This window comes from Pyrgilauda ruficollis, unplaced genomic scaffold (assembly GCF_017590135.1).
Source record: "Pyrgilauda ruficollis isolate IOZ18807 unplaced genomic scaffold, ASM1759013v1 scaffold29, whole genome shotgun sequence".
NCBI classification, from domain to species: domain Eukaryota; kingdom Metazoa; phylum Chordata; class Aves; order Passeriformes; family Passeridae; genus Pyrgilauda; species Pyrgilauda ruficollis.
This window is the reverse complement of record NW_024524266.1, coordinates 10928550-11000638: the sequence shown is the minus strand read 5'-3', so window position 1 is coordinate 11000638 and position 72089 is coordinate 10928550.

The window sequence follows — 72089 nt, the reverse complement described above, 5'->3', positions numbered from 1 at the left end:
ACTTTCTTGTCTATTTAACATCATTATAAACTGTGGACTTGTAGCACATACCTGTAAGTTTTTTCCAAGACTGCTTCTTGTGTTTCTTTATACTTCTGATTTATCTATCTGCTTATAAATTCTCATATTGATAAAAGTTAAACAGACTCAAATTTACTCTATGTGGTCAGATTCTCTTTGATGTTATTTCATTTCACAGCCCGACTGAAAATACTGTTTCTAATAAAAATATGGATAGAATATTGCTTAAAAGAAATCGCTGTGAGTACAATTTTTTTCTGTATAATTTTTATGAACCAACTCCCAGTGTAGAGCTGGGTTTAGGGTTAAGTTAGGGTTAAGTTATCTAAACGTAAGGAAACAATAGGACGCTTCCACTGAATTTGCTGGCAACTAGGAGAATGTCATAAAAGAGGTTCAAGTCTTATTTAAAATCTTTTTCAAGGCAATTTAGATCTAATTCTTCTTCAAATGATCCATCTAGGATTTCTCAGTTTCTTTTCTGTCTGCCATTTCTAAAGATTCTTTAGCAAGAAAACTTTCAAAAATAACATTTTCTTTTTATGACAAGAGTCTTCCTTTAAAAAGAAACATCTGTCAGTAGTTTTGCAGTGCAATTGGGACTTGGAAACAATGGTCCTATGGCTGCTCCTTCCTGCTGCTCACTGAGTGACTTTACACAAGTCTCAGCAGGTCTCTGTTACCTTAGCTACCCCTTTTTGCCCTTCCCTGCTAAACTGTGCTGTCATTGTGGCAAGGACTGTGACATACAATCCATTTCTATGGTCCCTCACACAATGAGAACTTGATCACAGCTGGGGTCTAGAGACACAGTGTGGCAACACAAATAACAAAAGAGACCTTGAGTACAGGGGAGGAGCAGCAGGGCAAACTGCCCTCATATTCTTGGACAATTTATTATCATTTCCTACAAGAAATACAATAGAAATTGACTTAAAGAAGTGTCAGAATATCTTATTCTCAATTCCAACCAGTACTCTCTAAGCACAGGTCTCTGCCTGATGTACTAAGAAATTTCTGGCTTCACCTGCAATGAGTTCACAGAGAGGAAATCAAGGAAGAGCAAGCTCTGAATTTGCATGAAAAAAAGCATTTCCTCCAGATCACTATTCCACCTATGACAAGGAGGCATATCTGAAAACCAGTCCTGGCATATCTGAAAACCAGTCCTTAGGGATGTTTTTTGAACATCTTAATGGTTGGGCTCAATTACCTCTGAGGTCTTTTCAAACCATAGCAATTCGAAGATTATAGGTTAATATTTCACCCACCTTGCCAAAGTCATTTGACAATGTCATTGCAATCTGGAACTATTGACACAGGGGGCCCCTTGCATGGGATTTCAGCTGTCCAAGTGATCTCAAGAAGAGTAGGCCAATGTACAAAAATATGCATGCACTGAGTTGGCAGCAAGGCAGAAGGAAACTGAAGTCATGCTGACATTACCAGTAGCAGCAAGAGAGAAACTTCCCATGATTACTGCTTCTTTAGGAAATATAAGATAATATTATGTACCTGTAGATCATGTGAAACCTTACAAGATACAGGTCTTAGTGTATATCTGATATCTGTTTATGGAGCAGACACTTCTAGCTCACAGCATGCCTGGAATATCATGAATGCAAAGCTTTTTCCTTCTAATTTTATTTAAATTATTGTTCAAACTCACTGGAAGATGTTCAGTTTACACAGATTTCAATATCAATTTCAGCTGAAGTGAGAGGACTGATGTGACCAGTAGAACCCACAGCCATAACACCACTGATAATATGCCTCTCTGTATTGAGTTGTCTTTTAGCTAATTTAGCTAATTTATGTACTGAATTTCACATATATGAAGCAAGTGAAGCCTCTGTTACAATTACTGTGCTCCAGTACACTTAGGAAAAAAAAAGTTTAAGAGCTTTGTAATGAAACAGATTTGGAAATAATTGTTTTCCCTTGTCACTCTTTCCATAATTAGAAATGCTTCAAGACCCATTTTTTTCTGCAAGTGAGTCACCTAAGCCATTTCTAAGTGCTGTAAAGTATCAGAAGAACAGCACCACCACAACAGACGTGCAACAAAAAACATTTAACCAGCTTTTCTGATGTGAACCCAAGATTCATGTGCAGTGAAGTACATGTGCTTCAACATTTCTATTTCTGCACAAAACTGTAGCAGTTTTGCACCCGCGAGTATTTTAGCTTCATGAATCACAGGAGGCTTACTTTTTGCAATTATAGATTCACATGTGAATGCATTTTCCACCAAAACCAGAATCTATTTTGTTATCATTTGACTGCATAAACCACAATAATATTTTTCTGAGTTAAAAGTAAAGGCTTTTCTCAGAAATCAGCAGTTGTTTTTCAAACTTTCCTGCGTTATACACAGGTATATGGTATAAAGCAAGTGTTTAAGAGCATGGAACAGTGCATCAGTGTTTCACATATCAGTGTTTCTCTTCAATTACAAAGAGATAAGTATTCACTTAAGAAACTCATACTATAGCTTTCCTAGCTGAAAGAATCATCTAAACCTAAGGAAATATAAATGAGTTTGCCTAGAGATAAGGCTTCTAATTTTATTGGTCATATATATGGAAAAAGAGCTCAGCAGCCCTGATAGTCACAAAATTTCAGGCCTTGCTTGTGATGCAGTGAACACAAGCAACTTCATTTCACACTTTTAGGTAATTGCGGTGCACTGAAAACATTTTTAAAACACTTCCATATGTATAACTGTTGGTAAACATATTTTTATTGAGAGGTCCCCCTTAAATTGAAAAGTAACACCAACTTGTTTTCATTTAATTGACAGTAAGATATCAGTGACTTCAGATACACAATGGAAGCTCTCCAAAAATAAGACCTTTTAAAATAAGCTTTAGCAATCTGGAAAGAACAAGCTGAATCTGTCAGTGTGCAAGCCTGTAGTGCTCCAACTGTATGCTGTCCTATCTTAATATTCAGCTAGAATTCAGATGGCAAAGAAGGGATGTACATCCTGTCTGTGACAGAAAAAGCCTCCCAGAGACCTGGCCTTTCTTCTTTTCCCCATGGTGGAAGGGAAAAGACTCCTCTGTGTGTCCTGGGCCGTGCACCCAGCAGAGGTATTGCTGCCTGCATTCCTTCATGAGAAGGTGTGGGGGTTGGAAGACCACTTCCCCCTGAGGCATGCACACCATGCCCTCCCCACAAGGATGTTTCTCTGCAGATGGATACATATGCTCTCTCCAGTGTAATTCTCTCTCTCTCTAAACATGGTGCTTAAATAAGCAAAGCTAACATTGAGAGCTCCCTTTAAAGAAAACAAATATACACTTTTGTGATGGTCCACATCATTTTAATGGCTTTTCAGATGGGAGAATGTAATTCAGTTTATCAACACCAAAGAATGGATCTTCCACCTATTACCCATTTCTTTCCCTCACTGCCCAAATAAAATGCACACCCATTACCACCAAGGGAAGAGGCACATGAGAGACAGAGACCAAACAGTACCTGCTCCTCCCAGAGATGGTTCTGACTCTTTGTCAGCCAAGGAATCCTTTTCTCTCACAAGGCTTGGAGATGTTTCCTGCCCACAATCCTGTTGTACCTTGGAGCAAAGCCACCAAGGACATCAGTTTCTCCTTCTCGGGCCACCTCCTCCCCACAACCCTCCTGTCCAGATTTCCAGGAGGAACAAGGACCCAACTCACCCAGTCAGGCTGTGATCTGGAGAGGATAAGCCCCAGCACTGCTCATGTCATGCCAGCACCGACCCCATTGACCCAGCAACGCCTGCTGCTCTCCTCTGAGCCATGGTGGGCTCCCTTTTTCAACACAACTTGGGTTTAAGGTTATCTGCTCTAAGCTGGCCAGTGAACCCAAACTGTATAAGCTACAAACCAGTTAGAACATCTGGTTTGACTCCCAGGGACTAGCTACAAGGAGTGACAATTACACAGTTTTATGCACAACATGTAGAACCACAAGAATTATACCTTACAAACTAAAAAGAGGTGCTGGAAGAGACATAAAAGGGAACAGGCATTTCCATAGGTAGCAATCACAGAATATTCTAATTTTGCATTTTTGACAATTTAAAATGTTTGGCAGTTCCTTGCTAAAATCAAAATAAACTCATTCAAATGTAATAGGAACAATGACAGGAAGTTAATATATTGGAATCTCTGGTTTGGAAATGCAATCTTTGAGTGTATCACCTAAAATATCTCTCATGAATTTGAGTAACTATGCAACAAACAGCTAAAAAACAAAGCCTAACTTAGTCACCAAGCCACATCTTTTCAGCAGCCAGGAAAAGGCTTCTCTAAATTAGTCTTTTATGTACATTTAAATGAAAGTTAGACACCCACTTACCAGTATGTGTGACAGCAGCAAAGGTAACATCATATCAGCAATATTGTGAACCTTCATAAACCTTATGAGTTCTATCACATTAGTGCCAGGTGGAATAGGACTAATCCATGCTCTGGCTCAATAATCCTGGGAGACCTGCAGGCAACAGGATGAAGAACTACCAGGTACATGGATTTTAGCTGACTCAAAGACATTCACCCAGGCAGCCCCTAAAATAATTTTGTTTTCTTCTTTCTCTGAAAATGGGAAGGCTTATATGACATGTTTTCCCAATAAAGTTTAATCTTAATCTGGTGATGAATTGACTTTACTCAGGTACAATACCCTAATGTGATTCCTTTCTAAAAGGTTAACATCAGAAGGAGGGGTTAGAAAGCAGAGTCAGCAACATGATTCCAGGTGAGGACACATACATGCAGCTTTAAAAAAACAGGACAATTTGAAAAACAGCTTTATCACCCTAGAGCAATATTGCACACACACAAGCATTGCTTTTAACTCCATCTGTCACTACTTAATGTCTCACACACCACTAGTGCTGTCCAATACCTTGTATCTGGAATAAACTGGTATTTTCCCACTTGAAGAAAGGGAACTCCATTTTTGCACTGTGTTGTTATAGAAACAAACTTTTCTAACAGTGCCCCTTCCACACTCCAGATCCCACTGCTGTTCCAAACAATAGAATAAAAATTATAATAAAACTCCCAGAAGTTTACTGTTCAACAGCCACCTCGTTATCAGGTATTTTGTTTTAATCATTTCCATTAGACTGTGAGGAAAAAGCACTAAGCACTGGAGTTGTAAAATATCCCTGAATTGTTTCTCTACCAGTAACAAAACATTTGCTATTGATCCAATTTTTTTATGGATTGGTAATTTACAGGCTGGTTTAATAGAAAGAACAGAATGTCACAGTGGTGACAGGACCTTGTTTATCCATGATTGCACTGCTGCAATCTTGACTGGTGTATTATGGTATTATTTAGGTTGTCTTAAGTGACAATTACTCTGCCTAGAAATACAGAACAGGCACACCAGTACATTAACAATCCCTTCTCTCAGAGGTGATAAAGGTAATCTACAATCTGATGAGAACTCTGTCCTAAAGCATGTGATGTTCAAATCTGGGAAGCTGCTTTAACAACTTCAAATGCAGCAAGGAAAGGAAAGAGCCTGGCAGCAAAGCAAGATGGGGAAATGACTGGTGGCATGTGGACAGTAAAGATGGGAGAACAGGAACTGTAGTCTGAACAGATCCTTAGCAACAATATCAAGGAAGCAGTCTCAGGGTCACACAAAACAAAAATTAAAAAATGAGATTGAAGACAGCAGAAACCATATAATTGAAAGATCTTCTAGACAAAGCACTGTTCTCCTTCAAAAAAAAGTTAATTTTTTTCTATTGCCTTGAACTTCTATATGTTGAAATAGTGATTATTCTAATTCAAATCTCATTTCACCCACTCCCTTATTCTCCTGATGCATCTCCTGAATCTATCAGATACAGAGAAAATGTGCTCAGTGAGGAAGCAGAACCAGGTCACTTCCACTACCAAGATGTCACACAACGATTCCTAATCATCAGTATTCTCCTGAACTGACATTTTATCTGATGAACTCATTCTTGCCATTATCTATGCAAGTGCTCATTGGCCTGGGAATAATAATGCAGATACAAAAAGAGTACATGTATTCCCACTAATTCATGACTTCACATTGCAGTATTAATTCTGCTTTTAGTAAAGGGGAAGCTCCTGAATCCTGAGCCTGAAAGGGAGGAATCTCATGTAACGTAAATAGTTATTTGCACGAAATTCACATTGACTTACCAATACCGTACAAATGTGCTTTCTTTCACTATCCTATGTTGTTCTTTTCCATTGGAATCAAGGAAACACATAAGTAGAACATTTATTATACTCAAGGATCAGTAGTCAGTTGGTGTCTTTATCTAAGCTTAAAGAAAAAAAATGTTTCATAGCATCTGGACAAAAAAATTGAAATGCTTCTAAAAAGCCAAGATTGCTACTGTTCTACTACTGAATGTATTCATGCTCCTTAAAATAGGTATGATGTTCAGTTTTCGTTGGTGTCCACATGTCCCAGTCACTAGATACTGCTGTGAGAAGTCTGCGTTTGTAGACATAGGGAGTATTAAATGCCTTTCCTAAAAAATGTGTAATTTTGCTACAATTTTGATTCGGATCTCAAGACTGTCAAGATCCAGGCATGCACAAGATCATGAATAGAGTAGCTTGAAAATAATTATCAAGACTGGTACATTGTGATAAGTAATGAGTTGTGTGTTTTAAGAAAAAAGAATAGCTGTGAGAAGAACTGTATATCAAAAGAGAGAAAGAATCAAAATAGAAAACATGAGTCTTCTCACTGATTTCAATACTCTTTGTATGAATGGTCATATTTACCTCCATTTAAGCCTACCTTCCTCCAACAATATTTTTATTTGATTTGGTGGAATTACTACTACAATCATATTCTAAAAATTGGCTGCTGTTTGTCTCCCAAAAATCCTGACCTTTTTTTATCTTATTAGCTCTCTTCTTAAGTTTGAAGGCGAACTCAAAAAGACACCTTTCAGCATATCATTTCAGTAAGAAGGACCACATGCTGTGCCAGAATCCAAGTTTTATTGGTTTTGTACTTTATACCTATCATGAGTTTTATCAGATAGCTTTCTAGTAATCAATTGCCTTGGCTTAATTTAATTTTAACTGTCCTTCTTTATTGCAGTGTATTTATTTAAGATGGTCCTAGAAAGAGTTGCCTTTACAGCGCAAATGAAAAATTTACTCTCTCTTGGGTTCTGGACATTATCATATACTTAGGTCACTGTACTTATTAGAGTTTAATTTTTTCAGGGATTTAAATGCAATACATTCACAGTTCATTGGATGAAAGCAGTTTATCACTCATCAAGCAAAATACAGAACTAATTTCTAATATTTTCTATAGAAAGAAAAGAGAATGGAAAAAATGTTCATCTGTGTCGTAGATGCAATATAATTGAAGGCTTGACAACATCAGGGCATGCTAGCACAAAACATTTGGCATAGCCAATAAAACTGAGTGTAGGAATACCACTACATTAAAATGTCAAATTTCATATGTTTATTGAGTTTTTTATTAAAAAAATTTAAAAAACATATGGAACTAGACCGAAACTTTATAGTCACAGCTTACAGAACATCCTCTTTACTGAGCAATATCTGCCAGAGCAGAATTATCCTGAGCTATGTACAAAGCACACAGCCACAGTACATCCATCTGCTATTCCTATACATCTGGGGGCTGATTAATGTCAGCAAACACAAAAAGGCTGTGATGTAGCACCCACATTGTTCACATTTCTCTAGTTGCTGCCAGGGCCTTCATCCCAGCAGTTTTCTGTGACCACAGCATGGCTTCCCAACCAATCAAACAAGAGGAGCAGACACAGCTCTTCTGGATTTTGGTGTTAACATACAAAGGCAACAGGACTTCATTATCACAGATGGTGTGTTTGCTGTTTGTACAGATGCTGAACCTGCTCCTTTGAACTGAATAGCAGTTCTGTTATCATCTCAAGAAGAAGCAAGTACACAATAAAGAGTAAACAGGTCAGTGTGATCATCATATCATCAGCAGTGTGATATTCTGCTTGTTTATGCTGCATTGTATCTTTAGAGTTGGCTTCTTGACTCTGTTATCAACAATTAGTTTTTAGAACTTCTCAAAACACTAAAAAACAAATTAATCAGACAACATGCTTTGTCTAATGATAGGAAGCCAGATGGAAAAGAGCTATGAAAGCAAGCATGTCATAATCTCACTATAAAGAACAAATCCTCTGTTGAATGTTTGTTCTCCTTAGTCAAATGGTCTCTCATGAGTCAAACAGGCTCAGAAACAGCAACTGAATGTCATCAAACTTTTCTGTCACAATTCTCGTAGACAGATCGTTTTTCAAAGTGTCTTAAAATAAATCTCTTACTTCTCAAGGAAGTTCTGGGCAGTAACTTGGGCTGATGACAAACAAGGTTTCACTAACTGTATTTAAAGACAGAAGAGAGATGTTTGCATACTGACTTAGTTATGCCTAAGCGGGATGAAGGAACAAAGCAATAAAAACACAGCTACACTATTTCTTTCTTACAAATGAGTTCCAAACACAGTTTCTTTATATGAAGAAGCTTGTTGATCTTTTATATAGAAACTACCAGGTGAGTCAAATTTTAATTTTTTATGAAAGCCTCATCGACAATTTTGTTTCATTCCGGAAGAAGCTATTCTTGAACTGAATACATCCAACTTGAGAAGAAACACCACAAACCTATTTTTTCCTTGACACTTCGTTACATTCACACCCAGAATGGCAATAATCAGGACTCTGCCTTCTCATTCCACCTGGAAAGAATTACTTTATCTGCTGCTCTGTGAAGTTATTAGTGGCAAAAGAAACACAAATTACTAAACAGCCTTTAAGAGACCTTAACTACACAAGAACCACCTGCAGTAGAAGGAAAAAAGTAACGGACCATATGAAGAAATTCAGTTTAACTGCAGACTTGTTTGAAATCTCACCAGTGTCAAGTATTCATAGTCATAAACATAGATTTATACTAAAATATTTGACTATGAACTTGCTAAATCTCTAAAAGATAGGGAAGCTGACACTACATATGGCAAATGAAAGTCTAAATGCAGAATAACCTTGTAATAGGTAAAGAAAAACAAACACTATTTTTTTCACATGAGCAAACAACAATGAGAACAAGACAGGGAAGTTTTATGATGAGGTAAATCAACAAAGGGTGTCCCCAGGTAGAACACAAGTTGTGAGTCCTACTTTTTCCCTGTCCACAGGAATTTGGAAAAGTTGAAGGAATAGTCAGATGAGATTCAGTGAGCACACTATTGCCCTTTCAGACCAATAGCATATATAGTTTATAATATATCATTTGTATATAATTTATACCATATTTTATTTTAGTCTCATTTATCATGATCAAGAAACCTACAAAGTTTAGTCAACTTTGGCTTCTAGCATATCACAAATAAAGTCTAGCTGAGATCTTGTGTTGTTGCAGGAGCTATGACAATACAGCTCAGCTTACAGTCCATCCACAGACACTGCCAAATCTTAATGGAAAGGAAAAAATTTGCACTAACTTCTACTTCACAGTTACACAATATTTTACAACCTGACTGCTTAAAATATTGTAGTAGTTTCATTCCCAGATTAATCTACGACAGGCAAGCAAGGCCTTTGATTATTCAGCAAATGGCCCAGCTTTGATGAAAATGTATAACTAGAAAGAGGAAACATTTTCTGCAGAATTCAGAGGATGATACTTAGTTGATAAATAGATAGTGACCTCTTCTACCTGTCACCACAGCTATCAGTTTGAACACTAAAGAAACAAAAAATGACCAAGAGCATCAGAGAAGCCACATGGGGTAAAAGAAGTCACACTCATCTCTTTGCCAGCACGCTTTTTTTACTGATGGCCTGTTCTGCAGTAACTACTCTGCACTTCCACCTTTGCTCTGGGATCTGAGGTGGTGCAAAGCAGAAAGCTCACTGACACTTCTTTTGTACCTCTGAATACAATAACTTACATTCTGTATTCTTGGAAACAAGATTCAGGTAGGTTGCATGATTTAAAAATATACAAAATTCAAGCCACAATCTGGCTTTAAAATACCATTAAATAGTCTCTGAATCATAGCTCTTTTATATAAAACATTTAAAATTGAATGAGACTTATCACTGGAGACTGTATTGTAGAACAAACTTGTCTCTTGATCAGGTTGGGAGGAAGGAAGGAAAAAAAAAAAAGAATATCCCAGTTAGCAAGAATATACAATGTTTTGCAGTGGCAAATAAATTTGGCATTTCATGAACAAAGTAAGAAATACACAAGGGAATAGCAGAGAGGCAAAGATTCCAACAGCAGAGAGAAGGTAGTGGCTGTCACACAAATTGCATGAAGGGCACATAATACTCCAGTGAATTACAGTGCAATGTGTTTTGTTTCTGTTCTGCACATTTCACGTGCCCTTCCTGAAAACAAAAAAAGCATTGCTCAGTCAACCACTGGAAGCCAATGAAAACAGGCAAGAGTTGAATCCTGTCATCTGTGTGGAGATGCATTACAACATGACAAGCATCCACACGCAATGAATTTGTAATGCAAAACTAAATCATAATTCAAGTCCTGCCCCAGCATATTTCAGCTTAAAACTTGAAACTGTCAGAAAGACAGTGGTTTAAAATTTTTCAGTGCAGAAAAAAAAAAACAATTTTGAAAAAGGCCATAGGGATAGACAAGGCTGAGATGATGTGCTGCTTAGCTGTAAGAAGAACCTTTCACCTTAGTTTCAGAGATTTAATAGGCATCAAGGACAAAGAGCAAATGCAAGAAAAGGGATCTGTGAATGAAAAGAGAAAGAATGAATAAAGGTTAGTTGGGATATTTCTCTCAGGTTAAGGCCTTATTTAAAAACAAAGTAGCGTGGTGTTGAACAAAACATTCTGAGCTGAAAGACAGGCAAAAAGTCTGTGATTTGCTGTGCAAGCATCATGCACAGCCTTGCAGTCTCTTTTGATCTACAAAGAGCTCATCTCAAGTGAAATAACTTGCAAAAGAAAATTACAAAACATAAAAACCAGTTCCATAATTGCCCTTCTTACCCATATGAGAACACTATTGTAAGGAAAGGCATAAAGCACAAAATAAAAAGTTCTTCAGCATTTTGGAAAACGATTAACATTTGTTCTGAACAAAAATTAGCACAAGAAAATACATGTATAATGGAAACATACAAAAGAAGACTAGAAACATCCTTCCAATGTCCAACTAAACAGCATGGTTACTGTGGTATCTCAAATTGAAAGTGAAAACTCATAAAAAGTGTATTCTCTGGAGTGATTAGTGGTTTTTAAAGTATCCTATATTTAGTTCAGATGATATTTCATAATATTATGTATTATTACATATAATTAGATATATCCATAACAATTCTGTAAAGAACACTTGAAGTGAGATACCAGAAAATGTCCATTGCTTACAGATAAACACATAGGCCGACAATGAAGCTCTGATCCCTAAACTTCATTTTTCTCTGAAGAAAACATTCTGAGAATATTGTGTGTTTCTCTTGTGAGTCCTGATTCAAGATCTTTCTGACTGTGCCAGTTTGCTGCAAATAGGCAATTCATATTGCTTAAAGAACTAGTGTCAAAGATGTCAGCAAAGCTGGTTTTATTGAAATGTGATGTTATAAAACTGCAACTTACCAACATTTGATGGCAAGCTTCACTCTGTTATGGTACTGAACAAAGGATACAACGACTCGAAAGTACTGAGGCAGAGCCAAACTTACCAAAATAAAGATCAAAGTTACCAAGACAAAATCTTAGTGCTCTTTAGTGTGAGGCTATGCATGACAGCAGTCACCTACCAAAGAAGTGTCTTGGTCACAAGGAGCAACCTTGAGAGGTTTCCCAGCTCAAGGGGGGCTCACTGCCATGCAGCCAGGTTGCTCAGCAGGGAGAGCTCAAAGGTGGCTCCCTTAGGCTGACATAGTTATGGGGATGAAGTGCTTGACTCATAGTCAAATTAAATGCCATGGGAAAGGTATGCATGAGATGCCTTGTACCCACAACTTTCTTTGCCCCTTGAGAAATGACTCTTGGAAAACCCACACTCTGGTCATGTGCAAATCACATGGTTGGTGTTCCAGCCTCATGTGCACTGATGTTCACTGGGCTGTTCTGCCTCTTTGTGGCTTTTGAGAGAACAGATTGGAACAAAAGGAATTGTTGGCCCATTTAGGGCCCAGGCCTTTACCTCCTTGGAGAATGAACCAAACCACCACTAGTTTGGTTTAGGAGTCAAGTGCATCCATCACAATTTCCAGGCTTATTCTTCCAATACATTCCAGACCAGGTACAAACCCTTCCCAGCTGAAGTCAGTAACAGTTCTATTAATAAATTCAGTCATGCAAGGACTCAAATAAAATTATATGGGGAGGAACATTTACTAATTTTTTGTTTTATTTCTTGCCTATTCAACCTACCATCTGAAGTAAGTTATTCTTAACATTCAATACAAAGGAAGATTCTTTAAGACTTATTTCAGCACCATTCTGCTGACAGTGGAAGAAGTAATAAAGAGAGCAGTTAACTCTCACAGAAACTGGAGTGCCACAGAGTGTAAAGTACTGAAAACCTGGGAGTATTGGCATGTGGGCAGAAAACAGTGTCGAATGCCCATAAAACTAATCTGTTGTGTACAAAAGCAGTTGATTTTTCACAAATACTTTTTCTAGTAGATTATGAAAATGCCCTTTTCCTCAGAACTAAGTAAAACAAGTAAAGTACAGCTACATTTGAGCATGGGGATTTATACTATATCTGTTGAAAACAATTATTATACCTACATTCAGAAAGAATAATGCTCCTGTCAGCTGCTGTAAGAGGATGCTCTGATGGCTCCAGAGTTATTGGCAAACATGCAATTATTGAACCAGTGTATATTTTAATATATATATAGTAATAACTTCTTACTACAAACCTTTTTACCCACAGCAAAATTTGTGTCCATACTAGGTAAGACCACCTTACCTTCCCTTTGACCCAACTCACTGTTTCATTATTTGTAGAGAGCAATGACAGGGGGTCACACCTGCTCTACAGATAGAAGAATACTCTCCCTTCTTTTCTGATTTTCCTTTCAGCATCCACCTTTCTCCCTAATGCCTTTCTCCTTTGTCTTGTTTTCACAGATCTTAAGGAAGATCCTAAAGAGTAAATGGTGATACTCTGCTGTATTAAACAGTGTCCCTTTCCCTGATCCCAGAGAGCTTGCGATACTGCAGAGCTACAAAGGACTCACCTCAAGGAGGACCATCTGTCACAAAGCAGTGAGTCTGCTGCCTCCTGCCTAGAGCAGAAGGTTGAAACCAAGCAGGAAACAACCTGGAAAAGCCACAAACCTGAGGGGATGAGGAACCGTGAAGGTGCTCCTACATCATATGCCTGGCCAAGAGAACTCCAGCCCCTTCAGTGGCCCTGGTAAAACTCTACTCACAGGGGGACAGGAATAGCAGCATACACAGTTGTTCAGCAAATGGTACCAAGAAACCAAAATAGCAATGCAAGGCAGCTGGGGAGGTTGTCTCCTTCAAAAAAAAAAAAAAAGAAAAAAAAAAAAGACTCTTTTTGAAGGGTATTTTTGGGTGGTAAAGAATGTTTTCGCCAACAGATTTCTGGCAGCCTTCAAAGCAAGACTGTGTAAGTAGGGCATGGGCTGAAGCATTCATGTGTCCCAGTAATTCTCAACAGCTATAAGAGACCCCTGGGCAATGGGCAGCTGGATCTAACATGCAACAGATTGAGCCTTCAGAGGAACCTCTCTAAACCACCATTATCTGTTCATCCATCAGCCTATTATTATCCCCATAGAGGCACATCCTTTTTTTTTTCCTATGAAATTATTCCTGTTTATGCCATCCTTTGCTCATGTTCTTTTTTTTTTTTTTTTGACAATTCAAAACTTTATTATATCAGTACTACTTCAAAAATATTGACAAAACTTCCCTGAAAGATGTCATTTAAACATAAGCATTAAGTATACCACCATTAAAAATTGGAACACTGAAGAGTCAAGAAGCTAGGGAACCACTATTAAAAAACTGCCTGGGTTCCCAAAAGTGATTAGGCCTCATTGTCTTTTCTATACCTACTTTTTCCCTTCTCCAGTTACTGATTGCAAAGTTACACTATAGAGGACAACAGAGTTCCTGTTATAGTCTTTTTTGTAAGCATAAAAATAACACAGCTAAAGGAACCCAAAACCACTGGAGTGACCTTAATGTGGAACAGCTTCACCCTTCCACTGCCAATGTTGTGCTTGACTGAAAGGGAAGAGCAGAAAGAAATACATTGAAACACCCCTCTTTGTTTTTAGCACGTATGTTCCCTATCTATGTGCAATAACCTCTTGTTGTCTTCCATCTCATACTTTCATTGTAAGTTCTCCATGGCAAGAATAATTTTCATTTTCTGCCTAGGAAAATGGAGTACTCTCTATGATGGTTCTAGTTCAGGAGCTATAGTGCTGGATTTTTAGGATTTAGGTCATTATAATCATAATCATGCTCAGAACTGTTCTTATTTACTGGCAGATGCTTTTTCCTCCATGTTATTTGATATAAAGCCTTCCCTGCAGCATCATGCAATTACTGGCTTTGCATAACAGAGCACCTCTTCTGGGTAGGATGCATGAGGAAGATGAAGGATAAAGGAGATTATTCATTTTCTAGTAGGCAGATGTTAACCCACGGAGATTCTATTCCCACCTATATGACTGCACATGGCTGCCCAGAAATGCTAAAGAGTTTCAAGTCTCAGCCTAGTCTTGGGCTCAGACTTGGCATTTCCAAAGGGAAATCAGGACATGGACAGATGGGAAGAGAGGTAAGTCAGAGCCAAGAGTCCAGAGAGAGGGGAGCTGCCAGTCAGAAAACAAAACCTTGGTTTAACTACATAAAAAGAATTCTGTAATGTTTCCATCTGTCTTCCTCACTATTTCATAATTTTTCCACATTAATCATTTCACCCAATATGGGGCAACAGTGTACTTCAGAGCTGGTCTGGTTTTCAGTGCTCCACTGAAGAACCAAAGTAAAGAGCCAGGGATGTTGGTGACTTGGTCATTGCTTAGCAACAGTGGAAAGATCAGAGCTTAATTCAGTTGCTTTTCCCTGAAAAACAAACAAACAACCAGAAAAAAAATGAACACCCACACTACAGAAAGTCCACTTCTGGTGTTTACCTCTTTACTCTGTTGTTCTGTTCCTTCTAATTTCATGTATTGTGTTTTGCTCCCAGGCTTGTTCTGAAGTGAGCTTACTAGGCATCTCCAATTTGCAATCTAGTGCTGTTTCATTCCAGCTAGGGGCCACTGTCTGGAGAGTATGCATAATATTTTGTAGCACAGCCTATCAGAGTATTTAAGGCAATTTGAACTGGAGGGAAAAAAATCATACATCTTAAGACCATCTAGCCATTGTATGCTGGCCAGAAGAAAATCCAGACATGCTCAGCACTATGGAAAGGGACCTAGTTGGACCTAGAACAAAACCTGCCAAAAGAACGTGGGTGCAATCCTTTCTACCCCCTCCTTTTTACCAGTACAGATACAGCTACTGACACATTTGTTAAGCTCCTGCTGTCAGTTGTCATCTGGAGGAACGTCCCACTCCACTGACAGAGGGAGCTTAAGGAGACCAGTCTCCTAAGCTAATCATCTGAAAGAATTGCCTCAAGAAGAACATTGTGAATACTTCCTCTGTGTGACTAAACTCATGGCATTTATTCCAGTTAAAATGAACATGAGAAATCCAGACAGGATTTTGCACTGGGATGTAACCAGGACATTATCCACAAGAACAGTTGAAAAAAGCATGAGGAAGATTTACAGTATCTTTTCTTTATGTTGGACACCATTAACTGTAAACTTCATGGAGCATTTTCCACTGTAGAAACTAAAAGTGTTTACAAAATGAACTTTTGGGCAATTGGTGTCTGAAGACAGTATTATTTTTGTATCCAGTGCACGGCAAGCCAAAGATCACAAAGCATGTTTCAGGCTACACTGAGAGTGAGCCATCCTGATTTCCAAAGCATACTGTTTTGGTATGAAGACCATTTTATCTCTGATGAGGAAAACCAACATGAAATTTGAAACATAATACATGATTTTCTCTCCAACAAGACATTCACAGGTAAATAAGAGCTTTTAACACACAGTCTTTAGAAGGAAAAAGCAAACTTCCTGATAAATTCAAATATTTTAAACATCATGCTTTGGCTTAACCAAGGCTACGTTAGGAGAATATGTCTAGTAAATTTCAATAGTCATTTTGGCAGTTCTGAAAATATTTGTGAAGAAGAGATTATTTTTTGTATTTTTTTTCCAAAAAGCCTCTGTGCCATATGGAATGGCACTAATTCATTTAGTAGTAGTGTTTAGACAAAGATGTGTTTAGTTTAAGATGGAGTTGGGAAAAAGAAACAACACTTAGTACACTGAATGAAACAGCATATATTGTTTCTATTTTACCACAGGAAAATCCGTCAGCACAGTAACTTCACAAGTGTCACCGTTAGACCAAATCATTATGGTCACTTAAGAGTTTCTGGGAGCAGAGGAAGAAGGTCTAAACGGAGGCAGGGCACTGAAAGAAAATTAAGGTACAACAGAGTCATAACAACATGACATGTTGGAAAGATCCAAATCTTATAGACAGTTATCAGAACGAGAAGAAGGTAGAGTTTTACAGAGCTTGATGGAAAGACAGGAATAAAACTATGAGACAAAAAAGCAAAAGGAAAAGGGGCGTTTCAGAAGAGTGCAAGTACTCTGAAACAGATGGTCCTTTCAAAGAGAAACAAGCCTAGGAAAAAAAAGAGGGTGAGCAGATGTTATTGATGTTTCATCTGGATGATCGCTATTACTAAATTCTTCACCAAAACTAGGATTGATGGGGAAAATTACATCATCATCAAGGGAAGGAACGCGTCATTACCAGAGCACACTCACATGTCTAGACATGCACTTGGGTAGGCAGAGCCAAATACAAATTTGGAACTCAGATGGAATTCAGAGGAGTCAAAATAAGTGAAGCGGAACCAGCCATATGAAAGCAGATAGCTCAAAATACTGCTGGACAGAACTGACTCCTGCGTCAATGTCATTGCAAGAGTGGAGCTGTGGAGATGAAGAAAGGGACAAATTAGAGCACTTCTATGCAAGTAGATTTTTTTATGTTTCTGATGCTTCACTTCCAGTGAGAACAGTAAGTCTTAAGCACATAGTTGGGATTCACTGTAAGGAGTTTTCAAGAAAATGAGACATTTTCGTCTACTTCATTTCAGACTGTGAAACACATAGGGAAATTTTTATTCTGTCAGGGCCTAGACACTGACAATTCCATCCTCCTTCATTTCATTTTTCAGGATTCTTCTCTCCTCAGATTCTTTCTTTCCAAAGGCACAACTCCTCCGAAGGCTTTAGAGACTGATTCAGTACTGAATTAGCTGCTATTGAAAGTTCAACATGAAGTGTTCTTGAAGTAACAAACACGAGTGGGACTGTCAGAAACTGTCGTGCCTGGAACTCCCTTTCTCTTTTTAAGCTAAATGAGTTTCACTATCCCAGAGGAATTACTGACTCAACTCCCTGACGTCCACTGCTTACTCTCCTTCTGGCCATGAAGAGCAGCATGTGAAGCATACACAGACTTTTGGTTCATTCAATTTCTTAAGAAGAGCCGTATTAATAGAATCAGCTCCCTTTTTCTGGTTTGACTTTATGAGCACAGCAAAGCACATGCCATAATTCCAGTTCTCTGCAACAAGCCTCTTACCTCTTTAGTAAGGATTCAGTTGTTTAAAGCAGAAAGCGTATTTTATTCTTCCAGAAAATCAATTTGTTGGTCCCTGAAACCAACATACTTCTCATATTATTCTTCTGTTAATTAAGAAAAAAATTCAATATGACACAAAAGGTACACAATAGTTTCCACCCAGACTAGAATTTTTTCACTAGCTGTGTTCACTTTTTGTTAATTTGAACCCTGCTCATAGAGGGCAAGTATCGCCAGGGCCCTTGGGAAATAACAACTACAGGCACTGGCTGGATATTTTTAGGCTACAACAGGATTCAGTGTTTTATTCTCAGAGCCTGATCTCCAGAATGTGTCACCCACAGCAGCCCTCTTTACTTGCCAAACAACTTTGCTGCAGGACCGGGACATCACCTTGCGACTAAGCATTATTCAGACCTTCCCTCCAAACCCCACTAGTCTGTAGCAGAAGGATCTGCAAAGAACAACAAGGCAGTAGCCCCGTTAAGGAAGATTGCTCTACTGAACCCCAAGTCACATCACATGGCTGGTCCTAATGCCATCATCTTGTGGCAGAGGAAACCAGACTCCCATGCCACGTAAGAGTAGGTGACTATAGCAGAGGACCACACACCTTTGTACATGTTGTTAGCTGTCATATATCATTGTTTCAATTGAACTCATATTTTTTAAGAGACAAATTACTATTAATACAGCTATTGTTCACAACAGGCTGCAAAGCAGAATAAATGTGGGTTAAAAAGCCCTCTCAGAATCTACTTCTGGTAGGGTTGGATCATCAACACTTGCCTCTCTTGGATCAGATTTCTCCCAAATAATTTCCCAGTCTTGTGGGATGTTTATAAGGACTGTTACATTCACTTGCTTGAAAACATCATAAACTGAGTAAATACTAAAAATACTTCCAGAAGTGTCTTAACCCAAATAAAGGCAATGGGAGCTTTACAATGGCCTTCCAATAAGAGAGGGATTCCATTAATTTAATTTTCTTTTCGTTCTTTATTTAGATGGGGTGTGGGAGAGGAAATTAACGGTCAGCTAAGAAACCTGAATTATCAAAATATATGAAGTTGTCTGTCTCTACTATAAGGAATATTGGTTCTTGTAGTCTGCTTATAGGGAGACTTCTTCTCCTTGAAATGAGAGATGGGGATCAGAAAAAAACCCCAGCCTCTCAATCAAATACAGATGCTTCCTGGGTGGTTTCCTCAGTTGTGTTATTTAAGCATCAAGACAGAAATTATGTTAAACTTCAGCACATTTCTTCAGAAACTTTATTTTAGATAAAAGTGATTGATTTAAAATTTAATTTGGATTATAAACACACAGTAAGAAAGGGCAGCCCAAGCAAAGAGTTTTGAGAAAGGAAACTGCAACAACTGTTAGAAAACAAGTCATACATCCTCCCAAATGATCTTCCATCCTTTCCACACATTTGCACACCAAGAGAACAAAACTCACAAAAATGTAGCACTTCCATGACTACAAATCAGTCTCTTCAAAAGAAGTAGGAGGGTGTAGTAGAATGAAGGCAATAATTATTTTGACTTTCTGAATGAAATAATAAAAAGAAGTGGAAGGAAGGGAAGGGAAGGGAAGGGAATATTGCATGCTGGGCTTTTCAGAAGACGTTAAAAAGAATGGTGGTGTCAGTTCACACTGATTTTCAGTGAGAGGTGGCTCCCTATCTTTCTTAAACTCTACTGGAAGTCCAATCTGAAAAAAAGAAATTCCCAAACATTACCTAATGGTATCTATTTTTATCTAAGGCTAAGAAGATGTCTTTAATTCTGTAAGGCCAGGATAAGGACTGTTCACTCCTCTTCATCTCTCCCCAGTTGTATCATGCTGAGACTTTGCATATTAATGCACACAAGACTATTTAACTCATATTTTGAGAGGGCAGCATGAAAAATAGCAGTATAACTATTTCAAAATATTTTCTTCATGTTCTAATATTGAGGGGTTTTTGGGAAGACCTTTTCTCTTCTGTTAAACTGAGACAGTCTTCTTCTGTTTTCTGCTGTAGAAAAGCAGCACTGTCTAAGAGCAAACTAAACAGCACTTCCAAAAAATCATTAGTTTTTAAGTTTCTTAATATTATTGTAAATTAAATTCTTCAGATATGTCTAAGCTTCTCAGAACTCAGAGCCACAGTAAGGGTTTTAATCCTGATAGCAGAGTAGTCAGCTACAGGGACCCTTAAAAACAAATGGGCATGCTAGACAACAAATAAAATGCGGTTTTGCTCTGATGTGTACAATCCTCCCATCTCTGTTCTTATATGGGAAATATTAACATTTGCTTTGGCTTGAGGCACCAGACCTAAAGACTTGACACAATTAGGGCTCTGGAAACTCTGCCTGGAAGGTCACCAAGGGGTGAAAGGTAAAATCAAGTTTTAAACTGGAAGAGAAAAGTCTAGGTAAGGGCAGAAACCTAGAGATTTTTAAAAAGATATTATATGGCACATTGCCTGAACAACAAATTGATTTACCATAATGCTGACAGATGTACATGCATTAAGGCAGTTTGACTTTATAAAGTACCTGGTATTAAGATGACCTGGCTTATACTATGAAATGGCATAAATTGAAAAGAAAATGTTTAATCTTCCCACATAGATCACTTATACTTCATGCATAACAAAGGTGGGGACAGAAAAATCTAATAGACAAGTTATCAGCTGAGAAATCTGTTGACTCATGCAGGAGCTAGCTACATAGATCTTCATCAGGAAAGAGGAATTATTTTTTTTTAACTGGTTTGTGCTTGGTTTTTGGTGGGTTTTTTTGGGTTTTATTTTTTTGGCTTATTAAAAATTTATTTAAATTAGAGGAAAAAGTCATGCAAGGACCGGACTTTGCTTATGAGTTTCAGCTTGATAATATGTACTGGGAAAGCTTTCAAGGATGAAGCAGAAATAGTCCCAAGTGTCAGAATACTGAGTAGGAGGTAAGTGGCAATTTAGAGCTAAAATAACCCATTTTTTAGACACAGTAGGCATCTTTCATTGGGGTTCCGAAAAAGCTATTGTTAAGTACTGACTTTTAGTGAGTTGATAGGAGTCTTGCTCTTTATCTGAAATACAGCATTTGAAGGCCATACTGTATGCCACTAAAGTCTCCCTGACTTACACAAAGTTGATTTAAATGATTGGAACATCTAGTTTTCTGAGAAGAGACAAAGAATAAAGGTGTGTTTTAGTTCTACAACTGAAAAATAAGTATTTCAGAAGTCAAAGCATATGAAATCATGGCCAAAACTGCAGTGTTTTTCCTCCTGAATTTTTCAGATGCTGTTAACATCCCATCTTAAGTATAGGAATATTTACTTGAGTCTCCAGAGCAGCCAGAACCAGATAATTTTGCATTTCTACAAGATCTGAAGGGCAGTTTCAGAATGTCACATTTTATCACAATTAATGTCGGACACTTTTTTGGTCAGTTAAACCTGTTCGTCCTGCCTCTCAGGAAAGCTGGGTAAGCAGACAGAAAGGAAGTGGTGCTGTTCCAACATTTATTAAACAGAACTGAACATCATGATTCAGGGTCAGACAGTAAAATGGGCTGATTAAGGTGTCTTGGCATTCTGGTGTTACACCATTGGATGTCTAAGACCAAGGCTCCTGCACAATTCTTGCCTTGTTAAAAATTAGAATGTACTGATCATTATTTTCGATCCTGACTGGGAAGGGGTCAGAGTCAAAAAAAAAAAAAAAAAAAAAAAAAAAACCTAGTAAGAACATGAGAGACAGCTTGGGATTTGAGCCCCTGCCTCAGAGCTCTGTCCCTTGCAAACCAGGTTGTGAATACCCACTGGAATCCATCAAACAGCAGCAACACCCCTCTCAGAACCACTGATATCCTCTTTCCCTTTCCTCAATGGCTCTCCTTGAGACTTGCTTCAGAACCTTACACCATAATGGTTAGAACCTTTTTCCATATCAATTTATTCAGGGACACTTTTGCAACCATTGTGCCCTCTAGATTAAATCTTCTATTATCTTTGGCACTACGACATTGCCAGCTGCAGCCATAAGTAGAACCATCCTGCAGGAAATCTCAGTTGCCATCCCACAACTCACCAACCTCAGCAAGAGAGCAGTACATAGGACTCCAGCACCTGCTGTGGGCTTCCTACTTCCTTCTGCATTTGGTGGTGCCTCCCCTGAGCATCACTAGGGCAGTACAAGTGTTGCGGTACGTTTTGAGGTGGGGGCACCCCGGGGATGTCCCCGGAGGGTCCCCTAGGCTGTGGTTCAGGGCAGGACCACAGGCTTAGAATATACCATACATTTTGGAGGGGTGAGACAGAGCATACCATTTAACTAAAATGGAATACAACATACAAGTTTTCCAAGCTGTGCAAATTTTGGCATTCTCCCTTCAAACACTAAGGACTTTGGGGCTGGTTTGCTTACATCCTTTTTCAGTAGGTACAGAAATAGAATGCTGTCATGCTTTTGGACCCATCACCTCCTCCAATTCCCATATATTTTGTGCTATCTCCTTATTCCAAACTGACATTCCATCCTGCGCATCAGAAGACAGAGGAATATAGTCAAAGTAGGAACTTTGGCACAAAATATTATGGGATTTATTACACTGACATTGTGCAGCATAGGTTTCTCATTTTAAGGCATGGAATCTGACAACTTTAATTAATTATGAAGTGACAGACTAGCTTGCACAGTACACTAAAAGTTTTACATATGAACTAAAAAGTTATTCAAATAGTAATAACTTGTATTTATTTTACAAATCAGCAGTGCTTTCCCAGGATTAGGAGCCAACAAGCAAGTTTACAGGGATGGGCCAGCTGTCTTCAAGCATGTAATAGCAGCAAAGAGCTTAAAAGGTGGAAAATGAAGCTTATACAAAGAGGTAGATGCTTTGCTAAGGTCCTGTGCCCTGCAGAATCTCTTCCTGTCACTCATCCTTCCCATCATCCATTCGTGGTCATGTCTACCCCTCCAGCTAAGATTGTGAACACAGTATTGCTGGTCACCCATGACTTTTTCATTGCCAGCGTCTTGAAAAAATGCTTCCTCAAGACCTTCCATTCCAGACTTTTAGCTAACAAGATTGTGCAGAGGAAACCCACTGAATCTCTCTTGAAGAATATGCAGGGGAAAAAAAGAAGTCAAAAGAGAAGACACAAAAAAACACCCATATGTGTGCTTTACAAGGCCCAGATCCTCCATAAGGCCATGAGGCTGTGCAGGACATTTCCAACAGCTCCTTCCTACTCCTGGTATATCAGGGAGAGAATGGAAAGCCTGAACACAGTAAGGGCGGGGACTCTTTGCCAGGTGTATAAAACATGACCTGCATTAACCTAATTTTAACATCATAAAGGATACATGGCAGTCATTATGCACTCAAATACTCTGATTTGGACTAAGCTTTCTTATCAGCTGTATAGTGAGAGACTTTGTTGTGTGCTAAAAGTAAGCAGAAGTCATTCAGCCTACCATAACCTTTATAACCTCTATCCAAAGATACAGACGGCAACGACAGTAACTCCAGACTGGCTGTATTATTAATGGCATTGATAGTGACGAAGGGGAAATTTTTCATACATTTGAATTTTAGCAATAAAAAATAAATCATGTTATCCTTAAAAGCTGCTGTTATTATAATACCTGGAAGCCCCAAGCATGGGCCAAGATTGTTTTGTGCAAGCCACCATAAAGTTTCTTTAAAATGTTACTCTAAAAGAAGTCATGTTCCTTCTTTTCTGCTACTTGTCACAGACAGTATCAGGATACTACAGACAATGACAAAATAGACTAATCCACCACGGAAAATCTTATATTTTAGTCTCAAATAATTGATTACTTTACATTCAGTGGAGAAGTTCTCCACCTTTAAAATTTTGTAATGGATAAACAACAAATAGAAATTCCATTTACTGTTTTAAAATTAAAAGCACTACGCTGCTTAGACTGCTTATACTTCTTCAGGATCTGCACAAGTGTGCCCAAATATCACTGTGTTCTGGATTTAATCTGTGACATATTTTGCAATTAGCAGCAATAACCCACACAATACAGCAGCAGAAGACATACTCAGATTAAGGCCAAGAGAGAAGGTGCAAAGAGAGAGCAATACAGCAAAAAGCTTTGCAAGTCATCTACTCAACAGGCAAATTTCTCTAATTCTGTCAATGAACCTGGAAGCTAGGTCTTTCTTTTTCATGTGAGCAACCTTTGCACTGGCAATACTGTAAACCTGCTTCACTTTTCTCTTGACAGATGACTAATCGCAGGGAAAAAATCTAAGAAAAACCTGAGGGAGGTAAATAAGGTTATTTAAGTTTACTAGACGAGTAAGGGGAAACTGACAAGTGGAAAAAGCCAAAGGAGGATTAATGGCAGGAGAAATGCAAGCCATTCAGAAAAGCCTGCTGTTTTACTGAGAGCGGTGCCAGAGCCTTGGGGATTCCTGGTATTCAGCAGAGATGATGCAATCTGTAAATGTAAGTCAACTTTGCTTCCCCACTAATCACACACCCCATTAAAAAATAGCTAGGGGGAAAAGCCCTGGAAGCAAATTAGATTGAGGCAAGCAGCAATTTTCTGTGGTCTTTTCTGAACTACTGAATAAAGTAGGAATAAATCCTACTCTCCTTCAAAGGAAAGGCTACCCTTGACCAAATCAGAAGTTCCTGAAATGATAGTTCAATGCCGCAGGAGGTGACAGCTCAGTGGAGAATGATAAGAGAACTAAGGACAGCCAGAAATGGCTCACAAAGTGTTGTTGTTCCTGCTCTAACCTGCCACTCTGCATTTATATTTGCATTGTCCTTAACACAAAAATAGAACCTCTGAAAAGTTTTCCAAGTAGTGTCTTTCCATGTTATAAACTGTGCAAAGAGGTATTTTTCACTAGGCAGTCATTCCTCCTCTCTCACAGCTAGGCATCAAAATACATTTTCCTTCTGGGGGGGATATATGATACAAGCCATATGCAATAGAACAGCATGGAATTGAACAGTTTCTCAGCCTCCTTTTACCTGAGAAATCACTGCCCATTTTGTGCCACCACAACTCACTGCATTGTTGCAATTGTTGCTTTATAAGTAAGCAAAAAATAGAGCAAAATATGAGTGTTCATTCATTCCTTTTTAATTTTTATCACTGCTTTGAAGAGAAATGAACTTTTATGTGAAGAAAATAAAGCAACTCCAGTCATTTCATGGAGCACAGTCTATGTCTCAAGGAGCATCTTTAGATCATGGGGTAGGAAGCATTGCTGGAGCAAAGCCTTACAGCTATTTCTAAATGAGCAAGACAGCCTGGTGGAAGCACTATTCCCACAAAGGCTTGGGGTTTCTTTATGACCACAGCTAGACTGCTGCTGCTACTCTGTCTTAATTACAGCTATCTTGGCTGTCTCTTCAGTGCAAACACACTGACAGAGACCATGAACAGTGTTTCTTCCCACCAACACCAGTGGGAGATGCACAGTCGTATCAGGTAAAGGTCAGAGCACGCAAGCTCCAGCATTCTAGACAAAAGGGAAATGTTATGCTTGAGTTGGAACTGCTGTCTATAAAAATCAACCATCCATTAGCTCAGAGACTGTCTCTGCCCATCTTCTTCAACTACACACACACATTTACATATTTATTGAGATGGAACTTTCCTCATCAATACACCTGCTCAGCCTGGCATCAATAACTCTGTCTGAAGCCCTAAGTAACAGTTTGTCATTTCTACTAACACACATGCTCAGTTCAGATGACATACCCTCTTTAATCATGTCCTAAGCACAACTCTACTCTATTGGGTTATTTAAAAACTAAATATATTTGGCACAGTCTTCACTCATTCCCACATAAAACTGAGACAAGGAATGAAAACCCATTGTAAGTAAGGATAAGGCAACCTTTGTTAAAGTTTGCTCTACAATGCTTAATACTTAAGAGCTTTGGATCATCTTTGGACAAAAGGAATCTGGCTCATTCGTATTTTTGTCTCACAAAAAGTGGGGACACAAAGTATATTCTCCCTGAGGAATTTTTTCAAACAAAAAAAAAAAAAAAAGAAAAAAAAAAAAGAAAAAGAAATAAAGAAATAAATTTCACAGTTTAGTTAAATATTTCCATGTGTAATTCAGTGGCAAGATGTCCCTCTCCTAGAGGAGCAGGGATTCTCCACCAGAATGAAGAATCACTAAAAAGCAGCTGTTGTTGTCTTCTCTACCACCGCCACCTACCTCCTCCCCATCCGTGGCTCTTGACACTTTCTCCAGCCACTTATAACCCCTATTACCAACATCCATCAGCTAGAGGGGCAGCTCATGACTCTAAGAAACTAGAAGAGAACCAGAAGGGTCAAAAAGAAAGACACTGCCTTCTCTAAGTAATAAAGTCTGTAGAGAGACAGGGGAGAAGAGGAGTGAGGCAAAGCAGAACAGAAAACAGAGGTATAGCCTCATCATCCTAGTCTCTCACTGCACTTCTGGAAGAAAATACTTAAAATCTGTTAAAGCCAGTAATGTTAAATACCAAACAGTTTTGGCAGTCAGTTTCATCACCACCTGCAACACACATTGCTGTAAGTGTATGGGATCTTCAACCTCTGCATTCTCCGCCACATGAACAGCCCCCAGAGAAACAGGGCTGGGAAAATCCAGTTATCCAGTTCTTCAAGATCCAGGCAGATTCAACAAGAACCTCAGAGCTATCCAGAATTCCCCTCCAAATTCACCAGAAGGTCATTGAACTGGAGTTGCTCTGAAACACATTCTTCTTTGCAAAGGAAGAATTCTTATTCTTTACCAACTTCTCCAGCTTTAGCAATTTTCCTACATGTTGGTTCTTAGACAAACATCAGGAGCGGTGAGCAACACATGCTGTATTTCATGCTAATTTCAATTCTCTTCCACCTCTCCGATGAGGTTTTCTCTCAAGAGTTACTTTCAGACAGGTAAAGCAGATGACAGGTCCTGAATTTGCCTGAATGACCTTATCCATTGTGTTAGCTTAAATAGGCTAGAACAAATTAGCAAAAAAGCTGCTGTCCATCTTTTTGCTACCTTTAGTGTGGATTAGCTGGGGGTATTGCTTTCTGTATTGTAACTTCAGCTTTAAAGACTATTTAGCTATAAGAGAATTTTTATTTGCAGTAGTTTTTCTGACAATTTTTGTTTTAGACATTACTAAAGATTAAGGCAATACAATTACTATTTAATAATTGTGGTTAGTACTAGTAGCACATCTGTTTGGTTTCAAAAGGTTGGCTGTGCTTCAGAAAGGCTAGACATCTATTTTATAAACATCTTTGACACCACATAAAACATCAGATTACTCAAAAAAGTAACCATAAAGTTGTGTGATCCCAGTTTAGCAGTCTCCCAGTTCATTCTTCATGGCTACTAGGGAGAATATATGAAACCTGAACCAAACATGCAGGGTAAAAAACACTTAATAAGAAAACTAGGCAGTATTTCTCATTTACAATTGCTTTGATTTTTCCAGTTCATCAGAGACACTAGTGAAGGGGAAGTTTCTCACTTTAGTGATTTTCCTACTGTGAATGCAATAAGGACTTTCCGGTTTTAAGGCATTGGTGAGACAGTTTAGGAATCCTCTGGGGTTTTGATGCCAGATCTTCCTCTGACATAAAGAGGAACTAATGGCTGCAATCACCTTGCCTGCAGCAGCATAAATGTTTTTAAAATACAAGCCTCTGGATATTTTAAGGATCACTGAGTTTCTATTTGCAAGGAAGCAACTTATTAACAAGGATAGGGGCCTCGGGAGTGGATTGATCTTTCCCAGAACTGAAACATTCTTTGCAATATACATTTCATTTCAAATTCATATTAGGAAAAACAATTACTGACACTTATATGCTAGAATTGATTAATTTCCTGTCCTCTCCAGCTGAAACCTTACATCACAAAAGATTGCATAGCATCACACCACTAGCAAGGTAGAAGATTATTTAGTCACTAGAATTTATTTAGTCACTAGAAAATAGAATTTACATGCAATTTCAGTGTGGACTGCCTCTGTTTCCCTTTCTTTCTTCTGTTCAAAAAACTAATGAGTGAACCATTCTTCCTAATTCTCATGTATGCTGGGATCTTTCCCAGGATCTAGACTTTGTGCATCACTTTGAGTCCTCAGATTCCTGAGACACTCAAATGACAGAGCCCTTGCTCAGGCCCTTCTGAAGGACTCTCTGGCCTCAGATCATTCTATCAGACTTTGGCTACTACAATGAGAGTTGAACTGCCTGAACTCCTTTTATACTCACTGAAAGAGACAGGCAGCTCCAAAAGGGTATTTCACAGGAGCTCCTCAAACCTGCCTGTTTTTCACATCAGTGACAAAGGAAACCAAAGGAATCTATTGCTATGTTCTGTACCACTAAGATAGTCTACATTACTAGACAAAGATCTGCTTCCCAGTTTTTAGGGGCAACCCCATACACTTTGGTTATCTCATGGTGGGAGTAGGGCTGACTGCACATTGGCCATTTTGTTCTTTATCTCATGCTTTGTTTTCCATGCAAAGGAAGGCATGAAAGTGGGAAGTGGAAGTGGTAAGGAGTGTAGCATCACTCTACATTTCAAGATGTTCCCAGCAAAATCCCTGGGGAGAACTTGCCTCACTAAAAGAAATGCCTCTGGGCCCATCCAAGAAACAGATGCAGTTTCATGCAGCTTCTTTCTTTCTTTTCATTTTCTGTTGTGACATAATGTATTCCTCTTACAAACAGTTTACTTCTGTACTGAAAAGAGAGATTGGACTGGCCTTTTTCACCTCTTTGAAGATACAAGCACTGCAGGTTTCATCAAGGGTAGAAGATAGCTCTGGATCTACATCTTGAAACTCCATTTAAACCCACAACACAAACTGTGAATGGAATCTTGCATGGTCACAACCATGCCAGCATCTCCAGGGGACAATTCCAAGCTCCCCTCCGGATCTTACTGAGGCGTGGTCACTGTCATGGGGTCAGCACAGTATTAACTCACAGCCTCCCCTCCTTGGGAATCTGCAGCCAGTCCCTGTCATTCTGGCAGAACCAGGGCTTGCTTAGGTCAGTGTGAGCTCAGGAATGTTCATGAACTGTGTACACAGTGAAGGCTACAGTGCACACAGTTCCTAGGCAAAACAACCTTTATTCTCTCTCTTTGTTTAAAGAGAATGCAAAACCAGCTGGCTCCTTGAAGCAGACTGTGTTTTAACTCTGTTCCAGTTTGAGGCAAACAAACTAGAGTATTACTCATACTCATTATGAGTGCTGAGATGCTCTTAACAAAATGAGCTCCTTAAAAATGTATTAAAAGTAGTGGAGAAAATGCCCTGTAAAATGATTAAAGATCATGTTAACTTCCCACAGGCAGAGGTTTAGGAACACTGAACTGATTTTTTTCAAGTATGGAATTCTTTCCAAGATACTCTGAGGACTGTTCTGGAAAATGGTTTTCAAGACAACATTTAAGTAAATGGAGCTCAATTAAACTAAATGGGATGTACATAGATAATGATCTGCAGACATTATTCCAGGGACTTCAAAGTTAATTTCTAGACTTCACTCATAAGGAAAGAAAGAATGTATATTGACAGGTACTAAGAAGCATGTCTGCAAATGACACAGAGGGGGAAAAAAAGATAGGCACTTAGAAGAAATTTTTTTTATCCCAAATTCAAAAATTTGTTTTTTCAATTAACAGGACTGGGCCAGGGGAAGCAGCACGGGGCATGCAGACCATGCAGACTGGTCAGGGGCAAGGTTATGCAATGACCATAAACTCTATCTGGCATTTTCATCAAACATCAGTTTTTTGAGGTCTTTGCACCTTTTTATCATCCATGCTCATTTTAAATCCTTGTTTTCTTACAGTACTGGATTTTGTTGGTATGAAAAGCTGAGTAATTTATAAATCCTATGGTGGGCAAAATTATAAACATTACTCTGTTTTGAAATACATCCACATAAAATGGTTCTCAAGGAAAAAGCCCAAATTGTACATCAAATAAATGAATCAATATTCTGCTGCAGAACCTTCATAATTACTTTTTTTCTGTAATAACTTTCTTTCTGCTGTGATAGGGCCATATTGGGCTTTATGGTCATCATTAATTATTAAAATAGTTTAATGCACTAGTGTGTATCCATACAGAGCACCCGCTATACAGGTCTTTTCAGATCAGTCTTTCCCATGGACTTGTGGCTGTCCGGTGGCTCTATGTCTAAACCCTCCAGGATTCCTGCTATATGGGTCTTTTCAGATCAGTCTTCCCATGGAGTTGTGTCTGTCTGGTGGCTCTATGTCTAAACCCTCCAGGATTCCCCTGGGATTACCAGCAAATGCTCTACAATGTTTTCCTGGCTCATTGTTTAGTCTTTCTGCAAAGTCTTTGAGTCTTTCACAATCAAAACCAACCTTTCTACAAAAAAAAAATGCCAGGGAGTTTCAGCCCTATTTATGAATTAAAACAGCTGTGCTTTCCTCCAGTTATACAAGCACAGCTACTAAGAATTTTAATACAAGACGTCAAGATACACACACACCTTGTCACCAGTGGGACCCCACTCAAACCAATTTGTGGCAGTGGCTGCTCTACACACAGGTGTTTGTAACCATGTTTTAGCTGGCTGCCAAGAGTATTACTGAGTGGCCTGAGGCCCATAATTTCTTGAGCTATAATTTCTCAGCATCCAAGATATCCAAGACAAAAATCAAAGTTGTAAACTCTCCCAAGATGAGCAGTCCTTCATTTTCGGTGCTACCAAAATATAAATTCTCTTTCCAAATTATAGTGGAAGTAATTTGGTGTGTGATTTTTCAAGAAACCTTTATAATAATTTTTAACATAAATTCACATCTTTTCATCTCATTTTTTTTCTCTTTCTCTTTGATTTTTCCCTTTAAGTGCTTTTCTTTTCAGCTGCTGTCTGGCCTTCTCTTGTCTACAGTGAAAGGAAGTGCCTCAATTTTTTAAGATCTTTTTCATATCTAGCTGGCTGCTTCTTATTCCTATTAACTTGGCCTTATTCCTATTAACTTAACTTATGATTCTTCATAACAACAAGTCCAAGACATCTTCAGCATTAGCCCTTTGGTAGGGCTAATAACATCAAGATACTGGTTTGTATGTAGAAATTGCAGGCATTTATATGAAGCATTTTAATTTGTATTTATGATTCTCTCAGTGCTCAATGATACCTACCTTTAAGAATTAAACTCATGTAAAAGAGAAATTCTGAAGATTCTGCAATAATTTTAAAAATAGACATTTTTATAAGGTATTAATATTATTATTTCACACTATTAATATCAGGGGCATTTGTCCATATTGAATCCTAAATATTTTTTGCATTTGTGCACCTCACTCCAGCTAAACAAAAAAGACAGGCATGACATCTTGATAAACCATGAATTAGGGAGGGAGTTACTTCTTTGGTAGGTAATATCCCTTGAACACACTCATTTAGTATCTAAACCTGCATCACTTATCCTTATCCCTTTCTGACTCAACAGATTTTTATCCCAAAGGAAGAATTCCCGAAAAAATAATAAGCTAGCAAAAGCAGGGCTGATTTTGGAACTATGGTTTTATTAGCCACCTCCACTGTTCTGCAATTATCCCGTCCCCAGTTCCCCACTGGTCTGAAACATAAGAAGCACTTAAGAGTACCTAGCAACAGTACAGAACAGGTCAGGACAGAGAGTGGGGAACAACTACCCCAAGAGAAACTAAAGCAGTTGCTAAATAATTGTTTATGTTGTAGGTCACAATACTGGGTTTACCATTCCAACCCTATGCAAAGCTCCACAAAGTCTTTAAGCACCCTAAAAAGCCAGTCACTAGCTTTTACACCTCTCAGCTCTGACTGCCACATTGCTCAGGATGAACCCGCTGATCCCTTAAGGTTCATAGGTTTACTTGAGGTCTCCCATCATGAAGCTGTTAGGAGTGATTCCGCTTCACAAAATTCCATGGGAAAAATCATCACTTTTCATTGCAATGCTGAAAAAAATTGCATTAATTCCTTCACTAGACAGTCCTAAAAAGAAAAATCAAAGAACCAAAGCTTCTTTTTCAGCCTAAAACCCACACGTGTTTAAAGTCCAATTGCACTGTAGAACGCAGCCTGACTCCGGAGTGCACTGGCCCTCACACAGAGTAGCCCACAGCTGTGCAAAAGTGAGTGCAGAACATCTGTACAGATTGCTCAGTGTGCTTTGGGCACATCTTGTACTCTGTAGTGGGTATCCTGACCACTGAGACATTGAGAGATCTGAAACCACTGCGAACAATGACTAAGATACACAACAACACATTTGCTCTCTCTTTCTCTTGTCTTGCTTTTGGTTGGTTGGTTGGTTTTGGTTTTTTGTTTTTGTTGGTTTGGGGTTTGTTTTTTTTTTTAGCGTAGTTTTAATTTAATTAAACTTTGCATTGCTAGGTTTCCACTCAGGTTGCAACAGCTCCAGCAATTCCAAGCTCCCCAGACCCCCAGCAAATAGGCCAGCTGCCTGAAATGGTTATGGGAAAGACCTCCTAAATATTATCGTTTCCCTCCGTGTATGCTAGAGGCCTGGATGTAACTACATGGAGGAAATTCCTATATATAGCCAGGTACATTAAAGAGAGAATATTGAAAAGTATGAACTACTCATGCAACAATTTAAATAAGATCATAGTATGAACTACAACCTGCAGCAAGCACAATGCTGCTTTCATGTACCATTTTGTAAGACACTTTAATTTGACTTTCTTATTCTCTAACTAGCACTGAGAAAAATGAAATCTACACACAAAAATAAAATCTACACCACAATTGTCAGAGATTTTTTTAACTTACTCACCATTCTTATTAGACTGTTAATACTAATCCATTCAGGCTTTCCACCAATATTATCAAATTTCTAGTAAAATTACATAAAGTTACATTAAAAATTATGCAGAAGTAATTTTCTGTTCCTGTTCAGGAGAAGTCATGACTTGAAAATGCAGCCTAGGTCTGAGACTTTTACTGCTCAGAAGTGTGCATATTTCAAAAGCTCAGAAGAGTCAGTGTCTATGAAAATTAGGGCTGTAATATATAACTGATGAGCTCAAATCACATGAGCCTGCAATCAAAGACAGGAAGTATTCTTAGGGTCAAATCTTTAAAAAAACTGTTAATATTATTTGCTTGGTTATCTTATATCTGTTGCCATTCACTCTGAGTAACAAATTCAACATGTCAGTTTACAGCTACAAGAGATTCAGGAAAGTTTCTTCCATTCTGAAACCTGCTACAGTTTGCAAAATACTGCCCATACTGAAAATAGGGAATACAAAATTCTTGAGCAGAGCCACTTATTTTTGCATATGAGTATATTGTGGCATTAATTTCTGTTTCAAACCAGCAATTGCTACTGTCTCAGCATGTGAAAGGATAAGAAAATGGATGGGTTTTTCACCTGCAAACTTACTGGTCATATTATCAGAGAGATGATACTCTGAGATATATTCCTATTTGTGATCATCATTACTGGCTGTGTGGGATAGTGAGAGCAAAAAGCTAGAGCTTTTGATTTCTCTGGCTACAGAAACTGCAGTACTGTAGGTGCCCAAAGCTGATCTATGCACAGACTCTGTACTTTGATGAATACTTTGCACTGGGAAACAGTACAGTTTAAAAAAAAATCTTAAAATTCTTCTTTTTCAAAAGACAGGTTTCTGATAAAACCTGAAAATTTCTTCTAGTAATTCCTAGAGAATTAGAGTGTATGACACCAGTACAGAGTGATCACAAAGCTAAAACATTAACTTTCGTTATATTAATCTAGGTCACATTCCCATTGTATCCCCAGGGCCTTCATGTTCTTCAGTGTTCTCATCATGGCACTGTCTGTGGAAAAAAGGGAAGTACAAGAGTAACCCTTGTGCACACATGAACAACTTCAACCCAACAAGTCAAGGTCACACTTTTTCTTAAACTGATTATTTTTAATTCCTTGAGGTTTTTTGTTTACCCACTTGAGAGTAGCAAAAAATATTCCAGATTTGAGAGTGGTAAGCACCATTCCCTTGCAAGCTGGTATAGCCCAGCTCATGACTGGTGTAAGTGAAATTGTCCACAACAAAAGCAGTCTCCTTCAGCTCAGACAAGACACCTACCTACCACATTCTCATTGCCTTCCACCTTTCTTTGATATTTCCTTGGAAGGGCTACGGTGTCTAGAACTGAAGAATACACCTCAATTTACAGGTAAATGAAAGCATGGATTCTGGAGATATTTACAGTGTATGTAGCAGTAAATCACTTGGACATAGATTCCATAGTCCTACTTCTTGCCCATCCATTCAATCATTTTTACTACCATTTTACTAGCACAAGACAAGTCAAGGTCACATCGAAATTATGGCTGGTTGCCTTGGATTTCCTCTGTGTATAATCCATATAAATTCCAAATATACCAACCAACAAGAGCATGACAGGAATTTAATAATGAATAAAATTACTCAGAGAAAGGGCATCACTTGTTTTCTTTCTTATAAAATGCCATCAGCTGTATATGCTAACCCCCCAATATAAAATAATTTCTTCACAAAATTAAAGGCCATATATTACTTACACAGTTCATATACTGCCCTTGCACATTTAGATATTTGCATATTTGCCTTGCATATTTTTTTAGCAAGAGGTTAAGGAAAAAAACAATCTTTTATTCAGTTGGTATTACTCTTCTTTTTTAAGATGCTTAAGTTTGCTATGGGTTTTCTGTTCTTCATATCAAATCAATATTTATGAGCTATACAAGAGGAGCCAAAAGCCAGGCAGCTTTATTTAAAGTGCAGCTTTTTGGAGATGAACTGTCACCTAGACTGGGTTTTGAGGAACTTGAAACTTCTAGAAAATTATATTTAGAAATTTAAATTTCTAAATTTCTAAATCTAAATTCTCCTGATCCATGTGTCCTCCATGAAACCACTTTAATGTAATCTCTAGGAACTGACAATGGGATAAACCATTCTCACCTAAAAGCCATACCACATAACTACAGGGAAATGTGTATCTGTAATAATTTGAGTTAAAATGAAAAAAAATTACAAACATAATTTCTCTGACTTGTCATACCACTGATCCAATGCTGATGCTTTGAATTAAGTAAAACACACTTTTCAGGGTCTTCTTTTGGGTGAAAAATCACAAAATCAGAAGTTCTAACAATCACCATCTCTCCTCTTCTGGTACAAAGTGTGTTTTCAAAGAGTTTGGCTAAAAACTTCAGGTATTTTTCAAATAAAGATATTTTGCTTTGGCTTCACTAACACTACCTTCACCATATTATTTCCTTCTATAGGTGTAACTAAGGCAGCAACAAGGATGAGACAAAAAATCTGTGCTAACAGTCACCACTCTCTGAAACCACCTTCAGATAGATTTCTCAAAGGTCACAGATAACTAGTGTGAAATTGTTATCTGCCTCTCTCTGGCTGTTACAAACAACTGTGCCATATAATCTCAGCTGTAAATTAACCACGCTCCATCTTAAGACAGGGCAAGGCATTGCTACCCTTGGCATCAGTGGCACCTGTTCCTCCACTCTTTAAAAGGAATTTGGAAAGCACAGAAGGATTGGAAGCATGCAGCTGTGTAGCCCACTTATGCTGGACTAAGATACCTGTTGCATTACTGAGAGAGAAGGCATTTGGATTGTGAAGGGTAGAGATGAAAATATGTATGTCTGGTGTGGGAGATTGTTAAAATATGTCTGGTTTCCCATTGAGTTTGTTCTCCTTTTACTTTTTTAGTGCATAGTAGAAGGAATTTATCTCATTCTCCCTGTTCTGCATCACCCTGGACATTAGGTCTGATCCAAACCTAGTAGGAGAGCTCAAAGGTAAGGGACTATTTGCATCAGCCTGGCTTCTCTAAGAAAGATTCTTTGAAGAAAGGTTATTGAACAGATGTTTGACATGTTTGCTATCAAAGGTGAACAGTTAAACACGGAGAGAAAGTATAACATTCTCCTTTCTTTCCCTGAAATTTTCCACATCTCTAGTTTGTCAATTGCACTCACATTACCAATTTAATGAATCGATATAGTTCACTGTGTGAGTATCTTTTTTACAGTAGGAGATCAATCTGTTAATGAAAAAAAGTTAAGGCATTTGGAGAGGTATTATGCTTTCAGAGAAGAATAGGATGGTTTTCCAAGAGATAAAAGGAGGTTTCTGAAAAACAGCTTGTAAGAAAATAGTTGTGGTTGACTATAAAAGGTATGTTTGCAGCTCACAGATAAAGCCAGCAACTTTGGACTGTGATTGTTGATGTCCAATAGCAAAAATATTTATTTTTAACACTAATTACCTCATTGTATAGAACACAGACAAAATAAACTTTTTAAAATAGGGTAAAACAAATTGTTTTTAAAAATGTGGAAGAGTGGAATAAATTACACCCATGATTCTCCATCTTACTTCAAATTTTGTGACTATGTAAAGTTTATTGAAGTCTTCAGAAAAGGGATGTGACCTGATAAGATAAAAAGTCTTCTTCATAAAACTACAAGATATTTGAAAGACAGTCCTCTCTTTCTTTTCTTTTTTTTTTTTTTTTTTGCAAGACAAATAACCTCACTCTCTTCCCTATTCAGTATTGTTAAAATGAAAAATGCACTTGACTAAATCACTTCAGATGTCATACGAACGGAAAACTGACTATGTCTTCGTGCTTCTATAGAAGTCAGATCATTTTTATTTAAATATAACTCCACTTCCAAAAATAAAAACTGTGCTACTCTAAATCAGGACATTTAAACTCTGGACACCAAAAACTTATTGGAGAAAATATCTGCCTTTTCAAAAATGTATTTTTGAAGCTGAAAATATTCTTTGAAATTCATCAAATGTAAATGTAGTACAATGTTAAACATTAACTAACAAAGATTCCTACCATTTTAATCTGGAAATCACAACATTACATAATCCATATAACTGTTGGTACAAACTGACAGGTATAAATCTCAAAGTTAATACTGAAATTGAATGAAATACAGTCATGTTTGAAAAGGAATCTCAAATTAATAAACTTGATCATGCATGGAGAAAACAACTGATTCAGTACTAATAATTACAGGAAGCTGGAACAAATGCTTGCCACTGGACACCACCACTTTACTTACCCCACTGGAAGTCCACTGTTATCACTCCATCAAACACAGCTTCTTAGTTCAGAAAAGTAAAATAGTTTCTACTTCACTTTTTAAACTTCATTTGAAAGACCATGGTCTATTGGGACACTAGTGGAAAGCAGTTCAGATATCAGGACATTCAACGAATTTTCATTACAGAAGAAGAATATTTTTTAGAAATAGTTTTGCCATTAAGAAAGTCACTCTTCCTTCTCTAGCCTTTTATTTAATATTCAAGCAAATTTTTAGAACTTCATCTACCCAAAACAAAATTTTTCTGCTGGACACTGCTCTGTCAGTCCCAAATGATGAACTACAGGGATCTGAGGAAGAACCAGGTTGTTTGCTGTTCAAGTAAATTAATATGTTTTTAGTAGTTCACAGGCTACATATTTTGTTTGCATTCCTCAGTCTAAATATCAAGTCAAGTCTATCAGTAATCATAGCAATTATTGAGCGAGTGCTTAAAAAATGTTTAAGTAGAATATGAGAATATGAACAAGTCCTGGCCCCCAGCTTTTGTTAGATGAGAAACTGATGAAACCAAGGGTCACCGTTGAGCAAGGCCTCCAGTGACCTGCATGGCTCCTAATTTCCACTGTCAGTTCTATGAAACGAAAACCACCAAGTGTCACAAATGGAAGAAAACAGGACAGTGAGCAGTGCTGAGACTTTTGTCTGAAATGCAAGATGGATGATTTCTCCTAAGAGGTGGAACACGATACAAGGTGGGAAGTTTACAGCTTTCAAAGGAAAGTGGAAGGACAACGTGAGAGTCTACCCTTCTTTCCTGCAAAGCCCCATAGTCAGCTCCTTTGCAACAAAAAGGTAGGGTTAATAACTACTTGCCTTTTACTAGCTGTGTGCTGAAACCCTACAGCAGTCAGCTCTGATTCCTAAAAATGCAAAGTAAAATTCCCTTTGTTACTTCTCCTATCTGTTGGATTTTGTTTTGGGTTTTCGTTAGTTGGTTGGTTTTATATTTTTGCAGTAGGTATTTTTTTCTATTTATTTACCTGGACTTTGTCTGAATTTATTGTATTCTTAATTTTAAAGCTGTTGCTGGTTTCATTACAACATGCACACTAATAGATTTATTTTTGCATGTTTGCGGTACACTGCTTTTTAAACACCAGCTAAGCATAGTGGTTGTATAATACCACATTCCACATGCACAGCACTTAAAGTATGATGCTTTTGCTCTATCTTGATACCTGCCAGATATTCTTACAGGCATTTTCCCATAGACTGTGGACAGCATCAACATGGATGGAATGAAAGTTAATGCATATTGGTTTACATGGAAAAGTTTTGGTAGTGGGGGGAGCTACAGAAGTGGCTTCTGTGAGGAGGAACCAGAAGCTGCTCTGATGTCAAACAGAACCACTTCCAGCTGGCTCCAAGACAAACCAAAGATGAGAAAATCAGAGATACTGGTAGCATCTCTGTACTAACATATTTCAGAAAAGGTAGGAAAGCTGAACAACTACAGCTGAGAAAGGGAAGTGAGAATGTGTGAGAGAAACAGCTCTGCAGACTCCAAGGTCACTGAAGAAAGAGGGGCAGCAGATGCTCCAGGTACCAGTGCAGAGACTCCCCTGCAGCCCATGATGAACACCACGGTGTAGCAGGCAGTTCACTCCTACAGAAGGGAGCCCATGGAGGTCCACAGGAGAGCCGATATCCACCTGCAGCCCCTGGAGGACCCACACCAGAGCAGGTGGATGCACCTGAAGCAGGCTGTGACCCCATGGAGAGCTCATGCTGGAGCAGGTTTTCTTGTGACCCATGGAGCAGGATTTGTGATACATGCTGGAGCAGTCTGTTCTTGAAGGACTGCACCCCATGGAAAAGATCCACATAGGAGAAGTTCATGAAGGACAATGTACCATGGAAGGGATTCCACACTGAAGCAAGGGAAGGAGGAAAGCAGAGAAAAAGTGTTATCATCTGACTGAAAATTCCATTCCCTGTTTCCCTGAGCTGGTCAGTGGGGAGGAGGTAGAGAAGTAAGAAAGAAGGAAGGAAGGGAGGAAGGGAGGAAGGAGTGGGGGAAAAGTGTGTTGAGGTTTTTTGGGTTTTTTTTATTTGTGATTATTCCACTCTTTTATTATTTGTCAGTAAAATATAAAATTCACTTACCTGAGCTAAGGTTTTTATTCCCATGATGGCAATTTTTGAGTGAGCTCCCTAACCTTCTTGTAATAGCTTTTTCTATTTTCTGCCCTGTCCTACTGAGAATGATGCTTTTGTTCTATCTCACTATCTGGCAGATATCCTTACAGGCATTTTCCTATAGTCTGTGGACAGCATCAACATGGATGGAATAAAAGTTAATGCATATTGGTTTACATGGCAAAGTTTTGGTAGCAGAGGGGAGCTACAGAAGTGAGTGATTGCTAGAGCAACTTGGTGCATAGCAACCCACCACATAAGGTTAACTACAAGAATAAAAAATAACATTTTCTAGACTATTCCTGTGTCCTGGGTTGGTCAGGTAGATGCCTGCAACAGACATGACTGAGTGGCAGATATACAAGATAACAGCCAGAGCTGATTAATGGCTCTTTGAACACTAATTTCTTCTTAAGTAGTTTCTCTGCCTTCAGGTCGGTTGAAGAAAACCACAGGTATGATGTGTGGATCCTATTTCTTGTTAAGTAAAATGAAGGAGAGGGAAAACTTTATGTTCAGTGCTACCTAGAGCAGTTCAAGAACATTTCAACCCATTGACAAAAAAAATAAAGGAAATGCAGCATGAAGTTTTCCATTTTGTTGAAACAAATATACTTGACATGAAATCTCAAATAATCTCCCAACCCCCTTCAAATGTACTCCATGTGAAGTTTATTTTTTTCTCTGAATGACACTTTAGGGACAGGCTGCCAAGCCTATTTGTCCCTCAATTTGCAGTTAACTTGTGTTTGCATGAGGTTTCAACATGCTGTGCAGTTTTCTGGTAGAGAACAGTTTGTTTCCTTTCTTCAGTGAGTTTCCTTTCTGAGAACATGCTGCACCCCCACAATTACAGGAGCTGCAACCCTCACACAAAATTATGGGTGATCAATATTTCTTAAAAACTACCAAAATGAATACTCAATACAACTTAAAAAGTTATATCTAGCATAATGCAACAGGGTCTCTTACAACAGAAGCATAAAAAGTCAGAAGGCAGCTTTGGGCTATACATTTGTAGAGTTTTGTCAACTGCCTAATTAATCCCATCACTACATTTGCAAGCAAGCCACTACACATTATCTGAAAAAAATATCTCAAGCCCTAAAAGCTATTTTAAAGATACAGCCACTTATCTAGTTCTAATGACACTGTCAACCAGAAGAGGGGGAGACCTCAGCCAAATACTCTCTTGATTCATACTAGTGCATAATTGTAGTTTTTATAACTTTGTCTTTAAAAACTTCTATTATAAAAAATTAAGATTTTTTTTAATGGGAAAAAAAGAAGCAGACTAATTTTGTGTTTCCACTATCACAAGATCTCAGCTATAGCTTTCTAAGGAAAACACAGGAATAATAAAACCAGGCATTATCATATTTAAAAGACACTCTAATTCACATAGAAGAAAGGAGATAGCAACAGGTGAAATATATCCTTCAGAATAACAACTAGAATTAATCTTTGCCATAAGACTTTGTAATACACCCTCACTGTCTTCAGTGAAATATGCTGTTATCTTTGTATATGAAATACCTAATAATTGTAAATTACTAGATTTTCACAATGCATTTACTTTGAGCAGATTTATTAATAATCTGTTCTGTATATGAGACAACTCACTGACAGGATATCAGAAAATTATCCAGATCTATTATTTTTCTGTCCTAACCATTTTCTTCTTTTATTTTTCATTTCCCCTTCCCTGCCCCCCCCCCCCCATCTGTTGGCTGTTACACAATAATAGACAAGGCAGAGGCTTATTTTATGAAGATTGTGTATGTCAGGCTTCAACCCAAAAGGAACTCCTATAGGCAAACCATCTGCATATTCAAGCTTTTGATTTCCAGCATGCAAAAAGAGAGATGGTGTTCTTCACTATTGAGGGGAGCTCAGGACGGCCTCTTTCTGGAACTGGAAAATTGTTTACCCAATACATCTTTCAAAGTGCAATAAGAAGACAAATAAAATGAGGAAATAGTTCTAGGTAAGATGGTCCAAACTAGAACTTGTCTGCATTGCCATTTACACTATGGGTTGCAAGAGGTATGAATTAAGAACAACTAACAAATTCAGATTTATACACTTTATGAATAAAAAGAAAGTTATTTACATTTAACCTAATTTGAAGAGGAACTGAGTATCTTCAGGTCCTTCAAGCTTCAACTGAAGACGAAAGATTCACTGTTCTCTGTATCCATAAAGAGCAGCTTTCTACTTCTACCAAATTTACAGAAAATAAAACAACTGCAATAAAATTCTGTTTCCTTATAATACCACCTATTTCAATGAAAAGTGGATGAAACTAAAAATCATAGACACTGAGGAACAAGTAATCTACAGCTCATGTGATCAGAATTTTAACAAAAATGTAAAATACTACATATCATTAATTGTGTTTTCCAAACCAACAAAGCTAACATGAAAAAAATAAATGTGATAACATTGCACAGTATTTCAGGTAACAATAAAGTTTTTCTAGCTCTAAAATAGTTTCATTTAGTCATCTTTCCTCCTTCAGTTTCTGTAGTTTAAATTTAGAGATTATACTTTCTATCTCCAAACAAAAACTATCATCCTTCACTAAACATATGCTGACACTTCATTCTGATGAGGATCATTGAGATCTGTCAGCTCTTCCTTGACAGATTATTTTGAGAAATAATTTTGTTTACTTTTGTTTTGTTTTTGAAGACATCATTGGATTTGATCAATATTTAATGACAAAGATGCACATTAAAAATCTGCTCTAGTTTTAGTATAAAAGCTCTTTGTTAATCCTTCAAGACCTGGCTTCTTGGAGGAAAGGAGCAGGGCCAACAAAAACAACAGTGCAATTCCACACAGTGTCCCCACGGTGTGAAGGAGAGCCAATACACTGTGAAGAGCAGTGTGATGGGAAATTAATCAGTTTTTAGTATGAAGCTTACAGATATTGTTATATGGTTTGTCTACGAGCTGTATGTATGCTGTACAGCACAGGAAGTTCAGGGCACCCTTCCTGGATACAAATTACATCCATGGAAATGTTTCCTCCTCTTGAAAGCACACAAACTTCAGCTAAATAAATGTGAGAAACCTCAAGTGGATTTCCCTTCTACTTTGGGAAGTGAAGTGGTATCTTGTGAAGTGTAACTGGGCTACAAGTTAACTAAATACTTTCAACCCATAACATGGATATAAATCCAGTACCAGTCATAAAACTACCTATAGGCATATGTACTAGGCATGTTAAGGTGTGAGTTCACAGAGACAGCACTGATGCGACCAGGATTAGATGTTTGTATCTGAAGGAATAATCTAATCTTCATTGGTCCAATGGAGAGAGGAATTTCTGGAACACAATTCCCTTCAGCCCAAGATGGATATGTAATACATGACCTGAACCCTGCCCTCAAACTGCCTGCTCATTGGCACTGACTGCAGACAGCTCAGAGTGATTTAGCTCAAGGCAAAATTTAATATTATAGATGTCTAAGGTTAAGTACAATGAATTCACACCACTTGATGTCTGAAAGATAATCTGAGACATGAAATTTATTTATAAAGTTACAAAGTTAAAGAAGAAATTCAAGAGCAAAGCACAAAGGATAATTTTACCTACTTTAATGAACTCCATTTTTAGTAGTAGTTAGGATACTAAATAAGCATAATTTAGTAGAAAATATGTGCATGGGCACATATTTTCACACTGGCACTTTTTGTGGCAACATCACAGAATCCCAGAATCCCAGAAAATGCTGAGTTGGAAGGGACTTACAAGGATCACAGAGTCCAACTCTTAGCCCTGCACAAGACATCCCTGATTATCACGCCATGTGCCTGACAGCATTGTCCAAACCCTTCCTGAACTCTGTCAGACTTGGTGCTGTGACCATTTTGCCGGAGGGCCTGTTCCAGTGTCCAACCACCCTCTGGGTGAAGAACCTCTTAGTAATATCCAAACTAAACCTCCCCTGACATAACTTCAGGCCATTCCCTCAAGTCCTGTCACCAGGCACCACAGAAAGCTGATGTCAGTAGAGAAGATCTTTTCCAATACTATTTGAAAAGATACCATTCCACAAAAAATTTTAAAAAGCTTTCTGACACACATCTTAGCCTAACCTGAGGACTGCACCCCAGAAGATCTTGTTCTCAGAAAAATTGCAAACTACTGCAAAGCGTGAAAGTCTGTGTCATCCTTGATCACTCTGAGTGCCAGCAATGTTAATAGACACTTCTGTGGGTAGTACATATGGCTCTGACTAACAGAGCTACCATTTCAACTTTACCTTTAGCATGATACTGTTCATTTTTTTTATTCCCAGTAAGGGACACAGCACAGAAAAGACCTCCTATGTGAGCTAGGGACCTTCAACCAAGCTCTCTTGTTACCACGATTTCTAATGCACAAGCCCTTCAGGGGACATCTGACTATACCTGCTGATTCATTCTGACAGATGCTATCAATTCACTGCACTTTTTCAAGGGAAGTGTTGCAGGAGTAGCTTTAGGCAAGCAGGAGTCATAAAGAGTCCTCTGTTCAGTGGAGCCAGGATAAGTTGCTCTCTCTTAAGTGATTCATTCTTGAATACTCCTCTCACACAGATCCCTATTGTTGCCTATATATGTATGTGTATATCCACCTCACCAGACCATCTTAACATGTATTACTCTGCTCTTGGTGTTACCCAGGCACTCCATCCCAGCATGTGCTGCAGAGAGACAATCATCCTCTTTGACAATAGGCCAAGTGTTAAGTAAACATAACAATATCACTTCTGTCCAAAGGCTGCAGCACAGGCAGTGTCTCTCCAGAGACAGAAAAGACTGTAAGGAAAGCCAAGGGGAACTTTTAACTTTAAGAAGAAAACTTGGATGTAGCTATTAGATGTTAGAAAAAAACCTGCGGCATTCTTGAATACTAAGAATAGAAAGCCTTTCTCTTAAGAGTGACACAGAAAGAGAATGCAAGTCCTCTGTCAATGGTAGTCACAATTTAATTACAGCATCCCATGCCTTGTGGATTAAGCACACAAAAATAAGCACAAATATATCACTCCGGTTACTGGTGTGTAAGCAGTTTTAACCACCACATCTAATTTGCTTTGCATTTCCTCATGGCACTCATTTCCTCCTTCCTTCCTTGACTGTGAAAGGGAAATGTCTTTACCCATAGTCAGGACTGACCCAGAGGTCCTGCTCAATCCCCTGATTTGCAGACAATAACACTGAAAAAAAAACCCTTACCACAGTTTCCCATGTACCTGAAAACTTCACTGAATTCCCAATATCTGGGCACAGTGTGGATAAAACTGGTGTGCTCAAAGGATTACAACATACAGAGGAAGGCTAAATGGAATTCTTCAAGCTAGGTTAGTCAAAGCTTAGCCCAAACGATCAGCTCCTAAACTACAGAAACCGGCTGTAATCCCTGTTGTGACAATCAAGAAGTGCAGACAGTCCCAGATAGGGACCTCTTGCCCTTAGCTCTGCAACAGCCCTACAGCAGCATTCCAGATGTGGATTCCTGTGGCAGCACAAGGCACAACCTGGCTCCCCTGGTACTTACCTTCCTCTAAGCTATAGTCAGACAGCTACCAGTGCCTGAGCCACCTTGTTCAAAACTAGCATAACTCTGTTTTTACTAGATTCCCACTCACAGCTCTGCCTGTAGAATTAAAGCTTTGTCACACCAAAGGAGTGGGGGAATCCTGTGACATTTAAACAATGCGCAAAACTGTGAAGAATACTTAGTAAGTAATAATTCTACACCAGGTGGGAGATGCTCTCAGGTACATATTAAGATGTAATAAATATTTTTGTGCCTGATTCAACAAATAATTCTGGGACACCCTCTTCCGTAACTAAATTACCTTTACATGGGCACTCTGTGAAATATGGAAACATACTTTAATTGTTTTTTTAAATCCTTATAAAACTACTGAAACAGCATTGTTTCTAATCCAAATATATTATTCTGTAACATTGCCCTAGATTTGCACAGCAGAATGTCAAAGCTTTTTCACTGCAAATCTGAGAGGTAATATATTTTAACTAAATCATCTACCTATACATATTACAAATTATTAGTTGCCAATCAGGTACACTAGTAATACAGATAATTATATGTTCCAAGTAACAAACCTGTACTTGGACTTGCATTTAAAGATTAATTAGCACTTCTGGAAAGTTTCTAGAAATTGAGCATTCAAAGTAGCAGTAACAAAGTAGTTTTCATCCATTTCTTTCTCACCGTTCTTTTATTCTGTAACTTTTATTCTCCACGCATGTTCCACCTTAATGAGGAGTATTTATCCTCTCAGAAACACGTCTATTTTTCATTATGGAGAGTTCTGAAAATAATTTCTTCTGCATCTTAAAAACACAGCAAAATAATCCAAAATTCTTCTCATCTCCATGAACTTATTTTTTCAAGATAACAATTCATCCTGTTCCAAGGGCCTGGATTGTAAAGAGCAGAACTATTTGGTGGCCTTGTTGAAAATTATTTGCTTTGCAGGCATTTGAAAGTGTCATTAGGAAAGGGGTTTGAACCCAGTGTGGACCAAGAGAGAGCAACTAGTGAAATGTTAGAAACAATCCTCCATTAAATGAAGGAATTACTCCATTAAATGGTCCTGGCTTTAAACCAAAATGCAAAATCAGAATTCTGTTCTTACACAGCACTTTGAGGGCTTTAGTTATGCACTGATTACAACATGCATTGAAATGAAAACAAAATACAAACTCTTGAAAGTCATTAAGATTGAATTCTTGCCCTCTGGACAGCTCTATGGCAAAGATCAGCTCTTTTAATTTGAGGCCAGTGACAAAGGACTGAATTTTTACCCGTGACTGAGCACATACAAGAATGGTTTTTGGTCTATTTTCATACATTCTAGAAAAAGGCTTTGAGAAGTGTCTGTGTGGAGATGAGCAGAAGGAATGCTGTTCTCTGAAATCCTAAATTAAAGAGTTTTTAATTATTTCTGCTGATGAAAATCCTAACACTCATTTATGTCTCAGGATCTACAACAACACAGATAAAATAGGAACTGTGAAGTCTTACGATACATGGGAATTAATGGGTGTCTGTGATGTCTAATTTTTTTTTCCTGTGTAAGGGTGTGGGACCAACTGCCATTTTAAAAAGCAAGAAAACCATTCCTTTTACTAAGGAAGCAGATCTTACAAATTGCATCCTTCATACCAATAGCATGGGCTTCACCAACAGCTTTTGGTTTTTAAGTTTATGAATGGAGTTATCTTAATACAAGATAAGGCTTCCATATTTAATTTGGCATGACCTATTTACTTAAAGGACTATTCAACCAGTATTGGAATGAAACATAAACCTATGCATAGCTTATTATCAGACCCTCCTTCATTCATTAGCCATGAAAGGCATTGCAACTATTTAATGTTCTATTCTTTTTATTAAAACCAGAGATAGTGAGTTAGAGAGTTCTATAGCGAGAAGATAAATATATACAAGATAAATAACATATGCACTTAAGTCACCTTTGAGAGTTTTACCTTCAAAACAGTTTTCTAGCTGGGAAATATAGAAAATCAACAAAGTAATTTGTTTTGTTCTCCTTTCTACAATGAATGCCCTTCTTCTGCTCTGAAATGCCTGAAAAGCCAAAATGAATTGCACAAGTTGATTTAAATAACATGCTTTTTAAAAAATGTGTCTCCTGTACAGTAAGGGCAGCCCTAGCATAGGTTAGCACAGACAAAGAAATTATTTCTCATCTTTCACTCTTATTTTACTTTGTTTGTTCAATATTCCATGGAGGCAAGCCAATGATTTTCCCAAACAGAAACTGCAAAGGAAGTCATAGCACTGTGCAATTCAAACTTTCTGTTAAAATATCAGTGTTTGTTAAGTGTTTGTGCAGCTTTTGAGATGCCTTCTAGAGGGCTGATAAAGGAGAAAACCAAAGAAAAGATAAGCTGGAATCCACTATGCTTCATATATAACTCCTCTAGGAAAGCAGCTGACTATTCAAGAACACACTGTGACAGAAAGAGTGAGCACAAATTCCAGCTTCAATTCACTCTTGGGTTTTTGCTGTCATGAGCAGCAGCATCACCATTTGCTTGCTGTGCTGTGCACCATATCAATACAGGGTAAGGAAAAGAGCCCCACAAAGCTTCCACTTCTAGCTTAAAAGTGTCCTTTTCATGTCATTTCCCAGAGGACATTTTCTCCTCTGTTTTCAGAGCGGGATTGTGGAACACTCCTGATTTACAGCATGTCCTGCATAATAAATACACATGCAGCTGGAGATCCACAAGATTACAGACAAGTGCTATCCAACACTACTCAAAAATCAGGATACACCAGAGCACTCAGGAGAACACCCCTCTCCTTTCCTTCATCACTCACTGACACCCAGCACTCCAGACTCTGAGAAGGAGAAAGAAATACAAGTCTTTAGTCCAAAGAATAGTAAGCTTTAAAACACAGTCAACACAGCAACATTTCTATGTTGAAAGCTACTATACATTTGATAAAATGTTAGATTACCTTACATGATATTAAACAGGGATTTTGTGATCCCTTATCTAATATAACTAAATTTCCATTTAAGGCCATGCCAGAATAAACTATGGCTCCCTGCTACATTTGTCAACACAATTCAGTTCTCAATTACTCTTCCTTTAGACTCTAAACCTCTAACTAGACAGACCCTAGATGGGCAACCAGCACAATAGATAAGTGGATTTTATAAAATTATTCTTTTTTCCCCTTACTTTAATTCAAAAACTTGTTAATAACCTGTTACTAATAAGGACAGAAGTGCCTACACCACTAGCTAAAAACAGGAAAACTGCATTCCTTTGCAAGTTCATCACTTTGTATTACCTTTGTACCATAGCTTTGTCTCCTGAATTCTCATTTGAGAATTTCTGTCTGCCCTTTGTGACCACAGCACAAACAAGGCAATTTTAAACAGTATTTTGTTGCAAGGTACTGTAAATATGTATGTTCCAGGAACCTTAAAGTTGTTAAACTGAAGAAAAAAAAAAGTATGTAATTTTAAACAATTAAATAACAACTGACCTCCCATGAGTCTGCCCTTTTTTGATGCACTGTTTGATACAACATAAATACAGCATTTCCTGCCTACTTCAGGAAATTTCAAGAATTTTCTTGAAATTCAGGGGTTTGGGGTTTAACACCTTTGTGGTGTTTGTAGTAGAGCATTTCTGCTTCAATATTCTATTATTTTCTCTAGCTACAAATATTTTCCGAAATAAGCCAGAAATAATAAGCTTTAAAACAGAAAAATCTCTCTGATTATCATCAGAGATGAGCTATAAACCGACAACTTTGAGACTTCTCAAACAAAACATTGCTTTTATAGTAGAAAGCACAAGCTGACTTAAATAAATGGGAAACCATAAAGTTTTCCTCTAATTCATATGGGTAAGTCAGAGTCATTAATGCATGCTCATGAGAGAATTTTGAAAATCTTGCATAAATATTCCTGAGAAGAAATAACCATATGCTTTCAGCCATAGGCCCTTGCTTTCACCCTCTGCTATGATTCACAACTGTGCATACCAGCTGAGAATGCTGGTCAGACCTTTGGTTACAAACTTTAAGATTGGTCTTCACGATCTTAAAAATCTGTTTCAACCTGATGATTCTACGAAATTGTTTAAAAGACAGTCACAAAAATGCCAGTATGTCCATTCCAAGTCTTGGGATGCTCCTAACAGCAGGCTGGATCTTAAAAACATAGCCAAACACCAAGATACTAACTTTGACATATATACCTAATTGAATGGTTAGGAAAATGAAAGTGACAAAAGTATGGTAATACTACACTTAGAGCTTCTCCAACCAACAGCAGGAGCAGTCTGCTTCTATTCCAATCCTGTTTATTTCAGGAAATATTCAGTTGGGTAAAAAAAAAAAGCAAAGTTTTGCAAAATCAGGCCATGACACATTTTATAATTTTGAATGAAATCCTGACATTGTGTAAATTTGTGTTTGCTGAGAAGTGCTGGCAGTATGACTTACTGGAAAGCTGGGACCCCAGAGTCTGGAGAGAAAAGGTTTATTACTTATGGAAAGGACAAGTTGAGGATAGACAGAACAAAAATTGACAGGCATGCCCTTAACTTCAGTAAAGGGTCTTGAATTACTCTACCTTTGCTACTTTAATTCATTTCCTTAAAATTTCCCCTGGCACCTGCCCTGGTCTCTAATAATCTCACATCATGAAATTCAGATTTAAAATCTTCAATAATTCAGCTGTTCAATTAGTCAGCCAATCAATTATTCAGCTATTGATCTTCCCCACAAGAAAAATAAAACTTAAATGGATGGACAGTTAAATTTTCACAAACAGAGGAAACTGTGTTGCTGATTACAACTTAGATTTGATCTCTGCCTGGGCACAATACAAGGCAAAGGTGGGGGGAAGTATTTTTTTTTCCCCTTTGTAATTCTTAGATCAGCTCTGCTATAATTCCAGAAAATTAGAAACACATGAAAGTTTCTGTCTCTTTGTCAGCACAAGTAACATTACCTCACTGGCTCCTTGCTTAGGAAATTATTATGATTGAAAGGATGCTTTGGTCTGGAGACAACTAAACACTGCTCTAAAAGCTATAATGGAAATTTTAAACCTCAGTTGCATTGTTTTGCTCCTTGCTTTTCCTATTCTAGATGTAATTTCTTCATAAGGGAGCCTTCCAAATGTTTTCTCTTTCCTCTTATAAGCTACTTATTTCTGATCTACACCATTCTTTTTAAGCTCCTTATTTCTGATCTACATCTTTCTTTTTAAGCCTGCTCCCAAGCAGTTCCTCCTCCTCCTCCCTTCCTCAGTAACCACTGCACTGAAAGTCCATCTCTTTCAATCTCCTTTCACAAGAACAGTGCTGTAGGTTTGTACAAGGACTGTGCTTGCTTGGAAACAGTTCCCACAGTTCCTACAGGTAGTCACTGGTGTCCCAAAGCACTAAAACAATATTAAATGACTTGGCCAACTAAGTTCATCCCAGGACACAGAATTATTCCTGCAGATACTCCAACTTCTGTGCTGCTTAAACCCTGCCACCACCAGTTTCATACCCTCCTGTCAGCTCAAAAAGGAGAAAGTGCCACCAGTCAGTTACTGACACACCAGCACAGCATTACATGGTATTTTCAAAATCAAACCTTTTTTGCTACTGTCACAGCCTCTAGATTTTCATTTATTCCATTTCAGGAAGGCAGGAAAGAAGGGAATGAAGGATAATACTTTACACACTTTCCAGAAATGAAGACAGCTATTTTCAAAACATCTTCTGATGAACAACAGGTATCACAAGATTTGGCATTTTTATGAGAATAAGAATAGCAAAGAAAAGTGAGTGGAAAGTGAGTCACCACTGGGTCTCAGCCAGCAGTACCCCTCACTGGCCACCCCAGCACAGGCGATAAAATAATCCAAAAGGGACAAGATGCCCGGATTTCCTCCGAGAGCTCTTAGCAGAGTTATATGATTCTTAACCACATTTACCAGCGCCCATCAGCCAAGCCCACACATTTTGACTATTACTGGTTCTGTCCTAGGCTGATGAAAGTTCAAACACCTACTTTAAGGAAGGGAGAGGAGGAGAGAGTTCATGCAAAACATGTGATGTATAGTACACAAGCACATACACCTGTAAGCAATTTTAGCTTTCCCTTAAGGGGGTTTTCCCAATTCCAGTTATAGGAAACAGAGCAGCCATTGCTCTGCAAGAGTGTCCAAAGTGCTACTTACTCAACAATATCCACATGCCACCAAGTGTATCTGTCTTAAGAATAAGCTTTCAATGAAGTAAAACATTTCTAATCAATAATTTGCAGCTTGTGATCATATTAAATTGCAACACAGTGCCTTCCGCTACCTTAAGAATACAAACAATGGCACTTAAGCCAAAATAAAGAAGGACAACTTGTCTAATTTTCAGTTTAATGTGTACAAAATTTATGTATGGTTTTGTAGACAATATTTTTTCTAGTAAAGCACAAGTATACAAATAATAAATTAACTCACCAAGTTATTGGGAAATATTCATTGAAGAGAAAAAAATCAGTAACTTTAATGCTGATAGAACTCAAATCATAAAATTGTCAATGATGGCTTATTAGATGCTTTAAAAAAGCTTTGAATAATTGACACACCCTGAGGAATAATTACAGGCTATGTTAAGATGACAGGAGTTAAAATTCAAAAAGCTTCGAGTGCATGCCATAAAGTGCCAAAGACACACTGAATGAGCCCCAATTTCCTTTGCAGCTATTCTCATCCCACATTTATCCTCGCTGTTATCTATGTACAAAGAACAACAAAGTACCTTCAATCTAGATCAACCTGAATGCTTTGGCCTATGGATAACTTTGACAGTAAAATACACCTACAAAGGATCCAAAGAATAGGGCAATGGCAGTGTTTTCCAGAGCAACATGACTGCAGTTTCTTTGATTTATATGACTTGAAAGAAGGTGGTACATCTTTCAGAGCTATGGTGTTTTTTTCCCCCTCTGGCACTCTTTATTTTATTGTGCCCAAAGATCCAAGTTTCAGCTTATGCTGGAAGCTGTGGCCTCAGTCCAATGACTGGTTGCTCTGTTGGGTTTTCTTGGCCACGTTTTGATAGCAGTGGGACTGCAGGGGTGGCTTCTGTGAGAATCTGCTGGAAGCTTCCTCCATGTCCCACAGACCCAATCCAAGCTGGCTCCAAGACGGACCCACTGCTGGCCAAGATTGAGCCCATCAGCAATAGTGCCAACACCTCTGGGATTACTGAGTGAAGAAGGGAAGAAACTCACTGCACAGGAGCAACTGCAACCCCAGAAGAGAGGAATGAGAACACATGAGAGTGGCAGCCCTGCAGACACCAAGGTCCGTGCAGGAGGGGCAGGAGGGGCTCCAGGTGCCAGAGATGAGCTTCCCCTGCACTCTGTGGTGAAGACCATGGTGAGGAAGGATGTGCCACTGCAGCCCATGGAGTTCCACACTGCAGCCAATATGAACCTGCCTTGTGTGGAAGACCCCATGCTGGAGAAAGTGGATGTCCAAAGGAGGCTGTGACTTCATAGGTCATGCTGGAGCAGGGCAGAATCTATGGCCCCATGGAGAGAAAAGATCACACTGGAGCAGGTTTGATGACAGGACCTGTTACCCCATGGGGGATCCACAATGGAGGAGCCTGCTCCTGAAGGACTGCCCCATGGAAAGGACCTATGCTGGAGCAGTTTGTGAAGAACTGCAGGCCATGGGAAGGACTCACCTTAGATAGTTGATGTTGGCCTGTCTCCTATTGAAGAGACTCCATGACAGAGCAGGAGAAGAGCAAGGAGTTCTTCCTCTGAGGAGAAAGGAACAGCAAAGACATGTGATGAACTGACCAAGTCCAAATTCCCCAGCCCCCTAAGTCTGTAGAGGAGGAGGTAGAGAAATCAAGAGTAAAGTTGAGCACAAGAAAAGGGAGGGATGGAAGGAAGGTGTTTTTAAGATTTGTTTCTATTTTCTCATTGGTAATAAATTCAACGGATTAATTTTTTCAAGTTGAATCTGTTGTGTCCATGACTGTAACTAGTGAGTGATCTCTCCCCATCCTTGTCTCAACTCACAAGTCTTTCATTATATTTCCTCTTCTCTGTCCAGTTGAGGAGGGGAGTGACAGGGCAGCTTTGGTGGCTACCTGGTATCCAGACAGTTGTATTAATCAGTTCAATAATTAACTCTCCCTGAAGTGAAACTTCTTGCTTACATGCTACTTTCCTTTTGAGACAGAAAAGACAAAGCCTAACTACAGACCTATCTAAATAATTACTGGAAAAACAAATTTTCTCTGATGCAAAATTTGCTTCATTTTTTTTTTTTTTCACTTAGCTTTTCTTAGCTTTTTCTTCTTTCCTTATCCTTTAGGTTTGCATTTAAAATTAAATACTCCAGACAAAATAGCCATCAGCTCTAAGCAATCTGATGCAAAATTTGCTTCTTTTTTTTTTTTCACTTAGCTTTTCTTAGCTTTTTCTTCTTTCCTTATCCTTTAGGTTTGCATTTAAAATTAAATACTCCAGACAAAATAGCCATCAGCTCTAAGCACTGTAGCGCACTACTGTACTCAGAGTACATTATATATAATTCAGGAACTACCCGAAATACTAGACAATTTTATCTCTTTAATTTCCAAGTGGGGCTTGGAAATAACACATAACTTTAAACATAATTTTATTTTTTGGCCTTACACTTTGGAGATCTAATTAGCCTTGAAATATATCAATCTACAAATAAAGCAAGGCTTTTTCCCCAGAAAGTCAACAGATGACACTGATAACCAGACTCTGACTGTACTGCTAATAATAATAATTTTTCATACTATGAGATACAAGTGTAGTTTGCGAATACTGTTACTAGTTGCAGGGTAGAAAATAATTCAATCAAAGGTCAGTATGATTAGATTATTTTTCCCAGCACTGAAAAAAAAAAAAATTTCTATACAGATTTCTAGATACAGAGTTTTCTACAAATGGTGATTTCTGTATTTTTATATCACTGTTAAAAGATGGGGATCCCTGAGCTACTTTGATTAATATACATCATAAAACAGGTTGGATGGAGAGTGCTTTGGGTCAAAAAATTCCCTAATTCATGTCTACTTCTGTGAAGGTTGAAACAAGAAATTTCTTTCCTTAAGCCTCCAAGAGAACCAGACATCAGAGAGATTATTCCCTCCTGGGAAGCTGCTACTAAACCCAGGCGTTAAGAGTACATCTGTATCTGTTGAATCTGAGAACCAATGTTCCATATGTTATCTTTGAAGTTTATCTAAAGGCCCAATGGATATAAACATCAGCAATCCTTATAACGTCTCTCCCCGAAATTCCACTATACCTACCCCAGGCAACAGTTTTCACACAGGGACTCCAAAATATTTTATTCATAGACATGCAAACTGTAAGAACTATACACTGACAAGCAAAGACACAGATTGACCCCACAGACCTTGAGGGGAATAAAAAAGGCTGTTTTCTTTGGGTGAAGACTTAAGCCACTGCTTCCTCAGTGAGTTTAATATCTTCCTCCCACACTACATTTATTTTTTGTTTTAATTCTTTCAGGCACAGTCTGAAGTGCCTTCTACTGTGTTCTGGGCAGCCATTTTTTCACTGTCCAGCTGCTTTCTCTTGCCATTAACACTGGGATGCCTTTGCTACCAATGGATAAAATTTACAAGCACATTTCAAGTAAGATTACAGGCAATCTTCCTGCTCAACAAGAACAGTATGGAATTATGATTTCCAAAGGAGTATCTTCCACAAACAATGTATGCTGTTTCTCATTTCATCTTGGCAAGAATGGTATATCCAATTTCTGTTAATTGCTTCCTGTAGACACACTTCTATACCATAACTTGCACCAAAAAAAAAAAAAAGAAAAAAAAAAGAAAAAAAAAATATTAGGATGCTGATCATTTTAGGCAAATCCTTCTCAGTTTAAACTATCCATTGGGAAATAATCTGACACATCACTTGATTCATCACTATATGAGGCCAGACAGAGGTAAAAAAAAAAAATTTAAGCAGAAAAATTTGCTGTCAGACCAACTTTGAAAATTACACCTAGAACTATCCTTCAAACACAGTTCATTTCTTAACCTAGAAGTGAGTACATTAAATATGCTGACAAGACTCAGAGCTGTCCAATGTCCACAATACAAATATAGAGAGACCTTTCTCAAGTACTTACTTCAGCAATATCCAGCTTGGTCTGAAGCTGAAAAATTCAAACTCAGAATAAGCATGAGTAAATGTGTCAGACACAAAAGGACAACAGAAGAAGCTGATAAATCAGTCCATATTAAATGTGTCAAGACTACCTTATTAAATAATTATTATTAATACCACTATTTATTAAATAAGTGGCATCTAGTGGATTAGGCACCTGAAAAAAAAGTCAGGATATTTAAGACCTATTACTCTGGCTATAAATTGTTAAATGATATCGGAACGGTGTAGCAGTCTTATGTTTCCTCACCCTCTACCTTTATCCTCCAAACTTTGTAGTGCTTTCAGTGCAAGGTTGTATTTAAAAGCATCACATTTTCACATGCATCTCCAACAAGCTATCTGTGAAAAACTAAAAATTTAGCAGCATGGATTGCCAGTGTGTGTAATTGATATAAAGGTTACCCAAGAGACCAGTCTTCCTCCTATCTCCTCCCTCCTATGTCCCCATAGCCTTATTCCTCTTCTGAAGACAGATTCCCTCTGACTCCCATCACCTAAGGGATGCATTTCCAAGCACTATTTCTTTATAAAGGTGCAAACTGCACACACAGAAATCAGCGTGATTAACCAAACACTTGTCTGCTGCAATTATGTTCCTCATAAAGACATAAAACATAGAACATGTGGACCCAACAGGGATGTATTCCATATTAACCTTGGGAACATATGTAATGTGAGCCAAGTGATTAATGCTTCTTCACACAAGTGGAGACAGATTATCCAGCGCTGCATTCCTGCACAGGGACTGTGCACTGCAAAATGCTTGCCAGGGCTGCTCCAGCTGAAAACAGGGGCGACACCTCACTGACTTCCAGCTGGTTTATAAATGATACATATGTATCATTTATCCCCTACTTGCCACCTAATTCCTTGAACACAAAGATAGGAATAAATTCAGTCCAGACTCTTCTAACTACTGATCTGAAAAAAAATGTCAAGACCTGGGCAACGCATGAGCTGGGGTAGTTTTCCCTATACAAATGTACACAGAGCATTAGGCCCAAGATAAACATTAAATTAAGATTATATTGGTTGGATAGCTAGAAACGGATTTTTTTATTTAGCAGGGAACAAAGAGAGGTTTGAGACCTCTTTTTTGACAGGCAGGTCTTTTTTTAAAACTACTATTCATGAGGAGGTGGGTTGCTACATACCAATTACTTGCTTTTATGAAAATAAACTGTGCTTGCTTTTCATAAAAGGAAAAAAAAATGCAGCTCATTTAATACTTAGAAATCCAATAAATTTCTGCATGTTTATTAATTCCTAGACCAGTCTATTTGCAAAACACTTTGTCCTCCAAACTCTGGCAGATGTTTGCTGCATTATGAGACACGGGGCTTACACAACACAGGGCTTTAAAATATACCTTATACAATAATAGTAAAAAAATTCACAGAATTAAAAATGGCAAAAGCCCAAATCTCCTAATTCCTTAACAATATTTTTTTATATCGATTAACAGTGACTGACGACAATAAGGGTCTGATCTAAATCCCATTAGACACTAGAGGAACCTTGGCAGTTATGATTACGAAATTACAAGCAAGCCTTTAATTATTTCTATATTTAGATTCATATGTTGTAAGCCAGTGGATATAATGAAATGCCACTTTTAGTGACTTCATCTCCATTTGACATCCATATACTTGGAAAGCACCTGTATCTTGCTTTTTTTTTTCCTTTATGGCCTCATTCAAATGCAGCAATCAGTAGGAATCTGAAGGTACAAACCAAACACTACACATTAAACAAGATGATGTAAACAGAAACAACCCTCAATGCAAAAGATCTATGGTTAATACCATCTAAAGCACTCCAAATACTCATTTTATGAATTCATTTAATAAAAGTGTCACTGCAATACAGAGTGGGCTACCTCTGATTCATTCTAATCATATGAAAGTCACGCACTTTGTTCTCACACATGGTTAGCAGCCTACAGTAATTGTTCCAATCCTCAGCGATTACTTTATTTTATACTTTATTTGGCATACAAATACATAAATCTATTAGACCAATTCCAGACCACCAATTTTGGAATGTTTCAAATCATGTGGCTGATGATTTGAGGCAGGATGTGACCAAACCAGCACTACAAACATTAAAAACCTGAGAATTAAGGAAACAGTCACCTGGAAGAGGATCATTTTGTCTTGCTTTCTTCTGATTTACATTCCCATTAACGTGCAATTATCTTTAAACAACATCATAACAAGAAGAACCTATCCTGCACGGCATTACCAGAAAAAGATTTTGTGCTGTTTCATATTTCTTCACTGCCTGGCACAATTGGCATCTTTTATTGGTTTTTATGTACTACAATGAAAATATTTTTTACTAAAAATAGTAATTATTCAGATTATTGGAGAAAAAAAAACCTAAATGTGAGCTAGCAATATAAAAATGATAAAGACAATAACCTGGTTAACTGCATATCAATTAGTGCACTATCATCATAGGGAAAGCAGTAAAGAGAATGATTCAGAATACAGCCACAATATAATGATAATCACTGTTTTATGGAAAATAGGTCCTAAATGTTGATGGGACTACATATTTGGTTAATTTGTGCTTCAGTTAATGACAAGAATGTTAATAAAACTTTGTGATAAAAACATTGTGATAAACAATTTAGTTTTGTCACATAATAAAGGAATAAACTAAACAGATTGAGGATTGGTTGATAGATGGTTTCAACAATAACTATAAATGTCAGACTGCTCTGCTGTGACCATTTTTTTGCCAAGACTGGCAGGGGTTACTTCTAAATTGACCATGAGTCCTCATGCAAACCCTTCTCTTCATGAATAACCCAGGAGTCCAACATTTGCAGATGATAAAAGGGCAACAGAGTGCAAATTAATTGTGGCAACAGATCAGATTGAATGGTGAAACTATTTGGTGACATAGTTTCATTTACATAACATCAATTTGAATACAGCCAAACACAAATCTAATGAAAAAGAACATATGCTGAAGCACAAAATGGATGGAGGACTCTAATCTCAAATTTAGAAGGATGCTGGGATTCATGGCTAAATTACTGACTGAACTGAAGATTGAAATTCAAGGCTGTGACAAATATAGGTGTCCACATTGCAAGTGAAGAATTGGAAGTGCCTTAGGAAAAACTGCAAGAACTACACATGTTCATAAAATATGTGACTATGACTAAGTGACTTAATCTATCCAAGAGAATGTTTAATTAGCCCCCTTGATCAGAGTATAGAGACACCACCATTAGAAAGATACTTTTCACAGAAATCTCAGCATAATGAATATTAGAGAAATCTGGACTAAAAACAAAGCATACCACTGCAATTATAAGGGCAAATATCTTCTGAGGAGAGGTTACTAGAGATGCCTGGAACTATCCACTTTATGTAAATTAAGACATTTTTTATCATGAAATAAAAAACCACAGCCTTGATGCTGGACTTGCATGAGGTTTTGCATCCCGGATCATGGAAAAGGCAAAGGTACATGATCCCTCCTGCTGCTAAACACCTGTGAATCTAAACTGAAACTTCCAGTTTTTGGGAGAATACAGTTTACCACTGTCTAAAAATTTATCCCCAGACCAATCTTTCTCCTGAGTCAAGAAACTATGTGATATCTTCTGTTCACAGGAGGTGAACCATTTTGACAGAAGTCATGCTTTTACATTTATTTTCTTCTGTTTAAAGTTTAGCCAACACTGAAACATCTGAGAGCAGGTTCAGCACAGTCACTGACCTTGCATGCACCCTGATTCCGCCCAGCAGCTATAAGCAGTTCACAGCAGTCACACTCAGGTGTGACTCTGGCATTCATATAATTGCCTTTATTCTCAGAACTTGATACTATACTTATCTCAGCTCTCAGACTACTTTACTTTTTTTCTGAAGTGATGCCCAGGTGTGAAATATAAACAGCCCACTGAGTTTTAATTGGTCAATGACATTCATATTTCTCTCTCTCGTTAGTCTTACTAATGAAAACAGATTCTAATACAGCATGTTCTAGGCCAATACTCCAGCCTACTTCTTGCTTATAATTGGCAATGCCAAGTACCCATAACAGTTCTGCTGGTAGTGATACAAATCATTTGCTATATATTCTTTCAGAAGGCAAATTGGTGTCGTTATTTGCCTTTTGCATCCATAAGCAGCATGAATATCATGATAAGCCAGGCAGCCATTTCTCATGTACTCTGTGAAAATTGTGGAATTTTGCAGTTCTCCAATGCATGAACATTATTATTTTATAAAAGCAACAGCTCCTTGGTATTCCTGGTGAATGTTTTCTGTATGAAGACAGAGTTGCATGGCCATCAATTTGAAAGGATTTTTTTAATGACAAGTGTAGCCCTCATCTTCTTCCTTTATAGTCTAGTCCATCCACTGGTAGATAAGGAGGACAGCTGAGATTGACCAGCAACCAACATCATTATTCACTTGTAAAATTACTGCCAGTAAAATGGTATGGCTTGGGGAGCTAGCAAATACTGACCATCCAGCAGAGCTGAACATTGGAACTGTTTGTCTAGTGAGCACTTTTTTTTCCTACTGCATGTGGGCAATTTTTGTTCAAATAGTTTAAAAAATTTTAAAGGACACTACGAATTTAAATCACTGGGCTGTATCCTTCTACTTTATTCTGATATTTTTCTCTTGTCCCAGTTCACATGTACTCTATTAAGTACATTACCCTAACAGCCTAACATTATGTCCAAGTATTCATTGTTTTCCCAGTGTTCTGCACCAAATGTTGGAATTGGAACCAATCTTGGAAGCTGCCTGTAACAGCATTAAGTTCTTTGAACAAAGAGAAGTCAAAAAATTATTGTCCAGACTTTGCATCAGTAAAGTGATCTTAAGTCTTGTTTATCACCATGATAAACAGACTTTCAGCACAGGGCTGAGTTCCATCTTTTACTGCTTGTTTCAGTCACTTACTAGGGGATAGAGTGTTTTATAGCTGATTGTTCAACTAGAAATCAAGACAGTATACATTTCATGTGGTGTGTGATTAGTCATTTAGGATCCTAATATATACTCAGTTCTGTACCAATGGAGAACAAACCCTTGTCTCTAATATCACTGTAAGAAATTGTCAGCAGTCTGGGAACAAGGTAATTCCAGGCATAAGAATGAAATAGTTCTTAAACTCTGAATGTGGGTAGCTCCAGGCAGATAACTAGAGAGCGGTATGATGAATACGTCATCTCATGTTAAACTTCTGAGTGCTGTCAGTGTCAAAATTATCATCGTAAATTCAGTTCTCACACCAAGCCTATTTTAGGTAGCTCCATGAAAAGTCAGCTGCTGCCAAAATCCTTCCCAGTAAGTCCAGTTTCAATGCAACCAGGGCAAACTTTGAGCAATCAGATTTGCTTCCTTAGCAGAAATTTTATATATCCATGGCATGAGTAAGTGCAAACCTCCATCAAAATGCATTCCCATCATCCACAATTATGTCCTTGAGTCAGAGAACTGCATGTACAGTACATTCTGTCGTTTCTCTTACTGCATCCATGCTGTTTATTCTCCCACCACAAAAGTTTTCAAGAGCACCAAGCTGTTGTTATGACTCATAGTAAACACCAACGCAAAGCAAGCAGCCCAATTTTCTTCTTCCCTGATTTCACTAACACACATTCAGTTAGAAGAGAGAAGAAAAAAAAAGGGGGCAGAAAGGAGAAAATAACAAAGGTTCAGTTCTTATAAGCTTGTAAATCCATGTTGAGAAAAGAGAAGGCTGGAGAGGACTAGACAAGAGACGAACAAAAATACCATAGCAATTCAACACATGGTGAGGAGGTGGAGTAGGATAACGCTACAGAAATGAATGCTTATGACTCTCACATCATCACCTCCAAAATAATCAGCCAAGAGAGATAATTACTGGGGTTAGCTTAAGTATATATATGTGTGTGTGTAGATGCAGAAAGGAACAGAATGAAAGGAACTGATCAAAACCTCCATCTCAAATGAGAGACAGGTTATTACTTAGCAGCCAAACAGAAGCTCTAGGTGAGATCAAACTCCAAATCTGAGTCACAAGATTTCTGACAGCACTGTCCATCTTAACAAAATTAAGTGACAGGGCATGGTACAGATACAAGCTAAATCACACAACCCTAAAACTGTTTATAAAAATCCTCAAGTAGGACTTATGAAGGTAAAAGGTTAAGAAGTTCATTGCAAGCTAAGCTTCAGCCAATTCATGAGCCATAGATGGAGAGTGCTGATGGGTTCTACCTGAGAACTGAAGGCAAAGACCCAGACCTCTCCACAAGACCAATCCACACCTGCTAGTGCAGGTCCTCCTTCATGGAGTGTCTTAAATAATATGGATGACAAAATCAGTGGATGACCAGTTATCTGCTATAACTGGTGCTCATCACCTTTGACAGTCAGACTATCTTTTTTTTTTTTTTTTTAATTAGTGCTTAGGAAAATAATTTGAGGTTCTTATATTTGGCATTAACTTTGAACTGTTTTGTGACACTAAATTCTGCAATTTCAACATGCAAGCAAGTGAAAAATAAAATGCAAAATACATTAAGTTACATACAAAAGTGATTTTTGTTCTCTGATTTTATATTATAAGCTGTTTAAAAAAAAAAAAAAAAAAAAAAAAAAACCACCAAACAACTAAAGATGGTCTAAAGGAAGGCTGACAAATGTACTCTGCAAACAAAACAAAAACTATAAATTCCCTCAAAAGGCTTATCTATTTCAGACTGTTCATTGCTAATTTTAAATAAATCACTGAAAGGATGCAGCTATGTGAAACAGTATACTTTGTTATATTTGAAACAATTTCTAAGTCATTATTCTCTATTTTCAGTTAGAGAATAAGATTCAGGTAATGCTGAAATATTCATAATCACATTTTTCTCAAGCTAATTAAACTTTGAGATTATTTTTAACATGAAAGTTCCCTTAAGACATGTGAAAGAATATGTGGGTAACCTTGGGGGGTTCAAATAAATACAGAACCCATATCATGGTCTGGTTTTATAGTAAGTTTTTGTCTCGGCATTTTTTTAAGATTACTGTTACATTAAAATTTGGCCTTACATCTCCAAGTTGGCATGATGATTTATTCCTTGAGTGGGCCAACACAAGATCCCCAACTGAGTACCAATTCCAGGGTGAATTTTAGACTGGTCAACCATCTCCTCTATAAAGAACAGAAAAATAAGAAGTTATCTCGCTTGTACTGCCACAGAAATGCTGAAGTCATGAATGAAGAATTCCTAGAATTCACAGAAGCGCATAATGGGTAATATCGGGAGGGATCACTGGAAATCATCTGGTCCAACCTCCCTGCTCAAGCAGGGTTCCCTACAGTACATGGTGCGCTTGTGTCCAGGCAACTTTTGAATATCTGTACCTGCAAATCCAGTCCAGTGGTTACTGATCAGCTGGTAAATTTCCATTCTGGTTTTCTATTCCTCAAATTCAACCTCAATGCTCAATTTCAATAATAGAAATTTTCATTTGGGAGAATTTGAAAACCATATTTGGCAACGCAAATTATTTTTCCCAAGGACAAGACAGAAGATTGAGTTTACTGCCCCAGAAACACATTTGAAAACTTCTGTGTTCAAAATATCAAGATTAAAGAATAAATTATATTTTATTGTGTTTACAAGTCCATGTTTGAAATGCATACCCTTTCTGAAAAGAATTTTGGGTTTACCATTTTCTTCCCTGTAAAAAACACATTTTAAAAAAAGCCCTATTGTAAGTGTTCCCATCAGCAATAAATTTCTTCTTAGTATTGTTCCAATCAATACCAAGACTTTTCTGCAACAGATTTAGGGACTCAAAACAGCAGTAGGTGGGCCACATGCAACCACTAAAAATGTCACTCTTAGTTAACATTTCATAGCAAGCATTGAGCTACACAGCAGGAGTAACTATAACCACAGAGGAGAATGGAAAAATGATGGACAACTTCCTCTAGCTTAAGAAAAGCATCAGGAGAAGTTTCAAATGGAGAGGAAATGAAAATCAAATAATCATAAAAATTACTCGTAAATACTCCTACACAGAAAGAGTAAGGTTAAAAAAATCTTGTAATGGGACTTGTGGGGGCCATCTACCACAGATTTTGGGATATTGACCTGGAAGAATGCTAAGACTTCCTGTGTAAGACGAAGAAGATTTAATGTAACCATGGGAGCTATCACCAGCCAGGAGTGACCTCATTTCATTTCAGAGTGGGTGTTCTTGAAAAATTCAGATAATTTTTATCCATAATTAATCCATTTTAACATATTTCCACTTATTACCATGTCTATGCTATTACCTTGTCACCATACTGTAAGTGTGAGAAAACTCCAGAGTCTACAAGGTGCTACAGGAGGAGAAGAGGCTCAGCAAAGAACTGAGGGCCTGCAGCACAAGAAAAGAGACTGTTGGGAAAAGCAGGGGAGCTGATGCTCCAAGCTCTGAAGTAATGGGAGAAAAACTTTCCATGGATCAGAGAGGACTTCACAGAGTTGCTGCAACCCAGGAAGCTACTGAGCTGTCTGAAACATGAAGGAAAAAAGAATATAACTGCACTGACAGTGACAGAAGGAGATGCAATTATGGGTCTTCATTCTATCTCTAGTCACCTTCAGCTTTCATTATTTAAGGAAAAAATATGCTAAGTATTCTAATGTATACTCTCATAAAATCTCATGTCTCTTTAATTTAAAGTCTTGTGGAACTTTGAGAGTTCAATGTAAGAAAGGGTTTTAAGCAAATCCACCTCAAAGTTCTGGAGAACTGGTCAACTACTCCAGTTACATCAGACATGGCACTACCAAAAGGCTAGGAGAATTTCAGTTCCTTCAGCAGCACTGCCTGTGGTGCTGCACAACCACATGGGCATCTCACCTGCTCTACCAGCCATTCAGATCAGGACAGAGCCTCATTAAACACCAGTCAGGAAATACAAGTGGGAGGACACAACCTGCAGTAACTGTATAGAATTTTTATCAGGACAGTATGTCCTAGGCAGGTATTCTTTACTGTCATATTGCTCCAACTAACAAAAAACCCCACTGTTTTGTAACTTTCACAGTCAGCAATGCAATGAGTAGCTGTAGCAGCATCTTCTGGAAGGAAGAAAATTAGATAAAAAGGGGACAGCAAGAAGATAAGTTTAGAATCATACAGTAGCTAACTTGATTTAATCAATTGCCTTACGAGGCTAAGAAAGAGATCTGGCATGTGGCCTGTGCTGCAGAGACTGCAGTGGCATGCATCCAGTTATATAAATCTGGCATCTAAGTTTTTCTCCTCTCTGCTCCTCATCCCGCAGCTAAATCTGTAATAGAGGATGATCCCTCTCCTTCTCTTCTCATATACAAGCACAAGTGAGGGATGGGGTCTACTGCACAATTAAATGAGCTGGCACTGCTTTGAGATTACAGAAGAGCATGCCTTTTGAAAATATTTAGCTGTTAACCAAAGGTTAACACCTCTCTGCAGCTAATGTCATTACAAGGCAGGGGTATTTCAAGAGAAGAAAACATAAACATCTCCAAACACTCTTCTAACAAATAAATTATGACCCAAGAGTAAGAAAATTTTAAAAACACACAAACAAATAACAGAAATAACAAAAAGAAAAGAAAAAACAAACAAACAAAAAACCCCGACCAAACTCAGAAGTGAAGAGCCTGGAAAGGAAACATGCAACTGACGCCAGCTATGAAAATTAATTCCAGTGCCTGTAAAATAGGTAGAAACCAAACACACTGATGACCTCAATACCTTATTTTGTTGCTATTTTGGCAGCTTTTGATAAACACACATGTTAGCTGCTCATCTAAATGAAGGCACAGAAGAGGTTATTCTCTAATTGCGGACTCCATAAAAGGCTGTGTCATATGCACTTCTGTCCTGGGGTGACTTTATGATGCTGAATTGTACCCCCATTCATCTGTTTGGTCCAGAAATAAGTTTTGTGCTTTTAAAACTAGGTCTGAGGGTGAAGTGGGGGAGAAGGAAAAGTGGTGGAATTTTTCGTGGCTGTATTCACAAACATAGAGATAAGAGCTTCAGCTCTCTCTCGGTGTGTTGTCTGCAGCACAGACAGCAGGAGAGAGCTCTCCTTTGCTCTTAGTTAGATTCTTTTAGTTAGCTGAGGCCAGAAGATGTTTGGAACTGTTCAGCTGTTGTTCAGCCCAGGAACACCAGGACTATTGTCCGGGGTCCCCCAAGCTGCACTGCGGCCGGGACACCGGACCCGAGCCCCAGAGAGACCGAGAGAAAGCCGAGGACAGAGCCACGAAAAGGAATCTCTCCAATCCGCAGAAGGACCTTCTGAATTTGCCATCTCTTCAGAACAATGAGAGGTTCCATTGTATAATATTATTCATTTTTTCATGTTTGTGAATACTCTGCTTGTTAAATAGTTTTTTCCACTTCTCTCGAAGGAGATTTACGTCTCCTGAATTGGTAGGGAGAGGGGCTGCTTCAATTTGCTTTCTAGAGGGACGCCTTCAGAGGTTTCCTCCCAAATTTGCCCTAAACCAGAACAACTTCACACAAGAGGTTTGACAAAGCCTTGCATACAGCAGTCCCACATACTTGTCTCTACTCGGTGTCACAAGTGTGCAGGCCTTGCATCAGCACTGGCTTCTGGCAGTGCCTACACAAAGCAACACATGAATGCTATTAAAAGACACATGTATTATTCAGTGGGACATTGCCCAGATTTCACCCACTAAACTGAGCAAAAGAAGCACAGAAAATGCACAGGTCAAACCAGAGCACTCTTATATACAGTGATATATACAGAGAGAATCAGGCACTGTAGTTTATTGTTTGAACAACCTTGTATATAAAGTGAGAAAGAGACCCAGGTAATATACCATGCACTTGTGGCATTTCTGTAATCCAGTGGCTGACTTATAAAGGGTCTTATGAACTCCCTGATTTTGTACTCTTATTTTTTTCCTCTCAGTTATTTTTTACTTTCTTTCTCTGAACCCTAAATTCAGACACTACTAAGAAAAACAGAAGAGGAAGTTCAAACAAATTAGCCAGCTGAGATCTGTTGGGAAGCTAAAGGGTCTGGATACCAATTTTCAGTAAACGACCCTACAAATACCAGCTGGGAGGTTTCAGGATCCTCTTAGCCCAATACATAACTGGGCCAAGAGAAAAAACTATACTTGAGCAGATTCTCACCATGCTTTGCAGTGTAGAACTGAGCAGACCTGAGCACCTTTGCACAGACTGTCCTCTCCCCCGGCAGCTGTGCAGGCCACAACATGGAGTCACAACATACTCTGGGAACATCCAGCTATACTCTCCTCCTTAGCCTCAGTTTCAGTATTTATGGGAAAATAATGGAAGATTACTGAGGAGGATTCTAAATACACTCAAGAACTTGCAGCTGGGGTGCCAAAACCACATATATCATACTAATTGTTCTTTGGTCTTGTGTGTTGGACACAAGAATATCTGTGTTTGGGTAACACAGGCCTGTGATAGACCCAGAGGCACCCAATCAAACATGCTTGAGATTCCAGCCTTGGTGTGGGAAAGACCAAAGCACAGTGGTAAATTATACCTTCAGGAATCCAGAAGGGCAGGTTTGGCCACCTTCCAGCATGGACAGTGATCCATAGTGCATCCTTGCCTGTGTCTCTCTGGCCAGGTGCTGCTTGGGAATTCCCTGGTTGTCATACATGGTTTTGTGTTTCTTCCTGTGGCCTGCCTGTGCCAGCTCACACAGTATTTCAATTTGCTGTGGGTTTGAGCTGCTTTGTAAGTTTTGAAGCTAATACATGCTTCACAAGACTGTTACTCTACAGGGCCTCTCTCTGTAAGGAGAGGAAAAGGACATAGAAACTAGCCAGTCCTGTGACTGAAGAAGGAATCAAAAACCTTTTCTAGGCACTCCACCTCACTCAACAAACAATTAACCCATAACTCTCCAGTAAAATCAGTGCTTGTGCATAAGCAGTCACTTCCACAAGTCTGTTGCATATATAGCATACAGTTTTTAAACTACCAAAATATAGGCAAAGTAATTTATTCCATCTTTTTACTGAAAGCCAGACTACTACAAAATGTATTTTTTTACAAGTGGTTTGCAAGATGATTTTCAAAGCATAGGTTTGTGCAGCTCTCTGTAGTCCTTTGATCTATGTCTTCTTCAGTCTCAATGTCTTGAACTCAGCATAAACATTTTTCTCCATCTATTTATTTTCATCATCTGTTTGCTTTTTTTGACACTGCTGAGTGTTGGCTATCAGCCATCTATTAAAATCTTACTGTGTTCAGAACAAAACTGGTTAAAGGTTTTCATTATTGCAGTTCCTGAAGCAGTTGCTTTTGCTTCTGGTCTTCTACAAACTTAGTTATATTAACACTGCGTTATGAAAGACACCAGATGGACAGTACTGGAAAATCCACATCCTTGTTTTCAACAATACATGCCTTAGGTCATCACATCTCTTCCTCCCTATATGAGGAAACATTATTACATTTCTTAGAAAAGGTCTGCAGGGTGTAGCATGTGGAATTTTTCCCAGATTCAATAAGCAGACAGTTACATCAAACCACAAAATGGTTTCCAAAATAAAGGTGTTTCATACTGCAAGCTAATACCAGTGGGATGGAGTAGTCTGCTGTAAATATGTCAAAACTCGGTTTCTTCAGACTTTTACTCAGCAGCTCTCATTCTGTTTAGACAGACATTTCTTGTGTCTGCTATTTGTCATATGCTAAATGTTGTTGTTTTTTTTTCCATAGGAAAGACACAAGTTTTTTTCAAGATGAAACTTTGAAAGCCTCTTGCTAATTTTCTCTGGATCATGAAATGAAGGATAAGAAACAGGACTGAAGAAAGACGGCAGTAACATTCACAAATAAAACAAGAGAGCCATCCTCATATTCATGGAGGAAATTCCCTTTACCCAGTACTCTGTTTACTCCATGTCTTTAGGCACAATCACTGTTACTTCAGCCTGACATACCATAGTTTAAGTGCATGAAACAGTGAGGGAAACAGTGAAACAGGTCTGATACTTGGCTGACATGATTCCAGTGGGTTTTTCCCACAGGAGAAGAGTAAGGATAGTAAAGTGACAGTACAGGTAGGAAAAAAAAAAAAAAAAAAAAAAAACCTGGGAAGTTGAGTTAAAATCAGTGCTGAAAACTGAATTTCTCTCCGAGTTTCTGGCACTTGGGAACAGGCAATGTCTCATCTGACTGCTCAAGTGCATCATTTTCTGTTCAATAGTGTCCTCTAGTGACAGGGAAAGACTTTTCAAACAGGAGCATTTTTCAGCGGGTAAAAATGGGAAGAAAGTCTTGAAACTACATGAGTCAATTTGCTAATGATCTTATTGCCACCATGGGACTTTAGAGTTAATGTACACCTGTGCTGCACTGCAGCTAAAAAGATGCCTTCTTGTTGCAGCTGCTCCTGAAAACCGAGCTGAAATTCCCCATTTGAGTCTAGGACATAGCATTGTAAGGCAGGCTCACCTGAATGGGATGAAAGGAGCATCCTGAAGCTGAATAAATTTTTTTAATTCTAAGACCACAATCTCTACCATAGTAAAAAATGTATTTCTGATTGTGTAAGAGCTGATACTGCATTGGAGCTAAATTCTTGCATCTTTCCTCAGACAGCCTTTAGGCCTGCAGAAAGGTGGGCATCCTCTAAACTCCATGGTCAATACTGTAATTTACTATAATCACTGTCAGCTGAGAAGTCTAAAGTAATCTTACCAAGTTTATGTTTAAGGATCCTTATTAATAATTGTATAATGTAGCCATAACAGCCAGCTTTTTTTTCCCTTTTGCTAATACTGTATTTTTTGAACTGTCATAAGAAGAATAAGCTAAAACACAAAAGAAAAAGTAATGCAGATTACCACATGTTTTTATAGACAGCTGAAAACAGAAATCACTTATCTGACTTTGCTGAAATCTATACTGGTAAATCTGGTCATTTTATTTTTCTCATGTTGTGTCCTTTTAAACATATTATTCAAGCACATGGAATAGTGTATAGACATGAAACACAAGTCGTTTTAGAGCAGCTATTTTCTAGTCAGTTTTATGCAAAACAGATGAAACTCTGGAAATCAGAGCAAATTAAAATGTTACCCTTATTTAAATTCCCTCCCTCCTGATAATTTGGGCTGCCCTTAAAAGATTAATTCCATACTGTTAATTCCCTTTTAGCTGTGTCATAGAAACAAACCTTTACTCTGAAAGTTTATCTCTTAAAGTGAAAAGTCTCACTCTCCTTACCAAGCTGGCTGACATTTTAAAGATTTTTGTGCAGAACCAGGAAAACATAAATCTCTTTTTTTCCTCTTATCTAACACGGTTAGCCAATTTCAGGTCTGCTGAAAAGTTATGAAAAACCAGTAGAAATGTCACAAACACTATTAGTGTTTGACAAGGACAACATGGCTGAACTCCAGTGCTGAGAGGACAGGGAAACCAACAGACAAACAGATATCAGCAGGTTACCTGCTGCAAAGCCTTGGGGTGGCAACGTGAACTCCTTGCTAGTTTCCAGTCAGAGTCAGTAGAATCTGACTGCAGCACTATCAGTGGCAGAACTCAGCTTCCTCAGACCAGCTTCCCGATGAAGTCTCAAAATGTCAGTGTAAGAACAGACCAAGTCCCGTCTGGCACACAGCTGGCACCAGCTGGAAAACTCAGCACCAAGCAGTCCAAGCACCAGCAAAACACACATTAAAGCATCCCCAGATGAATCCAAGGCCAGTGGAGGTGGGCAGCTCTGGTAGGGACCCTTCCACAAGCTCACCTGCACACTGAATCCACTACAGTTTTATTGAGCACCCAGGCCAATGTCACGGGACTTGTTTTTTGCTTCCTTGGCATTGTGAAAGCATATTCCCAGCTGAAACCAGTCCTAACACAGATAAACACCCAAAAATGACACAAAGCTCTTGTCAGGAACTGCTGTGATAGTGATGCCTTGGAATTACAAGGATTAATGACAACAAACTGAAAGAGGGGAAATTTCAGTTACGTATTAGGAACAAATTCTTTACTGTGAGAGTAGTGAGATACTGGAACAGGTTGCCCAGAGAAGCTGTGGGTGCCCCAGCGCTGGCCGTGTTCAAGGCCAGGATGGATAAGGCCTTGAGCAACCTGCTCTGGTGGGAAGTGTCCCTGCCAGGGCAGGGGCGTTGGGACGACGTCGGGCGTTGGTCTCTGAGGCCCCTTCCAATCCTTAACGTGCTGCGACTCTGCATTCTGCGGAAGACGAGCGGGGGACGAGGGGGCGTTAGGAAGAAGAGCGAGGAACTTCCTGGCACTGTTCTCATTGCCACCCTGCTTGTTTTGAACTTTCATTTTCTCAAATCCATCTATAGCCTTTTTCTCTCCTTCACCTTTTCACGGTGCGACGAAACAAAACAGACAAATGGCGGCCGCGCCCGCCGGCCGGCACGGGCAGCGCCACCTGCCAGCGGGGCCGGCTCTTGGCGCTGAGGGCGGCTGGGGCTCGGGGGAGGCCCCGGGCGGGGTCGGGGAGGCCCCGGGCGGAGGTTGTGGGCAGTCCGCGCCGCCTTGTGCGGAAAAAGCCGCCGAGCGCCGCCGTAGATCCCCGGTGCGCTGCCCGTCCCGCACTCCGAGCGCCCGGGCCGCTGCAGAAGGGCTGGCGCCGGCAGCAGAGCCAGCGGCAGTACGGTGTACGGTGCCTTTCTCGGCAGTGCTGCCGAAGGACTCAGCCCTTATCTCAGCGCGCGTTGCTGCCATACTCCTTTCATACGTCTTTTTTTTTTCTCCCCCACCCACCCCCGCCCCGTTTGTGGTGAGAACTTGCGGGAGGCTGAGCAGGGAATGATGTGGACAATGACGGGGTAAAAGCGAGCGTCTGCAGGGACAGCTGGGATGGGGAGGGCACAGGTGACCGTGTGTGCAAGGAGGTTGTGACAATAGGAGGCAGAGATTGTCAGTCCCACAGGGAAGATTGCAAGGGCAGACAGGGAAGAGAAAACCCCACAGACAGTCTTTTTCTAGGTACCATTTCCTTACACAGATGAAATCCAAACCCTCATCAACCTGAAACTGAAACTCTTCTAAATCCCCATAGTTCTTTACCGTCCTAACCCCCAAATCTCATTTTAGAGATAATCACCTCCTCCTAGAGAATGTTCCCATTCCATCACAATAGTGAACTGAATTTCCAGGTCCTCTATTCAGTGCCACATAACTTCCTCATATATTTTCCATCAGAAACCAGCTTGGTGTGCCTTTTCATTCCTGAACTGATTTCTTCACAGGCAGTATTGCACAAAAGATAGGAACACAATCTTGTCAAAATGCTTTCTAAACCAAAGGGATTTTGAATTTTCAGTGCTGGCTTTAAGGATTCACAGCTAAGGGGGAGCATGTGTGCCTTTTACCTGACATTGCTGTTTTTACAAGTGGTTGATACATATTATCTTACACATATGGGACTATCAACAGATAGTTCCCCCTGCTCAAAGAAGACAAACCATAAAATTCAGCCTTTCATCCCATTTTTTGCCAGGTGCTTTTCATACCTTAAATGCAGTGATCCTATGGGATGATTCTAAGCCTCTTGAGTCTCTGCACCTTCGTGACTTCAGCACAGTTCCCAAGTAATACAGGTCTACTATTAAACTGTCCTTGTCATACTGGGTTGTTGGGTTTTGGGTTTTTTTCAAAAGCCCTGTTTGCAACAAGAGATAGGAGACAGTGGAAGAGCAGTTAAAGAAAAAATGAAACTGAAGTTATAAAAGGAAATAAAGTCCACTGTTTGGTACTGACATAACGTGTTTTGTACCTGTTGGTGGGGATCACAGTACCTGTTTCTTCCACATTCCTCCTTGCTGTTTCACAGTTTTACCATAACTAATCCTATTTCTGCTATTTCTGCACTAATATAGCCTCCCATGCAAATGAGATTCATTTTAATAACATATAGAGTTATATATATTTAATAACATGAAGTAAGGTATCAACTTTGATAAAGTTAGAGATCTGGAAGTCCCCTTAAGCTCCCAGAAGGAAACCCAGCCAGTGCCTCACAGAGCAGATTGTTAACAGTGTGCTGTCCCACTTCTCTGCATGTGCAGAGGAGACTCCTTCCCCTCTTTATCCACTCAGTGCAAGGGAGCACTACACACATCCTTGCT